The sequence below is a fragment of the Helicoverpa armigera genome, chromosome 24, assembly GCF_030705265.1.
Source record: "Helicoverpa armigera isolate CAAS_96S chromosome 24, ASM3070526v1, whole genome shotgun sequence".
NCBI lineage: Eukaryota > Metazoa > Arthropoda > Insecta > Lepidoptera > Noctuidae > Helicoverpa > Helicoverpa armigera.
The window spans coordinates 8,262,410-8,322,417 of NC_087143.1; the positions used below are offsets into that span (position 1 = coordinate 8,262,410).

At 35.3% G+C, this 60,008-nt stretch overlaps 2 protein-coding genes across 5 annotated transcripts; one reads left to right on the plus strand and one right to left on the minus strand.

The window, feature by feature from the left end:
• Positions 1–2,339: 2,339 nt before the first annotated feature.
• Positions 2,340–53,142, plus strand: LOC110371185 (insulin gene enhancer protein ISL-1). Of its 4 annotated transcripts, none has more exons than XM_021327304.3 (9): positions 2,340–2,885; positions 38,801–38,990; positions 46,175–46,305; positions 46,728–46,795; positions 47,283–47,388; positions 49,794–49,911; positions 50,403–50,565; positions 51,093–51,317; positions 51,784–53,142. In XM_021327304.3, exons 1-9 carry the CDS (start codon positions 2,780–2,782, stop codon positions 51,907–51,909), a joined length of 1,233 nt encoding a protein of 410 aa, XP_021182979.1. In that variant the 5' UTR covers positions 2,340–2,779; the 3' UTR covers positions 51,910–53,142. The 4 variants fall into 4 exon arrangements, with proteins under 4 accessions (XP_021182979.1, XP_021182981.1, XP_021182980.1 ...); XM_021327306.3 differs by having other exon boundaries at positions 51,117–51,317; positions 51,784–53,129; XM_021327305.3 differs by having other exon boundaries at positions 51,802–53,123.
• Positions 53,143–56,151: 3,009 nt separating this feature from the next.
• LOC110371194 (uncharacterized) lies at positions 56,152–58,605 on the minus strand. The gene is made up of 2 exons (XM_021327324.3): positions 58,459–58,605; positions 56,152–56,737 (listed from the first exon to the last, which is right to left on the minus strand). Exon 2 carries the CDS (start codon positions 56,670–56,672, stop codon positions 56,208–56,210), a length of 465 nt encoding a protein of 154 aa, XP_021182999.3. The 5' UTR covers positions 56,673–56,737; positions 58,459–58,605; the 3' UTR covers positions 56,152–56,207.
• Between the last annotated feature and the right edge of the window lie 1,403 nt (positions 58,606–60,008).

Sequence of the window (60,008 nt, forward strand, 5' to 3'; positions counted from 1 at the left end):
TGTGTGAGGCGCTACAAAAAATGGCGCCGAGAGTTCGCGCCAAAAGTCGTTAAGCACAGATAAAATAGCGCCATAGATAACCTTATCGCAGCAGATGGCTCTAAGGAGGTTTTTAAAGATAGAAGATATTTTTGGCATTTCCTTTTTCGTTTCCTTGTGTGCTTGTTTTGTGTGAATTTGTTATTTTTTATTTTGTGATTAAATTAGTTTAAAATGTGAAGTGTAAGTAGGTACGTATTTACTATGAAAGCAGAAAATATTATCAAAAAAAATTTTTAGAGACAAATTCTGAATTCGTTGGAAAAGTTGGTTATTTGTGTCAGCTAGCTATTTCAATCAAAATCATATCGAAATCAGACTTTAAATGACTTAAACAAAAAAAAAAACAATATGAAAAAAAAAACATAAATTATTACTTAAAAAAGCAAGTAAATTGTTCCAATTAAGCATTCAATTATTTACACAGAGTTATTTATAGTTCGTAACGACAATGTAGCCTTGTTTTATTATTTATTTATTGAACACTGAATTAATTTACTTTGGCAATGAATTTATTTTATTTATTTATTTTAATATTGTTCTAGATTAAAATGCAGTCACCTAGGTCAGTTCGTTCGTCAGTGCGATTGAATTATTTATTGAAAAAATATTATTTTTTTATCTTTAAAATATGCAGATATTTATTTTTTTATTTGATATGGAAGCAATAAATAATTCCCAGTGCGACTCCAATTTATCAATGTACATGGAATTTTTTGAGTGAACTCATAAATTATTTCAATGAAAATAGAACACTGAAAGTATGTCGGTGTTAATGTATTCTAAATATGGACTGTATCTATTTCTTCACTAAAAATATAAACACACTACACTTTTAGGACACTAAGAAATGTCCTAAAAATAGTGGGTGTACGCACTTAAAGAAATTGAATCTAGTACCTACCTACTACTAGTATAGGGGGTTTTTTCCGGTACCTATCGTAAGTGTCTAAACCTTACGCATTTGGCCAGTTATTAATCATGTCCATAGCTGAGTACCAAATTGCATGAAAATCAGTTCACCCATTTTTATCTAGGTAACATAATTAGATATAACAGCAACTTTACCATTGAGCAAACATTAATAGGAGATGAAAGTTGTCAAAATTGTATAATTAAAAGAATCCCTAAAGCCCTTGGTCGATTTTCCATACTCGGCTATGCAAGGATTGCCAAAACTTTAAATAACTTCACTCAGGTAAATTACCTAGGTAGGTATGTCTAATTCTTATTAGTAGATTTTTAGTAATAAGTAAGTGATTATCTCATGATATCTTTAAATCAACAAAGATTATCTAAGATAATTTTAATAGCTTTAAGTTAATTATTTTATTATCAACTGGCTGATCTAAAGTTCAGAGACTGGATATCCTAGTCACTTTTAATATTATTATGTAATTTTAACATAAAATAATCACCAATTTTTTTGTATCTAAGAAGATTTAGACTTTTTGGGTTGACAGAAAAATTATGAAAAAATTTGAATGTCATCTAAGTACATAAAAAATAATCAACTAATTTAATACCAATACGTGGCTTAGGTATATCCCACCAAAATATGTTTTTGGAACTTGTTATTTCATAATGATTATGAAACAGAGTTTCAAACTGAAAATACACCTTTCAAAATTTTCGTTAACCATGCCATATCTATTTGACGGAAACTATCTAGCAAGTCCTTACTACACAATGTTAGGTGATCGGTCGATTTGACTCATCTGCAACCTACTTCCATCATTGGCAAACAGCTGACAGCTACCCTTCCCTCATCCCCAAACCCAACAAAATACGATCGATAAGACGCACCTCCCTTGCCAACACACCTAAGTAAGTACGAAGGTAGCTACGAAAGCCCCAACGTTATTTAGTCTCCGCAAAAATTAAAGAACGCCACGCTTACTTAAAATTCACAGAACAGCAAAACCGAAACACAAATAATGCCTCTTACACACGGTCCGGATCAAATAAAAATTGGCTCGCGATTAATCAAAAACAAAACACGAAACACCAAAGATTAACATGGCAAGATTATACAGAAAAACGTACAAAAAAACACATACAAAGTCCACGGATCAAAATCATAAATCATGCTCATTATATCCGAACCGGATTATTTTTTACCGAATAAAATGTTCAAAAAAGCATCAAAAGGCTGTAGGGAGCGCCATTTTGTAAGGGCACCGTCGATTTGGGCGGGAAAATGGGAAGCTACCGACCAATCGGCGCGGTCGTTGCCAATAGGCGTTCTAGTGTCCCACCAATAGCAGGAGAGGACGGTCTGCTCATGCGCTTTTGAGTCGATCCATAGAATTATAGATATAATACGGCAGTGTGGGCTTGGCCGGCGCGGTGACACGACGTGCGTGATAAACGAACATTTTTTTTTTGTAGAAATAAATATGTCGAAGTGCCTAACAATAATTAGTGGAATTTTAATTTAAACTCGAACAACATTTTTGGTGTATTCCGTTTGTGATAGAACTATAGTGTTTAAAAAAAACTTTGCGTGTGTAACATAGTCTTAAAAACCATTAATATTCATATAGTGTGATGTCATTGCAATAAATAAACAACACAATCCAGTTTCAAGCATAACTTAACCCGTCAAACTCAACCGAAAAAAAAAGAAAAAAATTAGTAAAAAATCCGAAAAAAATATACCGGGTGTATTTTTTTTGTAAGGGATTTTTGTTGGAAATTATTAAAGGTGATCAGGGGTGACGATATTAATACGTCAGTGATGGTGATGGCCAGCGGCGGCGGTGGGGGGCTGGTGCAGTCCCCACCAGACATGATGCATCACCACAATATCATGGACACATCATCACACGTCGAAATGATGCCCAGTAAGTAAACACACACCATTTTTGATCAAGTCATCCTGTATACTTGTCGTCGGGACCTGTCAGATTGGTTGCAATATTTTTGTCAATGAAAAATATGGAAATTATCAGAAATGAAAGCGATTACAGATTGTAAATTGGTATTACTTGTGTATGTCACTGATATGCTATAATGATTATACCTACCTAAGTAGGTAGGTATTATATGCGTTGTAATAGGTACACCTCTTAATTTCTTCATATTATGCCTACTTATTTGAAGATTTGACGGCCAGATATGGCATTTAGGATACCTTTGGCTATTCCAAATACAATTAAAGAATCTACTTTTCGGTATTTTTGACCTAAGTATCACATAAGTATGAAACAGAATAAACTACCTTATTGTTGATCAGCCAAACAACCTGCCATCTTAATTCAACGTACCTAGGGACATCTATATTTTATTTTCCTAAAGTGACATTCAATTTTATCAAAAAATAAAATTGTAGGTAAGTATTCAGTATAGCGTGAACTGTTTAACCCTCAAATTCAGGTTGCTAAATAAATTGGTATTTTTTTATTTTATTCTGTCTAGCACAAATCTTATCTAATCGTTTATAATGTTTAACATTTAGCTATTAGGTAAAAGAGTATAGTTTTAGCTAGTTTTAGCAAGTTAAATTATGAAAAATTATCATAACATCTCACATTAATAAACTAGGAATAAAATTAAGACGTGTATCCGTACCGTGCAGAATCTAATTTGCAAATATTTCCATACGATTTTGTTAAATCATTACATACTTAATTCAAATGAGACCAACTTAACAATCCAAATACAGTTAAATAATATTGTCATGGTTCTATATTAAAATGTCTATGTACCTAGCTATACCAAATTTTTACCGCAAATGTAGTGTACAAACCTGCTAAGGTAGAATTCGGTAAGTTTGTCGTCACAATAAAATTAAGTCCCGATTATTTTAAAATCACATAGTAGGTACAATACAACATCACAGTGTATAAAACAAAGTCGCTTTCTCTGTCCTTATATATGGTTAAATTTTAAAAAACTATGCAACGGATTTTGATGCTGTTTTTTTATAGATAGAGCGATTGAAGAAGAAGGTTTAATATAGGTATTTATACAATAACATCCATCAAATAATGGAGAAATACTGTGTTAATTTTAGCATTAAGTACACCCGTGCGGATCCGGGGCTGGTCGTTAGTATGTGTATAAATCTCGTAATCACTATGAAAACTAAACATTTTCACATAACTAAGTACAAGATTTAACTACCTATAGGTAATACAAACATGACACTTTTTTCAGCTTTACAGACAAAAAAGCTCCCAAATTAAGAACGTCATTATAAGTTAAGTAAGCAAAAAGTGTCGCTTACCAGTTTTATAGAATTCCCAGCGTTTTGTTAGTAGTAAGTGATAATGTAATTATTAGATGCCGTGTACGGCCCGGTCCGGTTGTGTACCGGTTTGCTTCCGATCTGGCTGGAGAAAGGTGACGATTACTTATTCATAATTATCAATAGTGTTCTCTGTGTGCCTTTTTTAAAAAAAAGGGAAATTATCAAATGACTCCAGCGATACAGCGTGAGAAACTGTCAGACTCTTAATAATTAAAACCCATCATTTTATAAGATTAGATTATCCCGCAGCCCGTTCAAGAACCTAGGTTAGAAACTTTTTCACGAATTTAGTTATCTACCTAATAAAATTATTGTAAGTATGAGGCGCTTAAAGTTCTTAACAATATAGGTAGTATGGTAGGTACCTAACTACCTCATTTCGTTTTTATTTTTTTATTCATTAATAATTATTTATCTTTTTTAAGATAAAATCAATGTGTTTCTAGATTAATTTAGAATACTTTGATATGTATCTATCACTTTTGAACTTTAAGTTGAAATTATCGCATGACATTGTTATCCATTTTAATCTTGATTTTATCTAAATCATCTTCTAAAGGTATTTATTCCTTTTATTATAAAAGATAGACAGATATACTTTATTATTACACCAATTTTGACATTTTCGATCTTAGAACTAAATTATAATACCTAGATGATAATGGGCGGTCTTATGGCTAAGAGCGATCTCTTCCAGGCTATCTTAAAAATACCTAATACCTATGTTACTTATTTAAGCTTTTAGGCTAAAAAAATAAGACCCTACTAAATAATTTATAGGCCAAAACCGTTAATGTACCAACAAGTCAATATTTTGCAAATTGCTTCAAGGTTCCGAATTGCGTTATTAATACTTGCTGTGCCCACTGTCCACTTGCATTCAAGTCAAGGCTTATAACTTACAATTTTATTGAGACATAGGCATAAGTTATGTAAACTTACAATCAAAGTAATAATTGAAATTGTCATAAATTATAAGTATTTATGAGTGGTATAATTTAATTTTGTTGTGTCTATATTTGATAAATAACTTACCTATAGTTTTTTTTTCATTATTTTTTTCTTTTTGAATAAAGATTGATTTTGTGTTTTTGGAAACGATACCTACTTTTAGTAAGATGCGATAGTGGTGCTCGACTTAGATGAAAAATATTCAACTCACATAGTTTATTCGATATATTATCTGAAATACTTAAAAAGACGTTTTGTAAGACAGTTATGTAAATACTTAGGTACCAAGCTAAAGAACGCACCGACTAAGTATATTTTATCAAAAAAATAAACGGCGCTTAGGTACCTACACCAAAAAACTCGCTATTTTCAAATTCGCTAGTCACACACAAAAAAAGAATCAGCATTAAACAAACATTGCTTAAAATTAAACTTTGCTTAGAATACCGAAAATTTTTGTGCACACAGTTAATCAAATAATGGGGAATCCATCCAATCTTGCACTAAAGGGGGAAGATTTATCAATCGGGGTCTTTTCTACCCGGGTATTATTTTTGACTGTGTAAGCGTAACTGCCCATTAGAGGGTTACGGAAAATTTATGCGATAGACGGAATTATTTAGTGAGTCTGGCAAACTTTTGGTGGATTTTAGATTGTAACTTACCTACGCATTGTTTTTATACTACGGGATTCTATAATCGATGTATCTTTTGTATTATGATTGGAGATTGAATGTTGACATTAAATCCATATAAATTATGTCATAATAATTATGGCATGAATTGTGTAAAAGGTGAAGGAAAACATTTTGAAGAAACCTGGCTATAAAGTCTGAAATCAGCAACCCGCATTGAGCAAGCGTGGTGATTTATTATGCTCAATCCTTCTCCGTGAGAGAGGAGGCCTGTGCCCAGCAGTGGCACGATAAAAGCTGTAACAGTACAACAGTACAGTACAAATTATATCAAATTTCAATCTATAGTCGCAAGACAACAGATAGATCGATTGTAGAAATTCACTGATGCTTAGTAAGTAGGACTGCGTAGGTAATTATAGGCTAAACCTTATTTTTTTTTCTGGTCGTAAAAGAGCAATTCAAAAGGTTACCTACTTAAGTATTATCTATTACAAAAATAACATGTGGAACGTATATTAGAAATTAAATGACAGAAAATTAATAACAAATTCCGAAGTCTAATTTTGTGGCAAAGAAAACATTTGAAGTCGCAATAAAAACATCATCTGCCTAGCATTTTCGCAATAATAAAACGTAGTTATAAAAATATTTGGAATTCCAAAGCAGCCGTTATTCGTATTCCAATTAATTCTTGTAAATAATTCCCGTGTTTTTGTAAACTTTGAAATGTCAAATTGAGTTTTAAAAAATGACACGAAATGATTTCAATTAGTTTTATTGAAGTTTAAAATTGTTTTTTTTTTTTAAGATATTTTTGTAAAATTGAAAGTTTAAATTTTATTTATGGCTTTCATTTTTATTTTGAACGTGTTCGTAATAGGTTTCGATAAACTCTTTTGTACTTAGTTTTATTATAATTCAGTTTTGAAGTGGGTTATTTTTAAGGTGATAGAAAAATAAAAATGGTTTTCAATTTATTTTGCAGGTTTAAATATTACAAAATAAGTAGGTCTTATACTTAACTACTTACTATAATTTAGTAGGGTTTTAAGAGTTATTAAAATAATTATCATTAATTTGCATTCTTAAATAGGTATTTCAAAATTATTAAATAGATCTACTTACTAACTACATAGAACATTGTTCATAGAGAACTAAAAATAGCATTTTGTATAGCCTACCTAGCTAAGTTTGCCTAAGTCTAGGTAAAATTAGCAAGCCTGCGCTTGGATGTACTCATTTACTTAACAGAGTTGTACGAAGGCTGAAGTTATAAAACCTAGCTATGTGCTAAACAGTAAACAAATTAAAGAAAGTATTAGATATATTGAAACGTTTGTTTCTAACAAGACTGTTAGAATACAAAAGACTACAGTCTGTCTACATTTTTATATTCTAACTCTCCTACTACAGGTCTACTGGAAGAGATTTCATTAGAAATAAGCAGTAGGTACCTTTGTATTGTACTATTTTATGTTATACTTCTACTATGTAAATAAAGGCTAAATAAATAAAATAATACGGTAGGTACTAAAATAATGGTTACTGAAAAATTTCAATACTAACAATGCGTCCTGTAATATTTTTGTTTTGTGCCTACTTAGGTGAGGCTTAAGTAGGTAAGTATAGGCCCATATTTTTTTGATACCTACTTGCATTCATTAGGTAATTTTTCCCGTATTGTAGGCAAATCATAAATTAGCAGTTTTCTTCGCCTCATAAATTGCTAGTAGAGACAACAGTTTACTTTTATTACCTGTCTAAGTATACGGGCTGATTAATTTCCGGCGTTTATCTGATAAATTTCTCATAAATTAAATGCAACAAAACTAAGAGAAATTAGTCAGATCTTTGTTATAAGTTTTGAACCATACTTTGTGTGCAAGTAGCAATAACTGAGTGAGTCTAGAAAGTAGTTAACTGTTGTTAAGTAGTTAAATGTTTGCTTTACAAGCTGTAGTTTCTCCTAGCTTTTCACTTTTTAATTTTAAGTGAGAATCTTAATTTTGTTAGACGAAGCCTAAATAGGTACCTACGAGAATATTAGGCCTAGCCTACACTTTTTGTGCTGTAATAATATAATATAATTTTTATTGTGCTCTTTAAAATATGGATACTTTTGCCTTTTCGAACCGTGATTAATAGTCTAAGGGTTTCTTTTGGGCAGTACTTATTCAATAAACTTGCAATGGGGCCCTGAATAAAGGTACCTAAATATTAACTAAAATAATTATCGAACCTATTTTATTTTGGCTCACCATCGACCATCGCACAGAATTTTTTTATCAATCATTCATAGTTCTTAATTTCATCACGTCCTTATTTCCATCTACAAAACTATAATATTTATAACTTAAAATCACCAAAATCCAGTGGCACAAAATTCCCCATCAAATAGAACCTTTTTACAACCACCTCTAGCCATAGAGCCTAAAAGCCATAGCTATTGTAGACCACCGTAGAGTTTTATGGTGGCGCGAAGTCAGTAGTCTCGCACCTATGGCGTGTAAACGCAGACCCGTTTTCCAATGGTGTCGATTTTGGAAAAAAAAATTGTTGTCGACACGGGTGTTGATTGTACCTAGGTACCTATATTTGTTTTTTAACCGACATCTCTAAAAGGAGGTTGTCAATTCGAAAGTTTAAATAACTAGGTATATTTTTTTTGGAATTTTGAACGGTTAAGTAATTAGAATTTTGAAAATTGACATGTATGTTGTGTGTCAGCTTCTTGGCAAAAGTACTTGTATGTAGGTAATTGCAACGCAGTATTTCCTATAAATTGATATAAAATACTAGGTATTCTTTTTGTTTATTTAGGTTGAAATAAAACTGTATCCGGTATAAACTAGTCACCTCTGAAACCTATTTTAGAAGATATCCTAAATTAAAATCTAAAATGTAAATTTAGTCTTAAAACTGTAAATTTTATCTTTTTAAACATATTTCGCGGACATTTTATATTGTTTATTATAAGTATTTGACTAACAAAACAACTTTTAATGTTGATTTTTGAATAATTTAAAGTTTAAAACAAACAAACCGGTAATCCAACTTTGTTCTTTATGTTAATACTATATTTATTACAAGCTATATAAAATTAATATATGTGCAACAACATTTACGGCTAAAATCAAATAAATATAGACAATCCTGGCTAGATATTTTATTTACTTTAGATAAAATTATGACTTGAAACCTAATTTATTTAACATAAACTTCTAAGCTTCAATAATAATTTGTATTCTAATGTTACTTCGTACTTAAAACAAACAAGTAAATAATATTAATTTACGATGTACATAATTTAGCTGTAAATAATGTATATTCTGATGTTGTCGGTAAATTAATAAAGAACCAACATTTTGCGCTCTGTGCATTTTAGATAAAATTATAATAGGTAAGTCATCATTCATTCATAGATGTGTGTCAAAGTAAATTTTATGTCAAGAATATTATAACAATGGCATGTCTTGTACGAGGGAAATCTCCTTTCTTAAAAAAAAACCATCATTGTCTCTATACCTATACTAAATGATATTGGTAATATACAGGAATTTGACAATGAATACCAAAAAAATACTATTCTTGGAACGTAAAATAATTATCTTCCGATATCTTAAAGACAAATTATATTCTTCTACACTCCTTAACCTCGACATTAAGAGCTGTCCGTTTAACTTCCGACACTATTCTATCTAACACCAATAAATAAAATAACAAAAAAAACTACAATAACCTCGAATATTAATATTTATTTCGGTGTCAAAAAAATCGAATTTGAATTTTATGACACCTGAGTAAAACGTGTCGAAACAATGGACAATCGCTCGCACGTGTCGACTCCTATGATCATCGCATTACACTTTTATATGCGAGCGTACGGTGTTAATATGGGACTTATGGCTTTTGGCTTTAGTAGAGGGCTGCCGAAAGGAAGTGTCTTTGGGCCACTGTCTTTTTTTGTAGGATTCTTTAGATTGGGAGCTGGTTTTGCGCCTATAACTTTTACCTACAAAGTTCAAGAAAGTCTCCTACAAAGTTTAACTTATGACTTAGTTACACCGGGCCTATACATTTATTATTTGGTAGCTGAATATAGCATATTACTTGTGAGATGACGGCAGATAAAAGAGTATGGAACGAGAAGACATGGTGCGCCGACCACAAATAAAATTGGGATGAGGGCAGGAGGATCATGATGATGAATTATTATTAAATGTGATAAGCCATCTCTCTACTACCCAGTACATATAGGGACAGCCTACAAGAATAATATTACCTAGACATGAGTGCATTCCTATTCCTTCACTCTCATAGCCCGATGGGACGGCAATCCGACACGACCGGAGAGAGATCAGGCGCAGGACCGACATTAACGTGCTCTCCGATGCACGAAGGCGTCTATCACACATACATAAACTAACTACATAGATGTAATGAGGAGCCACCGCCGCAAACACCACGTTTTTGTAACGCTCCGCACTTAAAAAATCGTAAAAGTGGTAAATTTCGCGAGTACAGTCAAGTGTTGTACACCAAAAGACGCGGTTTTGTGCAACGCATGTGATGGAGTAAAGTGCTTTAGCCGGAAAAGTCAAACAAAAATTTTCTTAGTGAAAAACTTAAAAACACGTGCTATTGGAGACAGTTTTTGTGAGTTATTTGCAAAACTAGATCGATGACCCCCCGATATTACTTGTCAATATTATTGGGCACAACAAGGCGCGTGCAACGATTCCTCACCGCTGAAAATTGGATCATCCACTGCGAAGATATTAAGAAAATACTACAAAATTTTTCCTCACCACGTGGCACGTGGTCATAGAAGCAGAAGTGGTAGGACGCTGGCGTTCATAGGACATCTTAAGAGTCACCATTGAAGACTCCTGACGTTTTCAGAAAAATTTTACATAGCCTGAAAACGAAGATATTCGCTAACAAAGTTGACAACTTCAGGAGCCGATACAACAAAAACTTCAGGCAGAACCCCAATTTTTTACACCGGTTCCAGCTGCGCGCTACTTCGCTGAAGACTCAGGTTTTAAACTTAGATTTTTAAGACCCAAAATAGCTTAGTTTTACTACTTTTTCTGAAAATTTCACATTTTTTAAATCTTTATTCTGAAATTTTTCAAAAATATTCAGTATTTTTATCTCATTAGAAAGCCATCAAAATAACACATTTTTTACAGTTTTTTCCAGATTTTTATGTTCAACGGTTCCTGAAATATTTATTTTTTATTGATTTTTCCTAATTAATAGGAAATAAATAGTTTTAAAATTATTTTGACGACAGGACTGTTTCTGGGACAACTATTCGACATAGTTTGAGCCCGAACTCGCGCCCAATAACTTCAAAAACAACGGAATTAGCCTTGAATTATTCTATTAGCAGCTTTGACTTTACACACTGATATTGACCCCCCTATACAGAGTCAATTCAGGACATAATTTAAAGACACGGACAACATTCCCCGTTCTGATCCCACCATTCAGACATAACATTCACAGTTACGTCACAGCATGTATCGTACGCCAACGACATCTGGCGCTAGCCAAAATCCCGCCACCCCCCCTCCCTCTGCTTCAACCGCAACAGTGCAAGACGCTGCAAAGACTTTTATAAGAAGACCAAACACAAAGAGGAGATCACTCGACAATATGGACCTCTACAAAAAGCAGCAACACAACTACGCTGCCCTACCGAGTGAACAGCTCCTCCAGGAAATTATGAAGACTTTCGAGGATATACCCTCGAAAGTACATGACTACCCTCACATGAGGAAAGACATTAAGAATTTCCTGGAGGTACAATCAGACAAGGGTATCCGAGCTATCTTCGAGCTCAGCAGACGTATACAAAGTCTTGAAGCAGCGGCCCCTAAAACACGGACGCCTAACAAAACGCTGTCGTCCAACGGGGAAGTAAATATCTTAAATAGGTTGGGAGAGGTGGAGGCCAAATTGACCACTCGGCTAACCGAAATAGAGACCAGCCTAAAACACGGGTTCGTAGAGCTAAACGACGGCAACAACGACCGAGGTTCTGACATGATTGACAAGATCATCGATCGGATCGACGAGACTGCAATTCCCAATGGAAAATTGACCGAGGAAGTCAAAGTCATTGGGCAGAAACAGTCTCTTCTACAGGATCTGATCGGCAATATTGCCAGTGATGTCGTGGTCACCAGGGAAAAATTAGAAAAGGTCACAACAGCAAGTGGGAGCGATGACCAGCCTACCATGAGGACGTACGCAAATGTCGCGGCCAAACCAGGGCGCCGACCGGCTCTTCACTCGTTGGCAGTAACCCTCGAAGGCAGTCTGGAGACTGCCGACCAGGTGCTCGCCAGAGTGAAAAAGGCGGTCGACGCCAAGGGTACTGGCCTCAAAATAAATAAAGTGCGTAAGGCTAAAAACAGCACTGTCATACTGGGCTGTGATACGGAAGAAGAACAAAACAGGATAAAAGAAAGGATAGAAAGCCGGGGAGAGGGACTAATCGTAGCGCCCATGAAGAATAAGGACCCACTCGTCGTCCTAAAAGATGTCTTTTTGGACAGTGAAGACGACGAGATGGTTAAAGCACTTTACGCGCAGAACACCGAAATCTTCATGGGCCTACCAGAAGAAGAATCTCAAATCAACATTAAGTATAAGAAAAGGACCAGAAATCCCAAAACCACGCATGTTGTGATCCAGGTCAGGCCCAAGGTATGGCAGAGAATGACGGAAGCTGGAGCCCTCTACCTAGACCTCCAGCGGGTCAGAGTGGAGGACCAGTCTCCGCTCATCCAGTGCACAAAGTGCCTAACCTTCGGTCACGGCCGAAAATTCTGCACTGAGAGTGTGGACAGATGTAGCCACTGTGGAGGCCCGCACCTGCGCGAGAAATGCGCAGATTTTGCCGCCGGAATTGAACCGCAGTGCTGCAATTGCACACACTCTAAATTGCAGAAGGCGGATCACAACGCATTTAGTGCAGAATGCCCCATCCGGAAGAAATGGGACTACCTGGCTCGAACGAACACAGCGTACCTTTGACTCCCCCACACAGCGGAACACTATACACAACAAACAACACACAAAACACAGATATAAAGGTATATAATGAATATATATTGATATATCTATAACACACACATCAACACTGAACACGCACAGAAACAACAAGCTAAGCTTAAGAAACATATACGCAACAAGAACTGGCAATAACTATATATAACATAGTATATATATATCTTATTGACAAAAGACACGGAAAACGATACAAAATGCAAAGAAATACTAATGAGTCAAAGAGAAATGAATAAAGTTACCGACCAATGCAACAAAAGCAAAAGTAAAATTTATAATAGCTAACAGAAATAGAATTCATACCTAAATATTACTTAAGAAATCTCTAAGTAATTACTTCAAATAAATATTAAGAAAACACAGCTAAATCGTTGTTAAGTTTGTTAATCGCCTTTAAGTAAATTTAGACCTAACACCGTAAGAACATAACAAGCTCTGCTAGGATAGTTAAACTTAGATATTATATGAAGATAGAATTGTCACGTAGAATAAGAAACGAAAATGTAGACCTAAGAAATAAGTATAAGCATAAAGAAACACTAGCACTGTCTAAAGTAAAAATTGTTAATAGAAAAATGAATGTAATAGTCAACCCTAGCAGTTAATTTGTAAAGCAAAAAATTATTTATAAGAGAAATTAAACTGTAACTGTTCTGTAACAATAAATTTGGAAGTAAAACATAGACTAACGTAGAATAAGGAATGTAAAGCACATTAAAATGTAAACGAAAAACATATGTAAACGATGAAACTGTAACAATAAAACCACAATTGTGTCAATAAATACTACCCCGAAAAATAAAACAATACATAGGAAGAGTAGCGGGAGTCCCACCCGGCTAAGAAAGAAAGATGATGAATGAAAGAAAGATACAGTATGAGGCATGTAAGTGCGAGAGGCATACAAGTGAGAACTGGAATGAATGAGAAACATAGATAAATAAGGTCCCGTTGAGCCCATGAACGGGGAAAAGCACAAAAACTAACTACATAGGTTAACACAAGCTAGTTAATCTATTGATCCGTACCATATCACGACTATTATCAGTCCAAATTCACCTGCATCCGTTCTGATTAGAATGAACTCAATAATTGAGGAAAAAACCTAGTTAAAGCAGAATTATTATTTTCCTAAAATGTCTAATGATCTTACCAAAAACACAGTTTAAATATATTCTCTTGTAAACAGTTGTGAAGCTACGTACTAACGTTCGTAACAATGTCACTCACACACGCATGTGCTCGATGCACGACACTCAGTACTGACAGCACCGATAGCACCAGTAAAAGCTCGTCGATGCACATGCGTGTGTGAGTGACATTTTTACGAACGTTAGTAGGTATAGATAGTTCAACTCAGATTTGCGCGCGGCCCTATGTGTGCGTCGGCTTGTAAATATACAACTTTCATTCGTGTGACAGTGACGTCGTCCGAGCATGACGTGTTCTTATCGCTTTTTGTTACGGGTACAGTCGTTTACGAAAATGTCTAGTTCTTCACGGAGAAAATGTTTTAAGGAGTCAGGTAGCGTTTAAAAAAAATGAAACAACATTCAAAGCTTTTTATTATTACATTTTACAGTTTATCATTATTTTCTCATACGGCTTTTCAAATTGACATTGACAGTATCTAAGAAATAAATGAAGTGAAATATCTAAGATGAATTAAATACTCCTTACATATTTTCTAGCTCGGGGTACGCGGACAATAAATAAATGTGTGGACTAAGAATGTAAAAAGACCTATAATTTAGTATAATAATGGAAACAAAATGTGTGGGGAATTTAAAAAAATTATATTGCTTCGCATAATGTCGACCAAAATAAGACGGAAATAATGAAACTCATAAATGAACGTTTTAGTCAAATTGATGAAGGGATGTTGGGTAATACTTGTCGACATGTACTTACAAAAGAAAAAAGAAGAATACTATAGACATTTTGACATGGAGTCATAATTTATAATTAACATTGGTGAAAGTAGCGAATCCGAAAATTCATCATTTGATTTTTCAAGTAGCGATACAGAATCATTATAAATAAATAAACTAAATTACGTAATAACTGTACTTTAAACAGCCGTATACAACCCCTAAATAACTGTATTTGTACCCGACTGTACCTCTTGTCACGCACACAAAGTCACTGTATATGTACAAGGGTTACCCACACATAGGGCCGCGCGCACAACTGAGTTGAACTTACTATACTTTCATAACTGTACATCTTTATTCTGTGCCAACTGTTACAGCCTTTTTATCATCCCACTGCTGGACTGCGGCCTCCTCTCACACGCAGAAGGATTGAGAGTTAATCACCACGCTTGCTCAATGCGGGTTGCTGATTTCAGACTAGGTATATAGTCCAAGTTTCCTCAAGATGTTTTCCTTCACCTTTTTATCAGCCATTGGTGTCCAAGATATACTTAGAAAGTACATACAAGCTTAGAAAAGTTGCATTGGTGCTTGCCTGAACTGGAATCGAACACACCCTCACACTCGAGAAGTTGGTTCTTTACCCACTGTGCCAAAAGTTAGATAATTCTTATCATAGAAAACACCTCATTTTGAACAAAAGCTACCGCACCGTGAAGCTAACTAAAGGGTGTTCCACAACATATGTTAGTTAAACTAACGTTATCTTAAACAAATACCCAGTAGTTAAAGTTTAACTGATGCAAATAACCCTTATCTTCAGTAATATAGTTAACATGTGTAGGACGTGTTTGTTTGTCTGTTTGGTTATTAGACAAGCATATGCTAATGATGTTATAGATGGATTTAATAGAAAAGTTCATAAAGGAATAGGTATAATTACAGATTCTATTAGGTAATAACTTCATTCTGACTGAGGTTGGTGCTGTAGTAAAGAAGATTGACAGCTGAAACCATGCTAATTATACCTATACAATACTTATTTCTGTCAAAATAAAAAAAGAGGTGGTTTTAGTAAGATTTCGCAAGGCCAGTTCAATGTCTGAAATACGCCTAAATAACGGTTATAAGATTGCGACAATCGGATCTACTAACACCATTACCGTTAAGACGATCATTCACAATAATTCCAGCTAAAACATATTCAAATTCAAACTACATCTTCCTTTCATCATCATACTTATTACAGACCTCACTTACAAAAACATCTAACCTACAATAAACCTCCATCAAGAAAACACAAGTCTTCAGAAAACGCAAATACATAACCATACAAGTTTCTCTCAGAAAGATAAAATTTGCAATCTATCAGATAAAACTAAAGGCTCAAGGATTCAAGTAAATACATATGTAAAGTGTCATTGCCTATGTAGTACTAATATATGCAGTTTACCTACCCCTGGATTGATAATACTGAATATAAACGAAGATAAGATAGGCTTAAAGTTCCAGCCATTTAGTCTCGTATTAACATTTTTACGCTTCATAAATATCGTTTGGTTTATCATCAAGAATTGCTGAGCTGTTTTGCATGTGGTTGTAGCTATGCCTGTGACCTTATGTATGTTGTGTTTAATGTACGTGGATAGTTATTTCCATAACATCTGCTAGGGTTTTTCTGTCATCTTTAAGCACTACTTCTTCAGGAAGGGTTGGTTCAAGCTTATTGGTTCATATTATTTCTAGTTTTATTTTTTTCTGCATATGTATTAGGTTTGTCTTGGTATAGAATATAGAATATGAATATCTTGATATCGCTTGTCACAGTCGCTTCTCTTCTATACCTGTGTATATTCTGTGTAACTACAAAATCATTTGTTTTCTGAATTCCTTGGACTTGACCCAGCAAGTATGTTTGCTTGCCTGTCAACACCAACTCCCATTCTTCGCAGAATCTATTCATATCTTCTTTATCCCCTTCCTGTGAATCCGTCAGTCATCTATATTTGTTTATTATTCATCTAACCCAAACAGGAGCTGGACATTAATCAACATTAATTGTTTATAAATACCCAACCCTGTAACGCCGGCGTCAAACAATTTTAATCACCGCACGGTTTCCGGTGATTTCTGATCAAAAGATACCGCTTAGCGCCTCTAAATGACCACATTGAAATGACCACATTTCGGAAGTCCAAAAATGTTGAGATAATGATCAAAAGTACCCGATTGTCGGGTAAAGTAATGTATTGGCTTCAAATGGTCTTAAATTTCATTTCTTTTTTTTTTGTTTGGTCTCATTTGAATTTAGAATTTGGTTTGATTTCGGAACGAGTATCGTTTGGTGTCGATCCATTCGACTCTTGAGTACGTTATACGTTAATGTCCCAATGACCTTTCGTAGACCACCCTTTTAACCTAGTAGACCGTTACTAAGTTTAGAAAAAACTCTGTTAAGTTAACTGCTAATGTACTAGTGCGTTGCTTACATACTTGTTCAATTAACATTTCGTCTCTTTCAAGCCACCAAGTGACTAAACTATGAGCGTTAGGCACATCCTAGATAGTCACACATACTCTCTTATAATTTACTAGGTACAGCAAAAAATATTCTATGCAAATCATTATTCACATTTATTATGTTCACACAACCCAGGACAATTGAAACTTATACATCATTAGGCCTCATCATATCATCCTGAAATGGTACTTTCTTTCTTTCTATAATGTGCCTTCAAGACTTGCATTGCTACGATGAATGTCAATGTCAATTTCTTGTGTTTCTTCTACTTTTTATTTTTGATTGCATATTTCTTCCCATGTTGGAAAAACGTGTAAAATGCATGTGTTTCCTTCTGTAAGATCACAATGATGGTTTCCCGTGAACTTGAGCCTAACTTGGCGTATGAAATGTTTCTTGTGTTTTTGTGTATGAGTCCTGCCAATTAATATCAATCTAATTAAGGTAACAATAAGTAATGTTATTGCTTAGGGAGTTGTTCCGTGATTTCAGAGTTACTTTCAGATATAGGTACATGAATTATATACCTATAAAAGGTACTTTATCTGTAGCTAACATAGCTATAGATAATATTTATATTTCAAAGTAGGTAATTAATAGGAACGTTGTCAGTGCTTTTGGATTCCGAAACATTACATTACCAAATATGTTTCCGAGTGCAATATTATGATAAAGACACAGCACGGAATCTTAGAGCCGCCGTACACGGACTGCTTCAAGCAGTTGAGACCGACTGCTTAAAGCCGCGACCGCGCAGTGAACTATAGTCATTCATTCGCTGCCGTACACACGACTGCTCGAGCAGTCGCGACCGCTTCAAGCCGTCAACTGCATGATGAAATTCCATCGTGCCGTCGACCGCTCGCGAGCGGTTGCGAGGCATACACCGACTGCTCGAGCCGTTGACTGCGCTAGAGCAGTCGACAGCTCTCCGACTTCCCTCTCCCCCCCGCCCTTTGCGGCCTCGCGGCGTCTGTTTTCTCATTTGACTGCTCGAGCAGTTGGGTCGTAGCTCGAGCAGTCAACAACCGACAGCTCAAGCAGTCGACGCCGACCGCTCGAGCGGTCCGTGTATTTCACTCAGCCGCTAACTGCTCGAGCAGTCCGTGTACGGCGGCCCTTAGAGCCGCCGTACACGGACTGCTTCAAGCAGTTGAGACCGACTGCTTAAAGCCGCGACCGCGCAGTGAACTATAGTCATTCATTCGCTGCCGTACACACGACTGCTCGAGCAGTCGCGACCGCTTCAAGCCGTCAACTGCATGATGAAATTCCATCGTGCCGTCGACCGCTCGCGAGCGGTTGCGAGGCATACACCGACTGCTCGAGCCGTTGACTGCGCTAGAGCAGTCGACAGCTCTCCGACTTCCCTCTCCCCCCCGCCCTTTGCGGCCTCGCGGCGTCTGTTTTCTCATTTGACTGCTCGAGCAGTTGGGTCGTAGCTCGAGCAGTCAACAACCGACAGCTCAAGCAGTCGACGCCGACCGCTCGAGCGGTCCGTGTATTTCACTCAGCCGCTAACTGCTCGAGCAGTCCGTGTACGGCGGCCCTTAATACCACTTTACGAAATCCGGGAATCAACTTTAGACTAAGTTATACAGCATCAACGCTTTAAAATAATCAATACTTATAACTGAAAATGTAAAGAGGCGCTACTTTTGACCCTGGCTAAGAGTTCGGAAGTCACAGATGCACAGATAACTTGAGATGAAACACACCGCGGGAACTATTGAACTACTCACAGAGAGGCGGCGCGTTTCATCTCACACGATCTTATCTCAAGTTCAAGTGTTGGGTTTGGTGCGTTTTTGTCTGTTTGAAGTTGGATGAAGGAATGGTTTGAAGATATTGAAATGTAAGTTATTGTAGGAGCTGGCTAAGTAACAGCCGCACGGATCAATCAAAAGGTTAAGCAACGCTTGGCGCGGTTGGTTCGTGGATGGGATCTTGTCAGGATGAGTTCCTACGTTTTTCGGAAGGCAACTTAAATTGTGGGTCCTGCCTAGTTGTCATCTAAGCAAAACAGGTCTTTGGCAAAACTGAAATTGCGTTAATTTTGGCATTTTGTAAATTATACGCTCAGACAAACTTGGAGTATGTTTTATTTTTCAAAAAGACTTGGTAAAACTTAGAAACATAACGTTTAATAATTTTCAATTTTTTGTGGAGCATAATCTGTTTGCTTTACATGTCCACATTTAACACTCAGTTTTAATCCTCATTACAAAGCCGTCTCAAACCCGTTCTTCATCAGCTTAAACCTCAAAATAATAACCTCCGAGCTAACCCTTCTACAGAAAATAATTACAACGAACCGTCTCGATACGAGTCAAAAAAGGCCTCGTTTCTTATCGAATGTCCCCATAAAAGTGACTCTGGTACCAAAAAAGAAACAAAAAAGGTTTCATTTGGTACATTTCGAACCTCCTTATCTAAGCCTGGCGCCGGTGGCAAGAAATTTGGACTTTTTTTCAAAGACTTTTTCGTAATTGACGGAATTTACGTAGGAGATAAGCGAGTGGACCGGGTTGTATGTAGGAATGTGTGGTCAGCCTATATTGTGTATAGAAAAGTTTATTGGTATTGTTTGTCTGGATTAAATGCAGATTTTGCGTAATTGTGCTATACTTGTGTGGGTATTGCTTTTGTAATTTATAAGGTTGTTCTATGAAGAACAAACTAAAAATAGATAGGAGGATTTACTGATGACAATGACAAAATTGGGATTGAATTAATCAATGTATAAAAATACATAAAAGTTTATACTGAGTACCTACCTAACACCGAAACATTAAATAAAATGCGTGTAAGTATCATCTGGATAAATTCGAATACTTTTCTAACCATATTAACAGAAGTTTTAAATAAACCAGGACAATTTAAGGATGGTACCGGTCAATTAAATCCATATTTAGAAGTCGATGAATCAATTGAAGCCATAAAACCGTTACATGTCAATTTCCTAGTAATTGTTACAAGGAAAACGATAAACTAACTGGAGCAGGAAAAATAAAACGCATAAATGTAGCGATGTGCGACACGCTACACGCTGAATATCACTTTTTAGTTAATTAGGGAAAAGATGACATAGAAATCAGACTGGTACATTTCATATAATTTTTAAACAGATTGGTACAAGAAAAGTAAGACTTGATAAATAATAATAATTCATCGGATAAATTGTGCCAATGACAATGAATTCAAAAATTATGAATAAGAGAAATATTTAAATAATAATTGATAATAATTTAAACACACGCAATGACGCAACTAAAACTTATTTTAGAAATGTCATAAAGCCTATTTATTAATTTACGTTCATGTTAAATACGAGTTTTTTAATGTGAAAGTTACAAAAAAAAAGACATACCTAGGTATAAGCACAATTAAAGTAAAAGTGAGCAGCCAAAATTAAAACGTCAGTCAAACACACTGCCTCTTTTTAGTTTATAAATTAAACTGCAAATTACACCACTTTTGACCATAAAACAATAAATAACTCACTCAGGTAGACAATGATAAAAACATTTTGACCACAACCGACGCAAAAATTTCAAAATATTTTCGAAAACCGATCACCAATCTACGTGTCAATCTCAATTTGACAAACCCGTCCGTTTGACAGCTGTCATATTAAGTTGACAATTGTGTTCCCGCTTTTTTTGGGTTAAGGTTCCGTATAATTAGTGAAATGAAAACGTTTATTTTTTGTATTCTCACTGTGACAGACAAGTTTTTTTTTGCATAAATTAGAAATATTTTAAGAAAAAAAATATTGAAAAAAAAACCCGTATTTTGATTGAAATCAATTGGTAGATGAAAAATGATCGCCTTAAATATTTTTTTGGTAGTGATGTTAATTAATTGTACAGTGTAAAGTTATTTTGATCTTAATATTAAGATAATAGTTAACACGGAATCCTGCTGTGTGGTCTAACTAATTACTCGTAAATTACTCTAGCAGTTAACTAGCTTATCTATGTTAACATCTGGACATTTAGATTGTATGTCCAGATAAGTTAGACTTTGTTGCTAATTTTACGATTCTAATAATATTGTAAGTTTTAATACCTTGATTGAACCTGTTTAGTTAATTATTCAGTAGTAGGATATTATTTTATAACCTTAACCTTTACAAAATAATTATTCCAAGCATTTTATGTCAATTTTGGATTATTTACAAAAATTACCAATCCAAAAAGATATGAAAAAAGGAAATATATTTTTTTATCTTTTCGTTTTTACGAATGCTATAAATGAAATTAGTTAGCTCACTTTGATGCAAGTCTAAAACTATTTCAACCAGTAATTAAGCTATACCTAGTGAGAAAAGAAAAAAAAACAAGCCAAAAAATAACTGTAAAAATCTTACAGCAAAAAAAAAACAATAAGCAAGTAAGTCATAATATTTAGACCACATCTACAGAATAAACTCTCACTCGACAAGTGTATTCCATTTTTTTTTCAACTTTTTCTCCTATTTACAAGGTGACAATGGGATTTTTTTTTTGCTAAATTCCTTTGCTTCGGTTGGGTGACGTATCGGCAAAATATTTGCTGTTATCTTAGTAACGGGTGATATTGGCGCCTTTTGCAATGTCTCTGACGTTTGTGTTGAAAGGTCCTTAACGTGATTATTTTAGATTGAAAGGGATTTGTGTGTTTTTTTGCATCTGTCTAGATCTATTAAAGCCGTTCACAATATTTTATCTATGTGTTGATTTGCTTATTAGAGGTATAATTTTGACATTTGGCCCCATAAGTAGGTACTATTTCGAGTAAGCCAAAACATTAAATAAATAAAATATGGGGAGGCGCCGTTACATTATCAGTAGTACCTACTTCCCAAATGGTCATAGGTAGTCATAATTTTTATATTACAATAAAAATATACCTAATAGGCCTTGTTTAAAAAAAAAAAAACTAACAAATAAGAATGCCGTGTGTAGTAGGATTTACTAGTCTTCCAACATTTCGTAATTCCCACATTTTATGTACGCCATAACAGTTTGCTTAAATACTAAAATAAAGCTTGAAAACAGCTGACATTGTTCTTGAAGAAATTTTGCAAAACAAACATTGCACGCCATTGTAAATGAACAACAAAACTGACCTGTTCTCAGCGGAGATAAAATAATATAGGAACTTTACACTCGAAACTGAGATTTATTCTCACTAAATAAAATCCAACCTTATGCTTCCCGCACTAAGGCACAAATTCGATAAAATTTTCAGTGACACAATAGTCAAAAACTAATGCCATTGTCACCAGTAATTCGACACTATTTTACTATAACACGTAGCTTAAACTCCTAATTTAAACCTTAAACCAACAGGATAAAATCCAAATTACAATGAGAAAAAACAGAAAAAAAAGTTACCTACAAGGCGCCACGATTTTGTCGCCAACGTAATGTCGCGACGATGATATCCGGTGAAGTGAAAAAAAAGAAAAAAGTTGAAAAAAAGTTTTTTTCTGTGTTTTTTTCTTTGACATTCGGTAGGGCACTGACCAAAGGTCTGTAATGTAGGGACCCCTAATGATTTATTGTGGACTGCCGTCAATGTTTTTTTTTGTATTTTATGGTTTTTTGTTTTATTCGGAAGTTCCGATTCCTGGGCGTTTTGTTGGCGCCTAGCATTAGTTTGCACGTGCTAAGTGGGATGGGCAGGAATTTTATTTTTATTGTTTTTGGATAGAGACAAGTTTTGTTCGGGAAGAGAGGCGAAAAGTCGTGGGATTAGGGACTACTGTAAAAATAAGATAATAAGATGGACACGATATGCACCGTCTTTACGACCAAATATTTTACAACGATATCCCTAAAAACATTTTTAACATGTTAAATTTGTTATAATTTAACATGTCTTCCGAAACTCGTCGTGAGGGTCACCCAGCCAAGGACTGACAGCGCGAAGCGTTGCTTAACCTTATGATTACCGTTTTTTAATTTTACTCGAGTAAGCTGTTCCTTATATCTGCATCCTGAGCAATATTTAGTCAAACAGTCTTGCTTCGTGAGAAACCCCTGACCTACAAAATCAAACAAGCATTACCCAAACATCTAATTACTAATCACCACGTTTTATACAGCAATCACAAAGCTTACATATTTGACTATAAAAACACCCGACGTTGTTTATATCCATGGAGAACAAAATGACTAGCGGAGGTGCCTTAACGGAAGATCGCCTAAGAAAGTAGCGCGACAAAATACGGGTGTTCGGGGGACGAGGAACGTTACTGTCTTCACCCTTATACGCTTTCTTTGGGCCCGATCATTTTTGTAATACCACAAATCGTTGACAGATACCTCAAAGAACCCAAATGCCTCGTTAATTCACTCGTAACTGATCGTTTTGGTCATGCCCACCTTACGAATTTGACCTAGAAGAAGGCGCCTGACCTACCTGCATTATGGCATCTCCACTCATCTTTCCATACTCCGTGTTCGTATTATATTCTATTTGATTTATTATGTGTTTTAAACAAATTCCTTCACGCTTTCTTGAGACGTGGTTAACCTACGTGTCTTACTGGATCAATAGATTAGATGTCTATATCAATGTTATTTTTTAATGTAAGTACGTGTTTTAGCTTTTCGAATTCATATTTCTATGTTTTTTTTTAAACTAAAGCCAATACCTCTACTAAGTTCAAACTGTAGATTACCGTTTATCCTTTGCTAACAACGCATCCCGAATAAACAGTAAGTACAGTTAAGTAGAGATTGAACGTTTCAAACGTTATGATGATAACGTAAAATGAATTTTAGGTAAATGTTAAACTAAAATGCTTTCCCTAAATATTACTTTTGATTTTGACCCTTTCATAGTAAAACGTGCAAGCGTACCTGTGCCTAGATTAGGTCGCGTATGGAGACAGTTTTAGTTAAGCCCCCGCTTAACCTAAAGTGACTCTATACGAATTTACTAGTCATAATATAAGGATGTACAAAGTACAGACGTCAGCAGGTCAAACTACCCGAATATGTTAAATATTACCAATCGAACATTAACCTTCCCTAATTGTGATAACGTTGAAAATCTATTGAAAAAAAGTGCTTTTTGTAAATAGTTCTCTAAAAACAAGTGGAACCGCGAGACACAGCCAGTACACAGTAATAAGGTATTAGTTGATCTCTAAATCCTTGCTCAATGTACAACGTGTCAGATTTTGGTACATTTTTTGTGCGTCTGCGTCCATTGTCATAAACCCTTACGGTAGCTCCGGAGTGTCAGAAGTTTTGTTTTTTCTTTTATGACTGGGTTTGTGGTACACTGAGTAGTTTGGTAGTAGTAAGTAGTGTAGTGTATTTTATGAATATTTTGAGTGCAAAATACTGCGAAGATCATCATAATCATTTCAACTACAGGACTTCGTCTGTTGAATCGTACTTAGCCCGAAGCCATTGATTTCCAATGGAACTGCTTACAGAAGAAACACTAAATTGTGATGAAATATAGCTATTATTTTTTAACAAGTTCTCTACATTTTTCTTAAACATGTTTATTGAGAATCGAACTATAGTTAGAGCTTTTCTTTTGTATCTTTTAAACATTATGGTCGTATCAGAATGGGCATACGTGATTGAAGTTAAAAGCTTTACTGTTGGTCACGCTCAATTATAAATAAATCGCACTGGAAACAGTGTTCGGTAACAAATGTCAGTCTACATATTACCATCTTGTTACCTTAAAGACACTACACATAATTATTAACCCCAGTGTAACCCCAACCTAACTCAATACCCCGATCTCTCATAATCCGACGTATGACGTTATTAAAGAGTTTTTGTTCGATGACGCCAGTAACAAGTGCAGAGCCTGCATCAAGTGACGCCTGGAGTCGCCTCTAGTCTGTGTAATATCATGTACCTGTGGCTTGTTTTGGATTTGCTGTATGGCAGCTACTGGATGCAATGGGATCTTAATTTGCTGTTGTTTTTAGGGGGGAAACTACTAGGTACTCGCCGCACCCGGATCAAAAGTACACAGGCTCTTTGAATTTGTAAAATCGATCTAGTATTTCCATTTAACGCATTCGAAGAAACAAACTGTAGGTACCTAAAATTTTCATTTGTAGATATACAATGTGCCCCGGGGATAAGTGACCGCCCGAAATTTTTTGAATATTTGTACAAAATTAACGATAATTTCCTTTATATTTGGGACTCACCGCCTTTGGTTTTTTTTTAATGATTTTTTTAATTTTTTTAGTAAATACTGTGACGTGCTGCAGTTTTTTTAAGATATTTCCTAAGTTTTTACATCTTTTTAAATTCTTTTTTCTTAATTGACTAGCCGACATCATAGTTGATCAATTAAAATTATCAAACATAACAAAAATGTAATAAAACATTTATTAGAAAAAAAAAGAAAATAAAAATTCAAAGAAAATAACGCCTTTTTTTTCAGTTTTTTCAAAATAAGTCCAATAAATGCCCCCTTAATATCACTTTCTTTTAATTTATTAATAAACTACATGATATTTCCTACAATAGCTCAGAACAATGTTTGCTGCTATTTCAAACAAATGCAAAAACACAGTCAGTTGAAATTTGAAAAAAAAGAGCAACGCCTGTTATTAACAGGAATGACAATAAATTTTTTTTAATGATTTTTTTCAAAAATATTAAAGAAATTATCCTTAATTTTGTACAAATATTCAAAAAATTTCGGGCGGTCACTTATCCCCGGGACACATTGTAGATCGATCGTTCTTTGGAGATTGATTGAACTCTAATGGCAGGGTTATTTTATCTAAGTATATAGGACTTTTTGTAATTAACTTCTTTGATATTAATTCTTTATAATATTTTCCGCATCTAGAAATAATAAAACGTATAAGTACTACAACTACCTAAATCCCCACAGATAAAAAATCTATGGGAACAGCTGACTCATATGAAGATGGAACCAAAAGAATTTTCGATAAGAATTAATCTCAAATCATTTGGTACTAATAAAGAATGTATTTTTTACGCTTTTTTTCAAAATCAAAGATGGCGTTGCGATATCTGAATATAGACGTCAACCGAACATACTGATATTATCTGTGGTCTTAATTTTGGGGCCGTGAAATAAGCGGGTTAGATTCTTGTGTGTATTGGCTGTATGAGAAGAATAAAAATGTTTAGTAAAGAGCAATTGATAATAAAAGTAAGGTACTTTTATAATTGTTATTTGTTTTTTAGTTGTGGTTAGGTCTCACATATGCGTTATTTACTGTTTTGGTTGTAGGTAGTTCAAAAGTACCCACCTACTTTCTTAATGAATCAAATTATCATTATATCAGCCTATTGGCATCCGTTGTTCAATGTAAGCTTCTCTTTGGCAAACAGTATGCCAGAGTTTTTAACATACTTACCTATTCTACAAGCTACATAGGTATTTACAAAAAAGTTGTACACTACAACTTACATAATTGTTAACACCATATTTCGGTCAAATAAATTATTTAAACGATAAAAAAATGTTATTGTATACGCGTAATAAATGTAATTTATAACCTAAAATCGCTACCGCCCATACCACCCGCCAATTCACCCGCTAATCTCCTAGCCACACTCACACAGTAGCATTCCCACCACAGTACTTACAGATTACATACACTTATGACATTCAGCATCGTTCCCACGCCGTAACTAATACAATTACACGGATCCACTCACTTCTGTAATTAGGTAGTCAATCAGGCAGTGATAGGTCAGATTTGTAGTGAGAGAGATTATCTAGATTTGTTAGAGATTTCAAAATGGCGTGTCATTGATAAAAGTCACAGCCATGAAGTTCTAGCTCTAGTTCCGGATCAGGAAATGTTAACAGGTTTTTTTTGACTGAGAACTGTACCTATAGCATTGCTAAAACTCAAACTCAAAATATTTATTCGAGTGTAGAGTGAGTAGTTTTCATATGTTAATAAAGTTCGGCTTAGCAGTTTTTTTCAGGCGTTGCAAATGTAAGGGCCAATCAGTCTTGCCATGAGCCTTCACGGAACAAACGTAATTTGCACAAAGAATGGTTTTGGTTTGACAAAGTGTCTTAAATCGCTTAAATCTTCAAAACAACACAACTGATTTTCATGCGGTGTTTTTTTATCAGATAGAGTGTTTCAAGAGGAAGGTTTAAATAGTCGTCGGGTCTCTAGTAAACAATGCTTTATACCTACTATTTTAGACGAGAAACCTTTTGGTTTTCAGCTTATACACTTCTATCATACGATAGGCGGCTAACAAGCTATCCTCCTAATTCTACTACCAAACAACTTTCATTCTTTCCTCATAACACTTAACCCTTCAATAGCCACTCTTTAACCCAATACCAATACTCAATCCATTACGTTTTTTTAATACCCGTCGATTTTACCGGCGTTCGGTAAACAGAGTTACCGCGGCAGGCTTTGGCGGTAAAACGCGGTAAAAAAGGTCGATTCGACAGGAATAAATATTGGGTACTTGAGTCACCGTTGCTGGGTAAGCAGAAATGCACGTTTGGGAAATATTGAGCTGTGTTTTTTGGTGGTTATTTTATGTGGTGTTGATGTAAAATAACGATATTTTTGAAATGATCAAGAAAATATAGAAGGAAGGTATAGTAAGAAGCAATATTTTCTCAAAACTAATCATTAATGACCAGCTTCTGCCAACGGGTTCATCCGCATCCACTATTACTACCTACCATTATCATCAAAATCTTTTCGGCTTATAATATTAAATTGCCTTGTATAAAATGAGATATCATCAATTCTAAGCATGATGTGTGTAGACTGCATGTGCAGTGCAAGGTTTGGTACCAAATATTCGCCATGAACATCGTACCCATAAACCAAACTGCTGTGACATTGTACGTTACTGCATATTTGTTATTATAAAAATCCCATCCTTTTGGTCCCCTACTCCACTTATGGCAATACTGAACCACATTATGGTGTGGTGAAGATGATCGTAAAAAGCCTCATAAACTCAATAATATCATCCTTTAGTCAGCCCTACATGAACCTAGTTGCAACCTCAAAACATAAACAATATTAAACTGGCAACAAACTGTAAAATTAACATCGCACCAAACCTTAACTAAAGGGAATAAAAACATTGAAATCCCGACTCTAATGACTGGGCAAACAATTTATCTTTACCTCCGAACTTCCATAGAGTCCAAAATCCTGTGAACACAACTGCACCAACATAAAGAATTTGGATGTGTAATCTTATATGTGTTGCACGCAAAAATGACCTGTATGGTTCATCCTGTTGATTCTCCAAGTGTTTGTTAAGGACGGAGGTTTTAAATTAGCAAGTCCTACCGCGGTAAAATTTAAAGACTTGGCCTTCTAATGTGTACGTCAAATACGGGGTCTAATATGACCGGCAGAGGTCTATTGTCGAGCCATGGGAGGGTTAATGTGAGCTGTTAACGGGTTAGACGTGTCATGGCGCCTTGCTGCCGGTTGACAGCAGTTAGACTGATAAATAAGGTAATTGTGGTGGGGGGAACAACTTTTTTGGAGAAAAATCACGTTTTGAAGACTGTTTTGGAACATTCGAAATGCTTGTGGGATGCTATCAATACAATTTATAGAGTCATTACTAGAGATTATGAAAATTTCTTCTTTAATTTTGGCAACGGTAGCTAAACCCAGCTTGATATTGCTAAAGGTACTAAACCTACTTTTGAGTAACGCATTTTATTTACTTATTTGAGATTTTTTACTTTTGGCTTCCTCAAAAGTCAGAGATTTGCCCATACTCAACGCTGACTGTTCTTCACCACTTCTTCTTTTCAGCAAAAACATATATGAAGTGTTTTTTATTTTTTGGGTTGTCTTTTGTAAACTTGACTTTTAAAATTGATTTTCAGCCTACTTTGGATGAATGACTTTTGAATCCTTATCCCACTTGATTCTTCCAAGCCTAGGTAACAAAGAAGATGATGTTTTTATCCTATCTTGTCTTTACCTAAATAACTGATGACAGATGAGTAATAGTAATATTTATATTGATTCACGTTACGTGTTAATTCCGGCCTGAACACGTGTATCTATGATATGACAAAACGGGTTTATTTCATTAGGAGTTGTGTCATAATTGGAACCGCGTGTAGAGCGATTTTTTCTTAATATGGTATGTGAATTATTAATATGGTGATATGCTATGTTTTGATCAGTTTACGCTCGTATCTGAAGGTTTTATGAACATGAGTGCATCTCCTGGCATTGTTAAACAGAAATAATATGCATGCATAGATAACTTGTGAAGCTATTTACTTTAGGAGACTTTACTTATTGGGATGTAGAAAACTGGAAAAAAAAAAACAAAATTACGGGCTTACGGTGTACCCTTTTAAGTAGATTTATTGCAGTTACTTAGTGCTTATTTCCTGTCTTCTACTTTTCCTAGGTACTTATTCTCTTTTGTAAATCCGATATTTTGTCGTGTCAACTATCGTTAACTTTATAGTAATAGTGTAGATTTTAGACTCCTTTATAATAACTTTTATGCAATTAAAGCAACAGACCCTTATTGACCGACTACAAAGCAACCCTGCTATAATTTCAGCAGTGCGGGCCTGCGCCTCTTGTCGTAAGATACCGCGGTGCGTGTTCGCTGCGGCTTTGAGTTGCCGCCGCGCCGCCGCAAAGCCTCCCGACTTTGTTATTGCTTGTAGGGCTGTCCACGATACTTATCGAGAAAAAGAAAAAACCTTATTATTTATTATCGATTTTTTAAATATTTTGTGATATTACGAGGATGAATTTCACAGGAGTTTGAACCTCAATAAATAAATTATTTAAAAGAATGTAGTGGTTTAAGAAGAGACTTCCAGGGTTTTTAAAACATATACCTAATAACGTAGATGTGTAGGTGTATTTATTATTATTCAATAAAGCTAGTCTGATTATTCATTCACGAATGAATGGCCCTTTACCTATGCGCAATCGTAAATCGATGGAGGCATATTTCATAAGAAGAAAGTAACAGATCAAATGGTCGTTACGGTATTCCATAAATACACTTTAGCGAAAGACAAAGAACAGGAAACCAAAACATGTTATACAAAAGTAATAAGTAAACTTTCTAACTTGATTTCAGGACAGTCAACAAACCTATAGCTCGCCCTATATGAAAAAAATATACAGAAAATAAATATATTTTAAAATAATATAAAACCAAACCGATCTCCTTGCTACCCCTACCGCACGCGTCGACCATATTATTGACACTATAAATTCTAACACGCGTTTTTAAAACCAGCCTCCCACGCACACAAGCGCACCGGATCAGGTGTGACACGCACACATGCAAAGACTTGGAGTATTGTTACTCTGTGTTCATTAGTAGGATTCAATATAGGGTCAAAGTTGTGGAGAGTGGTTAGTGCATAAACCTATATTGAACCTATAAAGGTAGTTGCTTAATTTTTGGGGCACGTAAAAATAGGTTTTGGGTTTCATTCTCGAGTGAAGCTTTTTTTAGCTGCGGATTTTTCCATATGGAAAATTTTTCAGTCCTTTAGCAAAGACAGACTTCTTTCCTATTATTAGTAAGTATCTATAAAAGTATAAGCTTTTTTATATTTTGGAGAGAAAGGTTTATCGCTAGGCAGATCTAGGTAGCTCTTCTTAAACCAACCCTAAGCAATCTATGTACCTTGGCCTAATATAATGAGCCACAAGACAAGCCACATGCACATACATTTATAACCAGCTATAAATAATTTTGTCTCACAAACTCTGATAGGTAGGTACAACAACCCATATGACGTACACAATGACGTCACTACATCCGGATATCAAACGGTGATCAAATCGATAATTGGATTTGCAAATATTTGATTACAAATAACGATGTCGCCCTCATGTCTGTTAGAAACATGCTTTTGCTTACTACAGGTACTTATTGATATCCTCGTGAAAATTTTTCATCAAATCTTTAACATTAGAAAGTTATAGGTATTTACTGTAAGTATATCCATAATGATTTGTGTCATGCTGCATGGAATGTCAAGTTAAGAAATGACGTCAGATGCATAAAAGAGTATGGAAGAGTATGGAGCTGTGCCGATCACAAATAAAATTTGGCAGGAGGATGATGATGATGAATTACTTATATGGCATGCTGAAGACCTCGAATCTTCTCAGTATCTACCTACCTATTGTGGTCTGAAAACATTTATTGCTATGTTTCGGTAAGATTATGGTTTATGCAAATAAATGTTTCTTACTTACTTTCAGCTGCGAACAAAGACGCGGCTAAACCTAGTTTAATTTAACATTCCACAAAACCTTAGACCCAATTATTTAATTTACCTACAACTGATGGTTAAGATAACGCTAACTACCCGTTAGGGTCGTTATTCCTCCGCCAAAGCTTACCTACATGTTACTGTTAATTACTAATTAAGCCAATGGATTCATTAAAATTTTATGCCTTTTTAATTTATGGAGATTATTTATGTGAATTCAGTAGCGGTGTGGTTGAAAGGCTTCTTTGTGACATAGTTTTTATTAAGAAAGTTGGGAATATAGGATACCTAGTTTTTAGTTTTTTAGGCATGTATGGTATGTAGATACATAGGTACTCAAAATACATATATCTACGCAGTAAGGGCTTTGCAAATATTGCGTGACTATTGCTGTTTTGGAGAATTTTCTTACTAATAACTAAGTAGGTACCTACTTATATTCTTTTTAGGTAACCTAGACCGCATAAATAATTGTTTTATCATCTAATTTAAATTATTTAAGCATTTAGAAGAACTTCCAAGAGTACCTATAGTTTTTTCTTTTAATTGACAGCTAAGTAAGTATTTGTTAGCCTAGCCTTTTCCTTCATTTCCTTCCGTTTCAAGGCATGGGGATTTTTTTACATGGAGTGACTGATTATATTATCTGACCACCTCAACCCAGTAAAACGGGCAAATCGATACCTACCCCTTGATTACACTGGCTAATGATGTCATATTTATGATGGATTCAAATTAATAACTTACCAATTCATATCCCAATATTGCCAATGACAACAATCTTCCCATACCTTCTTAGCCAGCTTCAAGGTGTATAACCTCGGTACAAAAATAAAGGATTCGCTATCGGTCACATCACTACCTCTCTTTGTGTGCCGCGTAACTACCGTGACGGATGGTGGCATGCGAGAATGGAGTATGCTAATTATTTTTAGTAATTGTTTGTAATTATTGCAATTATGTGCTTGTTTTTGTTTAAGGGATGGGTAGAGGTGGGAATATGTTGGCAATTAAAGACTTAGGTATACGTGGTGTCCTTAGATGTATAGAATAGTGGAATGGATAGGGTCATTTAACAACTTTTTGACACAATTATCGATTTATCATATTTTTGGACCCGTCGAAAGCGAGCAGTGGATACCTAGTAAACACATTTACGATGTGTTGCATTATTTAGCAAAACAACAACCGATAACCGATAAACGATAACCGAACCATTTTCAGTTGTCAAATCGCCAATTGCACAAGTGAAGCCGGTTTGGTTATCGTAGTTAAATGGTAAACTCACCCTTAGTACCTTCATACTACTTTTAAATACTAAAATACTCCGCAATAAAAATAATAAACATACAATAAAAGTTACCTACTTCAACAAACAATAAAAAAAATAATTTGTGAAAGTAAGAACGGTACCTACCTACCTAAGTAACGTAAGTAGTTAGGTACCTTACATAAGAAAGTCAATCACTGATCAATCTTGCAATCAATTTAATCAATAAAATTAATTGATCAATTGCAATCCAATTATTGCAATTGTAATTCCTTTAGGTACCTATAATTATAAATATATAGTTCCGTTTCGAATAAATAATAAAATCCTTTCAATCGTAAAATTAAAACATTGTAGGTAACTGCATTCGCATAAAATATTAAGTAGGTACCTTAAGTATTCATTCATAAGAAAAACTGTTAGGTACTTATAATTTTGTTCAAAAGTTCCAGTAAAAGTTTTCTACTTTCACAGCATTAATTTTAATTGTTTTTTTTTGTAAATTGTTATTTGTAGAAGTAATTTAATGTTGTAGATATTACTAGGTACTGCAGGTAAGTATGTAACTAACTTGAGCCTTTTCAAAAGAAAACAATTTTGTTTTTAATTTATTTTATTATGAATCCTACTCACATCGGAACTTACGAATTAACGAATCGGAACTTAATAAAATCCTTTTTATAGCAAAAGCAAAAACTACTTAATACAAAACGTACCTATTCATATCTATTTCATTTAAGTTAGTGAATAGGCCTTTAATTTATATTTTAAAATGAATTAACTCATTTATTAACAAAGATCAAGATTAGTTATATATCTCTTCATACTTTCTGTAAGTATGAACAGGAAAATTAGACACTTAGGTCCACCAAACCTACAATTGACCGTAAAATACTTAGTTGTTAAAAAGGAAAAAATATTTTTTTTTGGATGTTATCATTAAACCGGTATTTTTACAAATGTCTAGTAAACAAAATTAACCTTACCAAGAAATAAACTTACAATCCAAACTAGATTCTTATCACTAAGTATCATATTTAACCTTTCCAATACAAATGACTGACACAGTTAAAACACCAGTTATTTAGCACTTACTAACCTTACAAGTTCTGGTTAAGTTAAACTTTGAGAACATACTAGGTACGATCAATTTCAGCTTGGCAATTTACAATGTTCGGTTAACCCATAAGAGTAAGTGAGACAGCATGTAAGAGCGAGATGGTTAGACGTCAGTTGTTTAGGCGGGGGGCGGGACGTAACCACGCCCACATATCGATCGAGTTGCTATAATTTATTCATAATTTCAGTTATTATGTTCTCTTTTCGAATAATATTATTCGAAGCGGCCAGTGAGGGTTAAATAGTTATCTGCATGTAAAAAAGGTTTTAACCACCTATAATTTGGTAGTTAGAACTTTTTTTATATATGCCTTTGTCCGTCTGAATGTGACTTTTGTTTTAAAGGCACAAAAAACCTGCTTTGACTGTTTCATTGCAAGGGAGTGTCCCATATAATAACGTATCATTAAATAGTTTAATGGGATTTAAATGGACCATGGCACCTCTATTTCTAGGTCATTAAGTCATTACTTTGGAAAAGTTAAGGGAAGGTAGACTTGCTACTAAATGTAGTTCCAATCCAATTACTTACCTACCTAGACGTAAGTATGTCTAGACAATACTATAGATACTAAGCAGGATTGTTCAGAGAAATATTGCTCTAAAAAAATTATAAATAAGTATGTTGCTGAAATATTTGATGTCTTTTCCATATTTAGGAAAACTGCAATGCTTTGGCTTTGAAAACCAACTAAGAATGGCATTCCTTATTATAAAATTACAGCTTAACGAGTTCCTTGTGAGGAGAGTATAAAAATCATGGTAGGTACCTAAAACCAGATCGTGCAATCTTCAAATGGTAAAATAACCACCTTACCATTTTTGCAAAATCTATTTCATATATGATGAGGCGTGTAAATAGCCTCATCGGGGAAAAATAATAAAAAAATAATGGATTTAATTGAGACAAAAAAAGGTGGAATGAAGAAAGAAAAGAGAAGTCTTTAAACAACTATTCCTGCTATCACTCCCAAAAAAGCTTGAACAAAAATGATGGGATTGTCATATATGTTATAAATGATGTCAAATGTACAGTAGAGGAACCGGACCTAATTGGAGCAAATTTTCTTTTATTAACCATTAATTTGGAAATCACAATTTTAGCTACCTATAGATCTCCGTCTATTTATTGCATTGACGGCTTCCTAAACTCTATTGATAAACTGTTCCGGACTTGTAAGTGTAAACATGCTATGATCATCGGTGACGTGAACATTGACATAAAGCCAAATAATACTGATAGAAACAGTGCTGCTTATTTGGATTTAACTGCTGCTCTGGGTTTTCTACCCGGACACACTTTTCCTACCAGGCTAAATAACTGTCTCGATCATGGTATGATTAAAACCACTGGTCCGGCCACAGTAGTAGTTTTGGACTCTACGGTTACGGATCATGACTCCGTTCTAATCAGCTTGTCCTCCATACGAAATCGCACAGGAAGAAATAACGTAGTTACTAAGACAGATTTTAACTCAGCTCTGATGCAATTAGAGAGTGCGGACTTATCATTTGTATCTTCTCTGTCGGATGCTGAGGAAGCTGCATGTCGCTTTACTGAAACGTTGTCTGACATAATAAGAATAAACACAACGACGCACGTCATTGCTAGTCGGAGGAGAGTATTAAAGCCGTGGATCACCCCCGGATTACTGCGATGTATACGGAACCGTGATAAACTTCATATGAAAGTAAGGAAGAACCCTAACAATGCAACCTTTGAAATTACGTATAAACGTTACAGAAATTTTTGTAACAATCTACTGAGGAAACTCAAACGACATTACGAGGCATCACTCCTAAAAAATTCAAGAAGTAGTAAAGAGACATGGACAGCTATCAAATCTATCACTGGTACCGCAAAAAGAAACATCCCAGCCACTGATTTGCTAAACAATAACCTGCCCCAAAGTCCTGAGAACGCCGTTCAAGAGATTAACTCATTTTTTGCAAATGCTGGTAAGCTGTTAGCGGATAAAATAAGAGACCTGAACAGCCAACCCAGTGGCACCCAATCTACAGTGGCCGATTTTCACATTCCCCGTGTTACTGAATCTATGGTTCTGCTTCCACCCGACGAACATGAAATTGAATCCCTAATCATGAACCTAAAAAATGATTCCGCTCCAGGTTGGGATGGCATACCTAACAGATTTCTAAAAATGGCAAAAGACATCATTGTCCCCCATCTTACCACTATTTTTAGGTTATGTTTCGAACAAGGGGTTTTTCCGAGTGTTTACAAAAAAGCCCTTATCACTCCTGTCCACAAGGGAGGTAGCCGTAGCAGTGTTACAAATTACAGACCGATATCTGTACTGCCTGCGCTATCAAAGCTTCTCGAAAAAGCGTTGAATACTCGCCTTACTAAATATCTAGATCAGAATAACATCTTATCGGACTCACAATTTGGCTTTAGGACAGGAAAAAGTACAGACGAGGCTGTAGCTTCCCTAGTCGATTATGTCACCGATAACCTTGACAAGAAACATAAATGTATAGGTGTTTTTATTGATCTCGCGAAGGCATTTGACACTGTCGAGATTTCTACTCTTGTGGACAAGTTGGAGCGCTGTGGCATAAGAGGATTAGTGCTTAAAATATATAGGGACTTTCTCTGTGGTCGCGGGCAGAGGGTTAAAATAGGAAATGTGGTAAGCACGGAGAATTTGGTCACCTACGGGGTTCCACAGGGGAGTATTTTGGGTCCCAGTCTCTTCCTCATTTACATAAATGACCTGTGTCAATTGTCACTGAATAAAGGCAAAATTTTCACATATGCTGATGACACGGCATTGGTGTTTTGTGGAGAGACATGGGACGAAGTCCAGAGAAACGCAGAGATCGGACTGTATAAAGTAAGTTTATGGCTCAGACGGAACCTTTTAACTCTAAACGCTTCCAAAACTACTTTCATTCAGTTCACAAACGCACGCATTAAGCAGCCCGATGTAAGTGTACGGCTTCATACGTGTGAGGAGGGTTCAGCTGCAAAGTGTTCTTGTCAGGCTCTAAACAAAGCCACGACGATGAAATATCTGGGTATTATTTTGGACGAAAAGATATCTTGGCTGCCTCACATAGATATGATCACGAGTCGGGTTAGGAAACTAACGTGGGTTTTTAAAAACCTTAGGTTTGTGGCTGATCTTGAGGTCCTCCGTAATGTTTACTATGCACTGGTACAATCAGTAATTGGATACTGCATTAGGGTATGGGGAGGTGCGTGTAAAACCCATCTACTGCGACTAGAAAGGTCACAACGGTCCCTGCTCAAAACAATGGCATTCAAACCATTTAGATTCCCCACTAAAGCCCTATACGAGATTTGTCAGGTTTTAACAGTCCGACAGCTTTTCATCTATCAAGCTATTACGAAGCTACATGTGTCCACCCCGTACAAACCTGACAAGCATAGATCAAAGCGAACACTTACTAATGTAATTAATGCTATACATTGCAACACGGCGTTGGCTAGAAGACAGTATCGATTCCTCTCCGTTTATATCTATAATAAGATTAATAAAATTTTAAACTTTTATCCGGTCTCACTTAAAGAGTGTCAAATGAAGCTAAAGAGCTGGCTAGTTGCATTAGATTATGAAGAGACAGAGAAAATTATACATTGAATTAACCAGGTCATAGAACTCACAAATGCACACAGCATACACAACCCTCAGTATACACAACTCACACACCCACATACACAAACGACACACACTTACACAAGCACAAACACAAACACACATAATTTTCAAACTATTGTAATTCTTTTTTAATTATTAGTTGTTTAAGTTGATGTACGTCTGCTATATAGATAACTTCTATGTTGACATAGATAGATTTTAAGTCATTTCTCTGGGAGAAGACGCTGACTTCTGACATACAGGATTTACCTAGTTTAGGAGTCAGAGGCTTCATTTATTTTGTGAAACTTTTATATGTCAATAAAGAATTTTATTATTAAAAAAAAAAAAAAAAAGTGCGGGATGCGGGAGCGGTGATTTCAAATCTTGAAAATCGAATGCGGGAAAAACAATATGGCGGTGAAACCCAAATCGTAATTCAATTAAATCCTTGCCGATGATATTCCGTTAGACACCAATACCCACTGCAACTATTTGCAGCAATAAAGCCCACGTACCTTGTGAATCCAGAGACCTCACTTAGAACCAGCGAGATGTGAAGATGCCTCATTCCAGGGCGCGTGGTCGCGGTAAGGGCTGCCGGCCGGCGAGCTAAATCTAGGTTCATCCACCGGTGGACTGGTTAAAACTCGTGAGATCAGCACTGCACTATAAGTCCGCAATGTCTTCTAGCAGCAGGTTCAATTATTACACGAGAATCTTCAGGAAATCACATATAGGGAAATAATGACGCGGAGCGGTGTGTATTCGACACAATGCGAATGGCGGCGGGAGAAATACTACGTCCGTCCTTGGCGGTGGCCAGACGCAACACTGCTAGCTTGTTGCGAGTATCTTCTAGAACACTCGATACGAACCAATGGGCGCTGCGGTAGCTAGTATTGTCGTTCGGATATCATCACCAGAGACTCAATTGGGTTATCATAAATTTGAAAATGATCGAAATAAAGTTTTAAGTTGCGGGAAAAATAACTTATGTATTTAATTTATTTATTATTGAATAAATATTTGCATTGAAAAAAAAAGACATTGACGCTTCACCAATATACTTACGAGGTCATTAAAAGAACCCAAAAACTAATAAAAAGCGTGTAAAAAGGACCCATCTTTCACTCTTATTTCTTCACCAAGTCCCTAACCGACCTCCTTTCTCCCACAGAAAAGCTGCGCCTCTCCCTCTGCGTAGGCTGCGGTGGTCAGATCCATGACCAGTACATCCTGAGGGTGGCTCCCGACCTGGAGTGGCACGCCGCCTGCCTCAAGTGCCAGGAGTGCCGGCAGTTCCTCGACGAGTCCTGCACCTGCTTCGTGAGGGATGGCAAGACGTATTGCAAGAGGGATTATACTAGGTGAGTTTGGATACGAAATAAATATTAGATATAGAAAATGAATAATTAAACTTGGCTGCAAAGCAGAACTGTTTGAAGGTTGAAAAATATAAAAGACAGGAAGACGACCCCAAGACCACTTTTTAAGTATCATCACCATCTGGTTGAGAGGTTTTTCAAAAACACAAACCTACCTGCTTTCCGCCCATTACCTGATCAGCAACATTCTTATTAGAAATTTAGAAACTTATAAGAGATAGAGAGGTAATTAGCGTAGGCACCTATTGTCATTATTTAATAATTACATTAAATTAATGCCATCATTGTTAAGACAAAATCAGATCCTTCATGTATATGAACAACATTGCAGACAGATCAAATTCTAGCATTCGAATCATTTCCCATTCCCTTTGCGATAACTGTTAGGTCCTCTAGACTTGGTGGCAATTTAAAATTAATCTAATAGGCATCTATAATACCGTAAACATAAGATTATTTCGAACGAGTACAGATTGCAGATAAAGGTTACGCTGAATGGACCAGATGTGAGAAATTAAGTCGTTTGTAATACATAATAATTAAATAGATCCTTCATACGAATAATTAAGCTTCTATGTAATTTTGTGTGTATGTAACTCTGTGTATATTTTAATTGCAAATGTCATAAAAGTTTCACAAATATCTCGTAATCTGGCATTTATTTAAAACATCGTGTTATATGTTGTATTATCTTCATAGTCTCATGATCGTCGTGTTGGCCGAATGTGGTGTTTAGATGGGGCATCTATGTATAATGCTGCCTCTTTGATACAATCACCTATATTGGCAATTTTTCTAAGATTTTTAATGAAATGGACGAGTATGAGTTACTCAGTGGATGGAATTCTGCAACAATATAGGCAATTGTTTGGGGAGTGTGAAAATTAAGTCTCATCCTAGTGAGGATACGACTGAATGTTAGCTGCAGGCGTCGAAACATTTACTTGTAATATATCTTGTAGCGTCAGCTACATTGTTTAACAGGTACATACGTTATATATTTAGGTTTACATATTATATTGGAATATTAGTGAAATGGAAAATATTTTATTATTTATGTCAACATTATTATTTATGAGGATTCATCTGTACAAATTGGAAAAATTTAATCCTGATAAGTGAATCGAGGTGTAAACATTGTATAGTTTTAAAATTCATCTAATTGTGATTTATTTCTGGTACCTTCTATACCTTGCATCGAAGAGTGGAGACCAATTTGTCAACTGTTTAGATCAAAATACCAAGTATGCTTTTAGGTGGTGGCCTAGTATAAATAGTTATGCACAAGATACCAATTTTGGAATGGTTTTGAAGTGTTGAAATTGTAATTCTTATTAAAAGGACTGCTTGCAAGGTACTGAAAGACATGATTACAAAATAGGTTATTTTTAAGTTTAGCACATTGTAATGATATAATATTTTGTAAGGTTACAATATGCAGACACATTTGTAAGGTGTAATTCATGAGAGTATCATCACGACGAGTAGATCAGTGACGACGTTAAGCTACCTATTATAGCTGGGAGATAATTTCCAAACTTAACTATTGAATGATAATGGGAATGGTACAAGACAAATATTAGATTTATTCTCCGCCAGAGGAAACGACACGAATATTCTCACTAAAACACAAAAACAAAACTTCACTTCCTACAAGCTCAAGACAAACCTTTCTAATTACAAATCTAACAGCAATCACTAATTTCACATCCAAAAAAAAATATCCAGAAAGAAAAATAAAATACAAAACAACATCGGTAATCGAAAACCCGCTTATCCGGCCGGTGTAAACGGGAACAAACACAGATCGTGTTCCCGCCGCCCGCCGCGCTGTCAAACTGACGTTTGTTTTGGCGCCAAAATACATAATGCTGAGTTGAGCTGCGTTTGTTTTCACTTCGGCACATCACAGCGAGAATTTACCAACACATTTTACTGTTCTAAAAACGTATATTGAGTTAAAGACATTCAATTTTAGCCTTTATATCTGTAGTGTTAAGATCTTTGAGGTTATAATATTTTTTGACAAGCATTTGGGTGTGTTTGTGTTAGTGTAATACTATATTTTAGCAGCGAGAAATGGAAGGGTGAAAAGATAAACATTAGAGGTTATTTTAGTGAATTTCATCTTTGGAGTCTGTGTGTATAAAGTGGCGCCTGACTTTTGATTGACGTAACGCTATTCTTTTTTTAGTCTAGAGTTTTAGGCTTATTGTAAACTGTTGGTAAACGGAAGAAATTACTTTCGATCCGACTGATGTAGGTGAGAAACCGTGTCGAAATAACATGATCTAATTTCCTCACCTAAAAGTAAACGATTTGTGTTTTTATTCCATTAATTAAGTATGTCTCAACTTCTGAAAGTATTAATTATAATTTCATAACATAATAATTTCATTTAAGTACATACCTAGTTTGAATTTGATAGGTTCGGTAAATATCAACCTTTAAAATTCCGCTAAATTTTATCAAATTCAATCTTAAGCCGCATCTAGGACCTAATAGATTTTGTACCCCAATCTATTAGAAAAATAGCGAAGCGGTCAACTTCAATCGCACAGATAATAAATCAATCAAAGGCACGTAAAATAGATTAAGAAATACCAAAACTGCGTAAGTCGTACAAGGATTTATTGAAAATTCTCAGAAAACTACGATAACCTATGAAAACCGTAGATTTTTAACTTCAATTGAAAACGATAAGGTTTCACAATGGCTACCCGGTAATAATTTCTAAGAATTTACTAATAATATCTAGGTATGTATAATTAAATATTATGATAGGTAGTCAAAGAGACCGATAGTCTGCCAGTCTGTCTGTCGGTATCATAGATAAGCATAGATTATAGAAAATATTTGGTATTTATCAATTTTCTATGAGACCGCGAGATCTATAAGATTAGAAAAATCGTAGAAAATAATAGGTAATTGAAAACATTTTGAACGGTATTTGTTTAATTTCAAACTGTGCTTCATTTCTACCAATGCCTGACAATTGATATGCGTAACATTCTAGATTTGGCTTAAAGTTAACTTTGGCAAAGTTGCCATTAGCTAAATTGCTATTATGTGCAAATTATATTATTATTTAGTAAATTATAACAGCCAAAGCAGGATAGCTAAAAATCCCCTTAATATTTGTACTGAAAACATATACCTATCTGAAAACGGGACACTAAAAAAGCAAAAAAACAATATAAGTAAAGATAAAAATAGCAAAATCAAAACTTTATAATTAACCCTTCAAAACCCATCGGAAACGTTATGTTTACAATAAAGCGCGGTCGCTTCGACCAACGTGTAAATATAGGAAATGTAGGTACTGAAAAGACAAAAAACTTTGTTTGTAGTATGTAGGTACGAAGTAATCCATCATTTTGAGGAAATCATCTTTTGTTTCGTGAAGTGTTTTCTTTGGAAAAGGATTTCCTATGGGATGTTATTGTCTCCATATTTGACGGTTAACTCTATTAATATGATAAAACTGAAGAGTTTGTTTGTTTGTTTAAACGCTCTAATCACAGGAACTATTGGACTGATTTGAAAGAATCGTGTTAGATAGCCCATTTATTGAGTAAGGCTATGCTATGGGCTACTTTATATCCGGGTGCGCAAAGTTTGCAAGAGATGCTGAGCAAACTTTTTTAGTACGTAACTAGTTTTAAAGCATTATGAACATTTATGGTTCACGACGTTTATAATAACGAAATCATTGCTTTTTTTAAAGTTTCAAATAATTGTCAAGAAAAACAACCTTCATTTACCAAAAACAAATAAACAGAAATCCCTTTAAAGCAAACAAACCATCAAGTTATCTCCGACTCCCGCGCATTCGATTAGCGAAACGTAATCCTGCGCGCGAGTGTCGCATTACTGTTTACATACGTAGACAGGCTGTGTGGTCTCTGACATATTATTCATTCATATTGCGTTCATGTGGCAGACAGACAGACAGACTTTACGGTCTGAAATCACTCAAATCACCATCATGAGCAAGCGTGGTGATTAACGGTCCTTTTCTGTGTCCAGCAGTGAGATGAAAAAGAGGCTGATCGTGAAATGTAGAAAGAAAATTAAAGATGGCTTTTTTATGATTGATATTGTTTTGTTAATATTTTGATGTAGTCTTGATGTTTTATTTAACGAAAGCAGGGGAGTCGTATTTATGTGTCTGTAAATTCATACTCTTTGTACCTATAATTCGGTGACTCAATCACTACTCAGGGCTCCCGAGTTTACGCATACAAAGACTTTCCTCGTTCGTGAGATAAAACATCTATACCTACTTTGATGGAATTTACTTAATAACACCCTTTTATGAGAGAAATCATTGATGACCCCTCCCGCTGTGGGCGCAGCGCAGTGCAGCGTGAGGGAGTGTCTATCTCTTACTGTCTAAAACCCACCATGTTCCTTCTTCATGTACCAGGGCCGCGGTAACTCTTTCGAACAATCCCGCAGGCAGGCTTAGGCCACAAGAACCTCCCGTTCTTTTAAATTTGTTGCTTGATAACATCCTATGATTTTCTAATCAAAATACCAATTTAATCTTGAAAGTGCAATTGTTTATACTTTTAGTAAGTAGGTCCTTTTTGTGTGCATAATAAATATTGTTGTTTGAGACACTGTCTGAAACCACCTGTCCAAAATAAAAATCTTCATAATTAGGTTTTGCCTTTACCGTTATCTATTCGAGCAATCCATCATAAAAAAGATTATTATCAGGATTTTGTATTGTTTCCACTATCAGGCGAAGATAATCGGGTGTATTCCGATAATATAGTGATAGTCATGTGTCTAACTTTTATGGTTTAACTCAATAGTAATAAAGAATATTTTTCTTCAGTCTTTGCTAATATTATAATGTCGAAGAGTTTGTTTGTTTGACCGTGGTCTCAGGAACTGCTAAGCTCCAAAATTATTTCTGCTTAAATAGCCCATTTATTGAAGAAGTCTCTAGACTACTTTTTATCCTGGTGTGTGTAGTAGTTCCTACGAAACGCGGGACTTACTTAGCTCAAATACCACTGAAAAGATTTATATACAGATTTTCAGCAATAGGGAGAGTAATTCATCTTCTAAAAGCTTTCTTTCATCAAAAACGTAAAACCTTACCTTCATAACTCTATCAAATTGAGATCCTAAATCATTTTCCTTGTGCCAATATTTTAGGTCCACCTAAACTATATTTATAGTTGTGACCTCTCTGATGAGGCGTGTAAATAGCCTCATCGGGGAAAAATAATAAAAAATTAATGGATTTAATTGGGACAAATTTAAAAGGTGGAATGAAGAAAGAAAAGAGAAGTGCGGGATGCGGGAGCGGTGATTTCAAATCTTGAAAATCGAATGCGGGAAAAACAATATGGCGGTGAAACCCAAATCGTAATTCAATTAAATCCCTGCCGATGATATTCCGTTAGGCACCAATACCCACTACAACTATTTGCAGCAATAAAGCCCACGTACCTTGTGAATCCAGGGACCTCACTTAGAACCAGCGAGATGTGAAGATGCCTCGTTCCAGGGCGCGTGGTCGCGGTAAGGGCTGCCGGCCGGCGAGCTAAATCTAGGTTCATCCACCGGTGGACTGGTTAAAACTCGTGAGATCAGCACTTCACTATAAGTCCGCAATGTCTTCTAGCAGCAGGTTCAATTATTACACGAGAATCTTCAGGAAATCACATATAGGGAAATAATGACGCGGAGCGGTGCGTATTCGACACAATGCGAATGGCGGCCGGAGAAGTACTACGTCCGTCCTTGGCGGTAGCTAGTATTGTCGTTCGGATATCATCACCAGAGACTCAATTGGGTTATCATAAATATGGAAATGATCGAAATAAAGTTTAAAGTTGCGGGAAAAATAACTTATGTATTTGAAGGGGCGGGGCGGCCTTCATCAGAACTCATCTTGTATGATGTATGTGGGTAGGTAGACAGGCAGGTGGGCGTGAGCAGAGGAAATCACAAGTTCTTGTTACAATCACAGTAATTTAATCAGCACAGGATTTAATAATCGAAATACACAGTCAATTGAGCAATGTACAGTCTAAGCAACACGACACCAACTTAATTATAGCACTAGATTAAACAATCACTTGGATACAAAGCGATTCGTCACAAGCGTGGTGCGCGGGCGCCGTCTCGAACAACAGTGTCCTAAGATGGCCGCCCTCACAACCATCGACAATGACGCTTCGCTAGGCTGACTTTGACAGCTAAAAGTCAACCTGATGTCTGATGTTGACGGATGCGCTGTCATATTTAATTTATTATTGAATAAATATTTGCATTGAAAAAAAGACATTGACGCTTCACGAAAACTTTCACCACTCTCTATAAAATCTACCTTAACCTTTGCTATAAATTTTGTTATATAACACAATCAGAATTTTGTTATATGACTTCCAATTACTATCGAAAACCAATTTGTTTCCTTTAAGACTAGTATACCTTCAATACCAACATAATAAAAAAAGAGCTACCAATATAATAACTCAAAGACAGGAGTGGCAACATGAAAACATGAAAGCTAGTAAACCCAAGGCTGCCAACATTCAGTAACGTAACGAGTAAATACAGGTATATAGTGTACTCTATCTATAGGCAATGCTTTTAGCGGGATTGCCAGGGTGGAACCAACCCCTAAGTGCGGGCAATGACCCCTCCCAACGGGGTGGGTTTTAAAAATACATCGCGCCATCGCTTCTCAATCTATTTTGGGTTTATAAGTTTGTTGATTGATGTAAATTCGATTTTGTTGCGGACTTTTTATTTTGTTTTTAAGGGCGAGATTTTGTAACCTTTTTTTGTTTTATGTTGCTGCTTTTTTCCGTTAAATATTTCAGGGAAAAGTTAGGTATCCTACTAAATTATGGCGAATTTCATCATAATTTTGCTCATTATCTGAACATACCTTATAATGTTAAATGTCCACATGTAGAACTCCAATAAATCTCTGTGTAACATAATAACAAAAATCTGAAGATTTTTTTCACTGAAAAATTAGGCTGTAAAAGTAATCTATTAATGAAAATTTTAGAAACTACTTACTCAACGAATTTCCATAGGTCTTTTACAGCCGGGACCGGGTCTGTAGAGTACCAAAGAAAACTTAATATTTTTGTGTGTAGGGTAATAAAGTGTCATTTCCTTGTCCTCAGGTTATTCGGTACAAAATGCGACAAATGCGGCTCCTCCTTCAGTAAGAACGACTTCGTGATGCGCGCCAAAACGAAGATCTACCACATAGACTGCTTCCGGTGTTGCGCCTGCGCACGACAACTTATACCAGGTAAGTAATGTCAGTCCTACTATGTAATATACTAAGTCCTATGTAAAGCTTCCGCCAGTGGTTTTACCAACATGTCCTGGTAGGTCTCATTTCATCGCGGAAAGTAGTCTTTAGCCTCTCTCGATAAATGGGTTATGTTGCAAGATTTTTTCAAATCGGACTAGCAATTCTTGAGATAAGCTCATTTAAACAATCAAACTCTTTTTTAAGTTGTATAATTTTAGGTATTTACATTATCCTACTAACAGCATAAAGCTTCAGAATTGCACTGCAAGAACTACCACTTTAAATATTCTTCAGTGTTAGTCCCTGATTATTTTGTCGTCCGTGGTTAGTGCATTTATTGAGAAAGGTACATTCTAAAGTACATATGCTTCTTAAGCTAAAATGTTTATTGCAATATTTTATTTTGTTATCCTCAGGTGACGAATTCGCGTTGCGGGAAGGTGGTGCCCTATACTGCAGAGAAGACCATGACGTGTTAGAAAAGGTTCGTATTTTTTATCCTCAGATCTACCTACTGTTGAATTTTCTTCAAATGACTTTAAGTTGATAATTGAACACAAAAATGTGATAACATCATATTTCAATTATATTCCGTAATGTAAGAATTAGCGGAATAAATGAATTGCCTATTTAATTACCTACCTACTAAACTTGGGTTCACCTTCTTCCATATTCTGGAGACAAAGCTGGGTTTCATATACCCACATCACTTAAGGCTAAAGAGAGCATCTAGTTCCGATTTAGTTCAAATTTTGCTAACACTAAGGCAAAGCCATTTTTTAATTTCATACTGACCTTATAGGTACAGTTTCTTAGGAAAAGTCAAGGTAGTTGCACGGTTCCAAGGAGTTCCATCTTGGAGAATCTCCATGGAAACTCAGCCTGTAGTTAGTCACAACTTATATACGACCGTTATATACCAGCGAACAAGCTATGAATTTATCTAACAACAGTGAAACTGGTTTGTTCAGAGCGCGACTGCCAGTAGCGCCACCACCGGCAATGCGGAGAGCAACAACAACACGACACTCAGCAACAACAACTCGCATCATCCGCATGAATTGGGATCTATGTCTGGTGAGTTACCAATATATTTTTCTCCTGTCCTGTTCCCAATTTTAATGACGTCCATGGCCGATTTTGGCCGCAGCGGCTGTTGACGTATAAGGAGATCAGCCAGCTGCGCAGGACATATAGTGCACGAGCATTTGCGCTGATACAGGTGCTCTCATAATTCCTTCACTCTCATTGCCCTATGGGATTGCAATCCGACACGACCGGTGAGAGATCAGAATCAAAATTTTATTGGGGGGTCAATATGACCTTCCCTGCCATTCATTCCTGTCACTCGTCATACTGACACTAACTCCCATCTTATTCATGTCATCCTTCAGGCAATCCATCCATTTTTTTTAGGACTTCCTCTTCCTCTCCATCCACCTACATTAATACTTAGCACGCACTATTTGTGGACAGTCAACTCTGCATGTTTTCCTCTTCCATGATTGACGTCTTTATATACGGAAGCAGAAACTCGAAATAGCTGTAATTTCAATTTTCACACAGTCCACATCATTTTTTCAGTGTCACCGTCACAGTGTTCCTTTATATCCTTTCGACGTTCATATTCCAAGCATCAGTGGTGGGGCCAGCTTTCTTTCAATTGTTTATTCTTCTCCACTTTCATTCTTCTTCCATACATTCTTTCCATTTGACATCTCTGTCCGACACGTAGCATTCAAGCATTTGTCTAAAAAACTATTCATAATTTTCCCACAATAACACTCATACAAGTTAATAAAACATTCCATAACACATTAACAAGGAAAACACCGTGACCCTAAATTCCTCGGCTCCCTCCAAAAACATCAAAAAGATCGAACAACAAACATACGAACAGAGATAACGCACGCAGCCGAAGCATAACATTAGTTTACAATCTTAAAACCAACCAATATTAGATCTCCTATCAACACTACACGCGATTACTAGAACCTTATCGATATCGATAATATCGATACAAATTCGAGTATCGAATAATCGTTTCGCGATCATACCGTGATTTGTAGATAACGGCTTTGAAGTCCGCCGACAAAGGCACCGCCGCGTTTGATATTGCCGAACAGAGTTAGTCGCTTGTAGTATTTATCGGTTAATTAAAAAATGTGTTAAATCTAGTTTGGGTTGAGATAGATAATGATGGTATGTTCCGTCTGGTGATAAACACTTTACGTAGGTATTTTTTTGCGTTTTAGCAAGGTCATAGAATAAACGTACATATGTAAAGTACCTAATTTTATTTATTTATTCATAAATGCAAACGACAGTAAGGACCAATTTAAGTCTACCTCCATCCGGACCGAAGGGCCATTTTCTTTTGGGCCTTTTAACACTTATTGAATAAGAAAAACCAATTTCTTGTTACTGAAGCATTAAGTATGATTTTGGTACTAATCAGTTAAATCACACATTAAAAATAATGGTTACCAGTAGTCACCACTAGTAGTAACTTACTAAAATCACATTGAAACCATAAATATTTTTACAAAATGTAAGTTTCGAAAGACCAAAACTTTCTTCAACATCCCTTACTCCCTTTTCTCCACCATCCGTCACCCTATGGCATAAAGATAGCCACTCATGACTACTTAACGAGCACTAAACCCACTTCACACTGTCCATTTGAAATTAAAGCTCAAACAATAATCACTAATCACAAATGTACAAAGCTATCTATAATCTGTGGGATTACGGAGGTGTCAAATTGGGATACCGTGGACAGCTACACTAATCTTGCTGGAAGTGACCCCTTTGGTTTAATATTTGATGGTAAATATGTATGTGTAATGTTATTTGTTTGTGTGTCCGTGTGTCGGCATAATTTGTTGGGTTTAAGCTTTGTAGGTGGTTTTTTTTGGGTGTTAATATTGATTTTGTATTTTTTTGTAATAATGTCGTAAGTGTTATTAGGAAGGAAAGTTACAAATATTTTGTTGTAGTGACGATTATAGGCGATATTTATAGCTATTTTCAGGAAACCTAGGTAAAATTAAAATATCTATACCTTATTTATCCCTCTTCTCCCAACCCTATGCCTTATTATCCTCTTAGTTTTATCCCTTTCTTACTTATTTTATTGAGTTACTTACTTATAACTTATTGCATTTTCCATTTCTAGGTTTATTGCACTGGTAAATTCAATTCAGCCTAATTGAATTTACAAATTGTTCAAAGTCGTTGCCAAAAAATAATATTTCAAATAGACAAGGTCTTCTGAAAATTACCTATAGGTACTTACGATTTGAACAATCCTATGGTCCCATTGAAAAGAACCAGCAAGAAATTCCATACAAACTCGTTTTAAGGAAGACTGCCTTTACTTGATTGTCTTTAAATAAAACTACTTTTACGGATTTTATCGCAGTTTTAATATTACTTAATCCTTGATTGTCTTTACTTATTTCCATCTATATTTCCAACAGATTCAGGCAGCGAGTCCGGGTCTCACAAGAGCGGGCGCGCGCGCACCACGGCGGCCGCCGACGGCAAGCCAACGAGAGTACGAACCGTGCTCAATGAGAAGCAGCTACATACACTTAGGTAAGGAATCTGTTATTCTTACAGTAGAAGATTTTAGGTATATTGCTGATTGGTTAATATTGGAAATTCAAGTTAAAAAAATCGAGGCATTCAAAACTATGTACCTTCTATGAGATATAAATCTTACTTTTGACCAAGTAGATATACCAAGTCCTTTAAGACCATTTATCGTAAAAGCGTAGCAAACAAACATTTGCGCATTTTTAATATACGTAATGGCTCACCATTGCCTAATAGCATTTGCCGAATTGCATAATGCCTCAGCATTTTTTGGCCCTAATATTACCCTACATTATAAATAGGTTGTTGTTGATTTAGATCACATTGTACCTTTTTCCAAAACAGCATTGTAAATAAAATACATTGCAATTTTTTTAACATCGTAAGCCACCAACATCATTCTACTTACCAGCACTTCACTTAAAAATACAGCATACATTCACCAAACCACAAATATTTCCAACTAGTCTGAACCATCTCCGTTTCCTCAGAACCTGCTACGCCGCCAACCCTCGTCCCGACGCGCTGATGAAGGAACAGCTAGTAGAGATGACCGGCCTCAGCCCTCGCGTCATCAGGGTCTGGTTCCAGAACAAGCGCTGCAAGGACAAGAAGAAGACCATCCAGCTAAAGATGCAGATGCAGCAGGAGAAGGTGGGTACTGCTCTCAGGAGAATTTAGAAAATTAAAGATGAAATGGGGTGTAAATGCCATGTTGAGTAACATAAAGAAGAATAGATAAAAGGGGAGTTTAAAGAAGGCACTAGAAATGTTTAAGTTAAAGTAATAATAATGTTGAAAGAGGGAGAAATAGTAGGAAGATAGAGTACTGTTTTATTTGATCGGCTTAAATTGAATTCAGATGGGTTAGTTCAAAGCTATTCAAAGTTCAAAACAGGCAGCTTAAAAGCAACTGCTGCCCCAGAAGTGTCCAAACATCTATAGATTGTGGACATCAAACGGACATCTTTAGTCGATTCCACGCCGAGATCACCTGGCTTGTATATAATTTGACTTTTAGCATTGTGTGGATATAGGTACGGGAAATACAAATGATTTTCTCTTGTCGATCTGCAAACAAGAGGTTTATAAAATCCCTGTTGCAATAAGCATGAACCATCCTCATACACCATGAACCCATCAAACGTCAAAGTAACAACGCAAACTCTCTATTGTCGAAGGTCCCAACTTATGCTTTGCCACAGGAAGGCCGACGTCTTGGGTACATGTCGATGGGGGTACCCCTGGTAGCCGGGTCTCCCGTCCGCCACGAGCCCGCAGGGTCCCTGGCGTTGGAGGTGACGGCATACCAGCCGCCCTGGAAGGCACTGTCGGACTTCGCCCTTCATGCGGACCTGGATAGGGCTCCGCAACATAGTGCGGCCTTTCAACAGCTTGTGAACCAGGTTGGTATTTTAAGTTCAATATTATGATCGATATTGTGTATATAATGCTTTCCAAATTCCAATTTTGAAATTATGTAGGTCTTGTGGTTGGAGACTAACATAGTACTAGTAGTACTGGTAAAATCTTGTTGTCCCATGATTAAGAATTTTAGTGATTAGTAATTTTAACTAAAATGAGTCTGAATCTGCAAGCCATTCCGACTCTAACGTATCGTACTTGGAAAAAGTTACCCAGAAAATAACTGTCGGCAGATTTCTATGACCACGGATAGGTTTTGCTATTAGATTGTGAAAGACACAATTTATATGGTGCTTATCTCAAACTTCAATGTCTAATTGCAATCAACATCAACGGATGGATAGAATAAAGAAAACCACTGTCTGTGGTCCTTAGATCAACAGGTTTTACAAACCAGTCATCGTCCTAATCAACCCATTTATAAGCAGAATTATGTGTAAAAAGAAGTATTGTGATTATTTCCAGATGCATGGGTACGACATCCCCAATCTCCCCCCACCACGCCCCCCACATGGGGAGGATAACTACGTGACGTACCTCGAGAGCGACGATTCCCTGCCCCCATCGCCCTAGTGCCGCGTCACATAAGACTACATGTGACAAAAGACTACATGTGGCTAAAGACTACATGTGACTAAAAAACTACATGTGAAAGTGTAAACATGGTTTTATTGACAGTTCTAGAAGTTCTGAGGAAGAAAATTGGTGTGGTTTAATAACTGTACATACAAATTCAATGTGGAGCCTTGAAAAGATTTGTCAGTGTCAGAAATATGTAGTACCTATTACAAAAAGAATTAGCTCTTCAAGCATATTGTATAGGTATCCAACAGATTTTCAGCCTAATCTATAGCCTATGCTTACAAATTGAAGATCGACAAAAAATTTGGCTAGAATCAAGGAGTTCCTTTAAAATAAGGTCTTAAAGGGATGACAAACAAAATGGCCAGTTACTTTATAAAAAAGAAACTTTCGTACGGAAATAATTAAAAACGAATTCATTTCACAACGTGTGCTTGTTGTAAAAAAATGTTTTACCTGAACCTACTCTTCAAGTAGAATTAAAAAAAGCTAGTCTACCGTACTCAGATTACTAATTAAAAGTTTAAAGGTCAGACATATTGAAGCTAATAACTTTGACTTATTTTCAACAAGCTTTTTATTTCAACTAATAGAAGGTATGAGTAGGTACCTCATAGCAGACAGACTCAATAACTTCATAACCATATTATATCAGATTTTACAAAAAAATACACATTGAAGTCATGTAATAAAGTAATGTCAAATAAAGAGTATCCAATTTTTACTGTAAAATTAAATAAAAAGTAAAAACAAATCAATCTATGTATTTACTATAATAATGTGATGTTTACCACTAGTTTGTATCATAATAAAAAATGTACGTAAAGTTTAAAATTTTACCTCTGGGTATGTTTTTATTTTATATTTTTTATCATGATCTGTTAGCGATTTTAATGTAAATATATTTGTCAATGTAAATATTACTGTATAAAATTATTAATATGTAATTATATTTACCTACTAATAAATATAAGCGTGTATGACTAAGGCCTCCTTAATATTGATGTAAAAAATAGTCACTTTTATACTATTTTTATTTTACATATAAATGTCATTTACAACAATGTATACATATGTCAAATTGATGTAAACAATATTTTTGTTTAATTTTTTTATTGTTTTATGTAACGCATATTCTAGAAAATTGTATCGTAATTTTTTCACTGTAAAAAAACGATTATAATTATTCTAACTCGATAGAAATTACCAGAAAATTTATTTATTCGGTAGATAATTACACTGTACTTAGATTGTGAGCATAATATAATATTAATAAAAATATTGAGTACGTATTAAAAGCTGTTATTTGTTATTGAGCCCTTGCTGATCCCTTTGTCCTATATCTTCAAGTAAAAAAATGATACCTACTGTGCCGGTAATGTGAAATTTCATGAATGGAAAGTCTAGTTCCAATTTACACTTTGCGTAGGGGTAGGTATTTATTGAACATAAGTACGTACATGACTTCTTTTTTATGATTTTGGAAGTCGGCTTAAATTTTTAAGAAATATTTTGTAGCTTTTAATTCTAGCGCCATCTGGTGGAAAACTGCTAAACTATGATCGTTGGTCAGAGCGTACTTAGTTCCAAAATTTGCTACCAAGAATATGAAAATGGCAATAGATGGCGCTTGTGTCGTAATCACGGAAGGCAAGGGGGAAAGGACCACCAAAGGAGAAGGACCAGAAGTTATTTATTGTAAGTACCATCAAAAACATGGAGAGGGCGTGGTAACAAGCATTGTTTCAAACTTAAATTCTAAAATGGGTTTCCAAAACATTCATTATAAAATATAATTCCGAATGTAAGATAGTGATGTTGTATTGTAGGATAGATTAGTAAAATGGTTCACATAGATTTCTACAACTCTCCTGAAATAATAGTACCTTCTAGCCACCTCACCCTCATTCAAGGGCGGATCCAGGAGGGGTCATGATGGCCTTGACCAGGGGTTTAGCCCTCGAACTACAAAAGATTTTTGCTCATTGATTTTTGCTCTGAGAACAGCTGCCATGGCCGAATATGTGTCTAGGTAGCTCAATCCTCCGAGATTTTTTTCCCAACTATGTTGGGGTCGGCTTCCAGTCTAACCGGATGTAGCTGAGTACCAATGCTTTAGTGAATAAGTATGAGTCTAGGTGCCTATAGGTAGATTTTGGGTCTATTGACTTTAGTCAATAAGCATTTGCGCAATTATCTGCATCTCAATAGATCATTAAGGCCCAAATTCTCGGTAATTATAAACACCCGTTTCTCTCAAAACAACGGTAAGTACCTATACTTTGAAAATTTAACGTGAAAATTCATAGTAAACAATAGTTTTAGAAAACGTTTCTGTTGAAAATGATCTTGAGCCCAAATTAAGTAAAAGGTATCTGTTTTGAAATAGGGTGTTGTTAGGAAAAGGGTTGAAATAAAACTATATTAATTGCATACAGGTATCATTTCGATACTGTATTTTACACTAAAACACATAGATGTATTTTCAAAAATCTTAATAACTAAGACACAAGCCTAGCACAAGTTTTTGCAAAATTCTTTTACCTTTGTAATAGATGTTCTTACTTTCAATGTCTTAAAAGCTCATTTTTTATGTATTTTGTGCTCAGATATTAATGATATAATTTTGCCATAAAACTTGTGCAAGGAAATCAGAAATAGAGAGACATTTATGTCTGCAACATCGAAGATTTTACTTAGAACTTTTAACCAATGGCTAACGCGTACAATATTAGAAACACAATATCCTGCCTGCAATTTTTCGTAAGCAAAGAGGTACCCACGACATTATCTTTTTACATCAGTAAAATTAATACATAGGAACTTTTAATCTTAATTTTTAAGTCATTAAACATTTTGTGAGAGAAAGGACCGCGTTTCTATCAGTTAAAAGTTCCAAGTGCCACTACACTTATAATTAAAATTGATTTATATCTAATCAAACCCACTTCCCACCCGCGTATTTACCTTGATTTGCCGGAATATAAAATTCCCCTTTTTAGCCAAATTCATCGACAATATAAACATCAGTTTTCTTAAAACAATTGTTCACTATTTCACCTCCAACTTTCAAAGTAAACAGTGGTTTTAAGATGGACGTTTACCTTGTCGGTGAACTGAGACCATAGAGTTTTACCCTACCTCGGACCTAAGGACCAATTTGGTCTTTTTTGCACCAATTCTTCTATTCAGCCTCATTTCTTTCGTCTTAATACTAAAAAGTAATAATACTGATAATATCATAGACATGATATGATATTAATAGTATGGTCGGTAATAATATAGACATTTACACCGACGGCCGTTCCGTATTCTATCTATCTATATTTTAATATAGATGGATCGAATATTGGAACGGCCGTTAAGGGACTGGCACGCACGGAGGATTGACATTGATATTTTGACATCGGCATGATATATGAGAAAATTAAATGAGATTCACTATTCTATTATTAAGTAACAAGTTCCCATATATTGTTAACCTTCTTTGGTAATTTATGATTTTTAAATTTCAGATGTTTATAGGTATATTTTTATGAGATGTTTTTATTTCAGAAGAATTAGATATAGGAAGGAACTAACACGAACTTCTAGTGTTTCGTTATTATGACTTCTATTGGATTGAGTTATGAAATTCGATGGACAATCAGACACACGTAGAAAAATCTGACAAATTAAGAACCTTCTTATTTCAAAAGAGGTAACACTTGAGTTAAGTTTCATTCAAGTTCGTGCTAGTTTTACAAAAGTTACATCAATTCAAGCTGGGATATTCAAGTTTAAAAACCATTGAATCAAAGACTTTTAGAAGTTACATAATGACATCAATTGTCCCTTTAGGAGTTTTCTTCTAGTTTTTGAAATCCAAATCTTTGAGTTATGAGAATATTTTGGGCATTATCATCATAAAATTAAATATAGGACAGTGAGCAAAGAGTCTTCTTTACCTTCCGTGAATAAGAATAAATAAGTAAACTGGTATCTTACGAATATTGGCACAAGTAATATTACAGAGTAAATAAATTATTATGCGTTTCTTTTGTGCGTAGAAAATTAATAAATACCTAACTTTTCAGTAACTTAAAAAAATGCTATCTGACGTTATACGTTTGGCATTTAAAATAATTTTCGTATACAAATTTAAATCAAGATGTATACAAATTTTACTTTTTAATCAACCGTGTTATTGTCAATATGGAAAAACAAAACCAAACTTAATTCAGAAATGGAATATCAGATTTATACTTAGGCCAGAAAACAAAAAAAAAACAAATGCCAAATGAGAGAATTTATATTCGGCCACGACCATGGAGTTTATATAGCAACTCCTCCAACTCTTTGGCGCGAACAAAGAATTCTTGCTTTCCATGGAAGAGCTTGTCAAGCTTCTCACGGCATTGCTGCAGTGTGATAGAACGATCCAAGTTATAGAACTTGCGAACAACATTAGTCAGTTCATCTCTCTCCCTTTGCAGTGTGAGCAACTCCCTCTGTTTCGCACACAGCTCATCATACACCTTCAAGGCTAATTCATCAGCGTCAGTCGGGATAAAGATCAAGTTCGGAATCTTTGCAAGAAACTCATCCTGTCTCTTATCATGTGGTGGTAGTACCTCTTCTAGTTGGTAGCGAAGGTACTCCATGTAGTCATTCTGGCTAGTTTCTCCGTTCATGAGATGGTAGTCCATTTGTTGGGCCTGGGCTTGGGCCTGTGGCTCCTGGGCTATCGGGGAGTCGGGGCCTGGTCTCACCATCACGGGTTGGCAGCTGGTTCGAAGGTCACTGGAGTTTGCCCAGCGTTGTATGTGAGGTTTGGTTCCTGAAACAGGTATTATGAATAGTTAGCTTATTTATTTGTATGATTGACGGCCAATTTCTTCATCAAAAGTTAAAGTTAAAGTAATGTCTAAAGTAAAAGTAACGGTCAAATTCGTTTTTTCAAGGCTAAAGTGACAGCAAAACTAAAAGAAAAATTGAATTTGACCGTTACTTTTACTTTAGACATTACTTTGGCTTTAACTTTTGATGAAGAAACTGGCTGTGAGTGTTTGTTGCTATAAGTTAATATTTTGTAATACCTACTAAAACATTTTTTTTAAGTTCACAAAAACATTTAAATAATCCATCCAAAATCAAACTGTATCTTTATATCGATATCAGAAAGTACGTAATATTACATTTTTGGCCTTCAAATAAAATATCAAATCAAAACCGCTAACAAAGAAAATTCGTTAAAGAATCAACAGGTCCCTCTTATAATATACCTAGGCAACTTCTCAAGTTTACAAGTGAAAATAAATCCCCCTAACTTTCCCCCTCTCACTCAACCTCTTTTAATTGCCTACTCAAGCCGAAGAACGGAGGTCACGATCAGGTTACAACTGTTTCTAAACAAAATCTGCTACATGTTTTTTAATTCAAATATCGAACATAAAAAAAAATTACATAAAAGATTATTCCTTTTTTGAAATTAGATAGCAAAAGAAACTTTGATTGTAAGTATCCATTCCATATTCCATACCATATTATTTCCATATTCCATTCCATATTATATTCCATTTTGAAACGCAATTAAAATAATAGGTAGATACCTAACTAGATAGATCTAGATAGGTATTAAACTACCTTAATGTAATATTAATTATACTGGTATCAATGTCCGAATAAAACAGATGGCAAAGCTGCATGTTATAATGCAACAAATCAATAAACGAGACCCACGCATGCGCCCCGCGCACTCAAAACTTGTGCCATCATAAGTAATTATTTATTTACTTCAAAAACTACAACTTAATAAGAGAAGGTAAATCAAATTAGCTTAACCGGGTCGCTACATTAATATTCTGTTAAATTGAACTGTGATTTTTTTTTAATAAAAAAAAAACTTTAAAAGTTTTTAACTTAACTTTATTTTACGTTCTCAATTAAAAATCACGCCAATCAAAGATGGAAGCTACCAAGTTAAACTTTGTCATCACTAATGCATATTTACGTAAAAAAATTTTTGTTTACTATTATCAATTGTTATTAATTTAAAATGCAGCTATATCTGGGCCTGCAAGGTTGCACGATTATGCAATCAATCAATAGTTCACGCATGCGTCCCGCGCTCTCAAAACCCGTGCCGACTGATATTTATTTATTTATACAAACACATACGTAATTAACATAAGTATACTACCGGGAAAACTTTTGAAAAACCTATTAAAACGCATAGCTTTTATAAAAGGAAAAATCGCGAAGCTGAATACCAAAAGTATAGAAAATATTACAATAACAAAAGTTTGAAAATACCGGTAAAAATATTTACAAGTTCCCATAACTTCACCACTGTGTTTTAAAGAAGAAATTTTATGAAGTAACTGTATAATTATTCAATACTAAATAACTAACAAAAAAACATTACAGCAAAGCAATAAAAACAATAACAATAATAACCGAATTTGTTACCACAACAATGACAAACTTCGAACACAAACAAACAAATGAAACACAGCAAGCAAAAAACTAATCACAAAACATTAATATTATAATTCTCACCTGCAAAAGCACCAAAAGTTTTCACTTCACGACTAAAAACACCACAAAATTAGCAATAATATTGCTCTGGGAAAGTATAATACGTCTAGATCGTAAGATTGTCTGAGCTAGACTACCGGGCGGCTGACAACCACAGGTCGAGTGAAATGGCTGGGGCAGACAGATCAATAATCTGTGAAGTCTAGGCTAGCTGCACTTCCCCTATTGGCTGCAGTTTTGTTTTTTAGGGTTTGGGGTAGCGGGCTTTTGAGTTTATTATTTTTAATTTTGTTTTGTTCAAAGTTCTGTAGGTATTTTTTGTTCAGTATATCTGGTCACAACTAAACTATGAAGTAAATTAATTTTGAGAACTACGTAGGTTTATTAGATCCTATAATTACTTTCCACAAGTCCTTTTGTGAGATGAAAGATGAAGTAAGCATTTTTTCAGCAGCTGATGCTGTAACAAACTTATAGAGAGGCATCAAGCAAGCCTTTAGCTTTTTTATCTAGACAAAATTTTCTTAAAAATATCGAGAGGTTTCAATGAATTCTGAGTAAAACTGAAACTTATAAAAAATATTTTTATGGAAAGTTTTCGCTTAATCCTATCTGCCCTTATTACCAAGCTTAATTGCCTATAATAAGATATTTTTTTTAAAGGATTATCCCCATAGATACTAATACCGTTGCCTTAGTTTCAATAATGAGAAAAATACTTGAGAAAAAAGCTAATACTTCACGAGCCCCGGAAAGTAAACGAACAAGCGATTTTATACTCTAACTACATTGATATAAGGTCGAGATTGTTAATGGTAGTTGAATGAGGTAGTCCTTGAGTTCTATCTTTAACTTACGTCTTAATATTTTATTTTTCAAAGATCGATTTTGCTGTTTAACTACGAAGTTTTTCCTTACGAATTGTAGCGTAGCACCGTAGCACTGTGCTACGTTTCCTTACGAATTGTAGCGTAGCACCGTAGCACTGTGCTACGTTTCCTTACGAATTGTAGTGTAGCACCGTAGCACTGTGCTACGTTTCCTTACGAATTGTAGCGTAGCACCGTAGCACTGTGCTACGTTTGCTACGAGAGACTGCTACACGTTACAAAAGTTCTTCACTTCTTCCCAACAAAAACACGTAGTACCTATGGTGGGTGTTTTGGGTTCTGACTTTTTTAAATGTTGACATTCAAAAAGTGCTGTTTTGCAGCCCAGTTTGAATAAACGATTTTGAGTTGAGTTTTTATTTCTTTTTAAAGTTCAAATATTTATGCTAGAAGCTTTTTCCCCATCTTACATGGAAATGTTGTCTTTACTTTCAGAAAGTATCGAAACTATGGACAATGAAAGGCGCGTTTTTTTAATTTGGAACATTACACCGCTCCGGCAATATTATTTGAAAAGGCTTGCTAGGGTTATTAAATACTTTTTGATTGGATCTCTTTTATTTTTCTTGGCATAAAGGTGCCATTAGGCGCTCCCTAGACGATCAATGTGATTGCTCAATGAGTTTCAGCCATCAGTGATTTAATTTTTAATTGCACATATTATTATTTAAACTATCAACA

What these genes read in the sequence shown, in the direction of transcription:
- LOC110371185 (XM_021327304.3), top strand. Translation starts at nt 2,780, where the DNA reads ATGGTGATGGCCAGCGGCGGCGGTGGGGGGCTGGTGCAGTCCCCACCA. An exon ending in ACACGTCGAAATGATGCCCA is followed by an intron (nt 2,886 to 38,800) that starts GTAAGTAAACAC and finishes TTTCTCCCACAG; the next exon opens with AAAAGCTGCGCCTCTCCCTC. An exon ending in ACCATGACGTGTTAGAAAAG is followed by an intron (nt 46,796 to 47,282) that starts GTTCGTATTTTT and finishes TGGTTTGTTCAG; the next exon opens with AGCGCGACTGCCAGTAGCGC.
- LOC110371194 (XM_021327324.3), bottom strand. Translation starts at nt 56,672, where the DNA reads ATGGTGAGACCAGGCCCCGACTCCCCGATAGCCCAGGAGCCACAGGCC.